Source organism: Chiloscyllium punctatum, chromosome 3 (assembly GCF_047496795.1).
Source record: "Chiloscyllium punctatum isolate Juve2018m chromosome 3, sChiPun1.3, whole genome shotgun sequence".
Taxonomy (NCBI): domain Eukaryota; kingdom Metazoa; phylum Chordata; class Chondrichthyes; order Orectolobiformes; family Hemiscylliidae; genus Chiloscyllium; species Chiloscyllium punctatum.
In genome coordinates this window covers 139,098,952-139,159,899 of record NC_092741.1, presented here as the reverse complement: position 1 = coordinate 139,159,899, position 60,948 = coordinate 139,098,952, and the positions used below count along the sequence as shown (strand labels likewise).

The window sequence follows — 60,948 nt, the reverse complement described above, 5'->3', positions numbered from 1 at the left end:
GGGGTCGGGGAGTCAAGAACTAGAGGGCATAGGTTTAGGGTGAGAGGGGAAAGATATAAAAGAGACCTAAGGGGCAACCTTTTCACGCAGAGGGTGGTACATGTATGGAATGAGCTGCCAGAGGAAGTGGTGGAGGCTGGTACAATTGCAACATTTAAGAGGCATTTGGATGGGTATATGAATAGGAAGGGTTTGGAGGGATGTGGGCTGGGTGCTGGCAGGTGGGACTAGATTGGGTTGCGATATCTGGTCGGCATGGACGGGGTTGGACCGAAGGGTCTGTTTCCGTGCTGTACATCCCTATGACTCTATAAGTGGTGTTTCTAGGAAATGTTCTGTATCTTTTGTGAACACACACACACACAAAGTAACCGTTTGTTTCTCTGCTGTTTCCCTGATCTCCACTATAAAGGCTCCCAACCGCACCTGGCATGCGTCCACGTCTATCCTTTTGTATCCCGTTACATGCCCAGCAGAAAGCTTTTACTGTCTACCTTTACGTTCCTCGTTAGATTTTCTTTTGCTGCGACCCCGGGGAAAAAAAAACTGAACGAACACAATGACCCTGAGCTGGTTGCTGGGGTGTTTGTTTACAGTTGAAAAGCAGCAATCCCCATTTCTGGAAAGCAGTAGTTGAAGAGCCCGCGAAAAGGGGATGGTTTTCGTTTCCTTGCGATTTGCCGATCGGCTTCGCTTTCAGTTTCCCGATGCGGTGTTTTGTTTACCGAGGGCTGCGTTTCGCTTCTGCAGAGGCAGCGGTTTCGGTCCGAGGAAGTGCCCTCTAAAACAAAAGGGGGAGGAGTGGACTCGGGCGGTGCCATGAATGTTCGCTGCAGCTTTCAGATGGCTCAGGCACTGGGCTCGGCGCTCTACAGGGAATGGGCCGAGAGGCTCTTTGCGATCGAGTGCTGCAACAACTCGGAGCCGCTTTACTTCGCCCTGAGCCCGTCCCCGGAGGGGCCCTGGGACGAGAGCTCCCGCCTGCACCAGGTGCTCAGCCGCGGCGAGAGCTACTCGGTCTGCGTCGCCTCCGAGAACAGGATTGAAGGCGCCGAGTCCTATGCCCGGCTGCGGGCTGAGCTCAGCGGGCTACCCCCGCGGTGCCGCGTTATGGAGCTGATGGCGTTCTCCCCCGGCAAACCGGGATCCCTGATCAAGGGATTCCTGGTGCAGGACGATCGCCATCACGAGGGCACGGAGCGTGTCCTGCAGCATCTGGTCCGTGAGAGCGGGCAGACCACTCTGTGCAGCTACACCAGGGATGGTGCTGGCAGAATCTGGCAGAGACTCCGGCTCCTCACTGATGGGCAGGACAGGGAGATCTCCAGGAACTGTCTCTCTCTGGCCGCAAGACCAGAGCTCCATCCCTCGGTGTTGAACATCAAAAACTCAGTTATATTCTTCCAGTACGAAGATGCTTACTGCGTTTTGAAAGAGGTAAGCCGAATCTCATCCCCCGTCCCCACGGCCCCCCCATGATTCTTTAAGGGAGCTGTATTTAATAAGATACATTGGAGAACACTAAGACGCCACTTGTACATTGGTTACATGAGAAACACATAAATTAGGACCAGTGTAGGCCATTCAGCTCATTAACTCAATTGATAATATATTTTTTCTCTTCCTGCCAAAGTGAACAACTTCAAATTTTCCCATCTGATGCTCCATTTGCCAGAATTTGCCCACTCACTGAACCTATCTATCAGTCTGCATCTTTGTTATGTCAGCTTCACAATGTCCTTTCCTACCTATCTTAATGCACTTTTCAAATTTGACTACCATGCCTTAATCCCCTCATCTAAGTTATTGAAACATATTTTAAAAAGCAAAAGTGGGGACTGCAGATGTTGGAGATTAGAGTCAGGAGAGTGGTGCTGGAAAAGCACAGCAGGTCAGGCAGCATCCGAGATGCAGCAGGATCAATGTTTTGGGCAAAAGCCCTTCATCAGTAAAGGGTAATGAACGGCTTTTGCCCTGATGAAGGAATTTGCCCAAAACGTCAATTCTCCTGCTCTTTGGATGCTGCCTGACCTGCTGTGCTTTTCCAGTATCATACCCACGACATTTTTAAAGACCTAGCACAGACCCTTATGAGACCTCACTTGTCATATCTGGCCAATCTGAAAAAGACCTACTTATGTGTAATCTGTTTTCTGTAAGCCAGGAAATCTTCTATCCATGCTAATATGTTATCTCCTACTCCACAAGCTCCTGCTTTGTTCAGTAGTTCTTTCATGTAGAGCCTTGTCAAAAGCCTTGTGATAATCCAAGGCTCCTCCTTATCCATATTTCATTTACTTCTTCAAACAATTCCAATAAACTGATGAAACATGATTTTCCTTTCACAAAACAACACCTTGAGTTTTTCCAAGTGTCCAGTTAGATATTTGGAATCGGATGTGCTATGACACACCTCTGCAACAGGTGGGACTTTGCATCAGGTCTTCAGGACCAGAGATAGGAACACTACCACTGTGCTACAAGACCTACTCAAGTACCCAGTTATAACCTCCTCAATGATTGATTCTAACACTTTCCTATGAGAGAATTCAAGGTCACTCGCCTATAGATTTTTATTTTGCTAGCTACCTCCCTTCTTGAATAGAGGTTTTATGTTTGCTACTTTCCTTTAAGGCTCCAGGATGAAGTCTCGGCATGCAGGGATTAATTAATTCCATTATTTTCTAAATTGTAAGCTGCCAGAGGAAGTGGTGGAGGCTGGTACAATTGCAACATTTAAGAGGCATTTGGATGGGTATATGAATAGGAAGGGTTTGGAGGGATATGGGCCGGGTGCTGGCAGGTGGGACTAGATTGGGTTGGGATATCTGGTCGGCATGGACAAGTTGGACCGAAGGGTCTGTTTCCATGCTGTATATCTCTATGACTCTATGACTCTAATTAAGCCAGGCAACAGTGTCAAATCCCAAACTTATGTCTCTGACTCATTTCATGCAGAGTGATTCTACTCTGCATCCATTGCCTCATTCAGCCAATGTGCAACATGCTGTCCCTACAAGTGGACACTGGAACGTGTCACTAATTTTACCAGCACTGGTGGAACAAACCAGAACAAACTGGTGGGCCCACTGGCCAAAGAAGGGCTGCAGTTTCATTGAGACTGACAAATGACAGCTGCTAAGGCTGCAAGGAGAGGGAGAGAGAACCTTTGCTTTGTGCCTTAGTGAAGGACACCTGGGGAATTTATAATGGGAATCCTCCAGTGATGGTGACATTGAAGTATTTGGGTGCCCACTCACTGCCCATTGATGAGTCCCTCCTTGGCCCATGAGTTCTATATTCTAGGGCGGCTTTCCGGACACAGCTCACAATCTTCCCTGGAAGCGGGAAGTGGGTGTTTGTGGGATGAAGTGGGAAATGGGAGAATTGGTGGTGATGTTGACTTGGCACATTCTGCTGCTAACTGCTTGGTAAAATTGTCACTAAAAGACCAATTAATTGACTGCCCATCTGCAGTAAACAAGCAACCACACTGCTTTCATTCACACCACACTGGGAGGCTTGGAATATGCTCACAGATGTGGACTACATTCAGCAACCCAATGCATTAAAAAAAACAAGAAAATTATTTGCTTAAGTAACATCCAAATTTTTAAAATTTTCATTTACTGCAAAAATCTTTCCCTGTACGTGCGTGAGAAAAAAAGAACAATAAAATTATTAAAGCAACTAAAGCCATAAAATAAATACACAAAACACATAAAATGATAAAAGCTCAAAGACGATAAAACTGCTAAATGCCATGCAAAGGCAAATCCCCATCAGCTTTTAATTCACTCTGCCCATTACTTGATCCTAAGCTTTCTCATTGTCTCAGAAACAAACATACATACACACAAGGACTCTCGCATTCACCCAGATATAGACCCACAAGTACAGCAAAGGGCAAATCAATAGAGAGTCAGACATGCATGGACAAAGACAAACATGCCCATGCCCACAGTCAGACATGCATTTGTGCACAGACAGAGACAATGCCAGAAATGTGACAGAAAGTATGTGCTGATCACCAAGCCCCAAGACTCATCAGTCTCACCCGGAGCATAATACTTGGGACTCAATGATAAAAATAGCTTTTTTTTTGTTATATAACTGTTAACAAAGATAACTGGAACATCACCAGGTTTCTTTAACAAACTCAAAATAATTCATTTATTATGAACAAAAATGAATCTTAAAGTAAACAGCAGCTACTCATTAACGTCTAAGCTATGAACCATAATTAAAATTATATCCCATTTAATCCCACATACAAACACACATGTGAACAAGTCTTTGCAGATATGAAGACAAAAAGAGAAATAAACCACTGTCATGGTCAAACATTTGTAATCAAAAGATAACTTAATTATCTTAATAGGTCCATGAATGTGCTGTTGACAATACTGAATTGCTGTAGCTGTAGATTGATGACACAGTTGAAGTATTAAATTGGAGAAAGGCCAATTTTTATGGTATTACGCAAGAACTTTCAAAAGATGATTGGGGACAGATGTTCGCAGGTAAAGGGACGGCTGGAAAATGGGAAGCCTTCAGAAATGAGATAACGAGAGTCCAGAGACAGTATATTCCTGTTAGGGTGAAAGGCTGGTAGGTATAGGGAATGCTGGATGACTAAAGAAATTGAGCGTTTGGTTAAGAAAAAGAAGGAAGCATATGTCAGGTATGGACAGGATAGATCAAGTGAATCCTTAGAAGATATAAATGCAGTAGGACTATACTTAAGAGGGAAGTCAGGAGGGCAAAAAGGGGACATGAGATAGCTTTGGCAAATAGAATTAAGGAGATTCCAAAGGGTTTTTACAAATAGAGTAAGGACAAAAGGGTAACTAGGGAGAGAATGGGCCCTCTCAAAGATCAGCAAGGCGGCCTTTGTGTGGAGCCGCAGGAGATGGGGGAGATACTAAATGAGTATTTTGCATCAGTACTTACTGTGGAAAAGCACATGGAAGATATGGAATGTAGGGAAATAGATGGTGATATCTTGAAAAATGTCCAGATTACAGAGGACAAAGTGCTGGATGTCTTCAAATGCATAAAAGTGGATAAATCCCCAGGACCTGATCAGATGTACCTAGAACTCTGTGGGAAGCTAGGGGAGTGATTGCTGGGCCTTTTACTGAGATATTTGTATCATCGATAGTCACAAGTGAGGAGGCGGAAGACTGGAGGTTGGCTAACGTGGTGCCACTGTTTAAGAAAGGTGGTAAGGACAAACCAGGAACCTGTAGACCAGTGAGCCTGTCGTCGGTGGTGGGCAAGTTGTTAGAGGGAATCCTGAGGGACAGGATGTACATGTATTTGGAAAGGCAAGGACTGATTAGGGATAGTCATCATGGCTTTGTGCTTGGGAAATCATGTCTCACAAACGTGATTGAGTTTTTTGAAGAAGTAACAAAGAGGATTGATGAGGTAGATGTTATCTATTTGGACATCAGTAACGTGTTCGACATGGTTCCCAATGGGAGACTGGTTAGCAAGGTTAGATCTCATGGAATACAGGCAGAACTAGCCATTTAGATACAGAACTGGCTCAAAGGTAGAAGACAGAAGGCGGTGGTGGAGGGTTATTTTTCAGACTGGAGGCCTGTGACCAGTGGAATGCCACAAGGATCGGTGCTGGGTCCACTACTTTTCATCATTTATATAAACGATTTGGATGTGAGCATAAGTGGTATAGTTAGTAAGTTTGCACATGACACCAAAATTGAAGGTGTAGTAGTCAGCGAAGAAGGTTACCTCCGATTAGAATGGGATCTTGATCAGATGGGCCAATGGGCTGAGGAGTGGCAGGTGGAGTTTAATTTAGGTAAATGTGAGGTGCTGCATTTTGGGAAAGCAAATCTTAGCAGGACTTAATGGTAAGCTCCTAGGGAGTGTTGCTAACAAAGAGACTTTGGAGTACAGGTCTATAGCTCCTTGAAAGTGGAATCTCATGTAGATAGGATAGTGAAGAAGGTGTTTGGTATTCTTTCCTTTATTGATGAGAGTACTGAGTACAGGAGTTGGGAGGTCATGTTGTGGCTGTACAGAACATTGGGTAGGCCACTGTGGGAATATTGTGTGCAATTCTTGTCTCCTTCCTATTGGAAAGATGTTGTGAAACTTGAAAGGGTTCAGAAAAGATTTACAAGGATGTTGCCAGGGTTGGAGGCTTTGAGCTATGGGGAGAGGCTGAACAGGCTAGGGCTATTTTCCTTGGAGTGTCAGAGGCTGAGGTTTATAGAGGTTTATAAAATCATGAGGGGCATGGATGGGATAAATACACAAAGTCTTTTCCCTGGGGTGGGGGAGTCAAGAACTAGAGGGCATAAGTTTAGGGTGAGAGGGGAAAGATATAAAAGAGACCTAAGGGGCAACCTTTTCACACAGAGGGTGGTACGGGTATGGAATGAGCTGCCAGTAGAAGTGGTGGGGGCTGGTACAGTTGCAACATTTAAAAGGGACTTGGCTGAGTATATGAATAGGAAGGGTTTGGAGGGATATGGGCCAGGTGCTGATAGGTGGGACTAGCTTGGTTGGGATATCTGGTTGGCATGGTGAAGTTGGACCAAAAGGTCTGTTTCAGTGCTGTACATCTCTATGACTCTAATTGTAAGAAATTACATTCTTTGAATTGAGAAAATGACAAAATAAACCCCTCTCTTCCAGTTCGCTCACATTGTCCATATACATAACTATATAGCAAGATGCCTCCACCCTGCGACAGATAAAATACCATTTCTAAATGTGTTTCATTTCAATGAAAACAAGTATGTAAAATGATACTTTTAAAAAATTGTTTACATTCATTCACTCATTTCACTCAATTGAGACAATTTCTTTTCATCCATTTAATCTCCAAACTATTCCATATCATTTTACTCTTGATAGTGCATCAGCAGTGACTTTATCTTTACCAGCAAAATTAACAATCTTTATGTTATAAGTTAAATCATTTTACTTGTTCTTCTCAGGTATTGCTATATTTCAATACATCATCCAATACATGATATAATTAGGTTCGGTTTGAAGCTGGTTTATCATCTTTGGAAAGTAGCTGGAGAATTTTTTAGAGCTAAATGGTGTGATTCACCATTGATATAACTCATTTGTTGTAACAAGAACTGATTGCTTCTCATCTCTTGATAGTGATACTACTTGTCATTAGCCCTTCAATATAAACCATAGTAAGGAACAAAACTCTGCCAAATCTGTCAATACAAACTTCTAACAATGAAATTGAAAATGAATTTATGTTCGTCACTGCATTTACTTTTCTATAATCTCTATAGAATCTAATTGACTCATTGCGTTTAGATACCAATACCACTTAAAAACTCCCAATGCTTAGACTAGGTTAAATCAAGTCACCTTTCAATATATTGATAAATCTCTGTTTTCACCAGGGTCTGTTTCTCCAGACTTAAGTGATATTGTTGTCAAAGGTGTGGCTAAAAGTACCCACCTGGATCCCCACTCTGCCTTTCTTTTTGTGAGTTATGTGGGAAATTCCTTGTTCCTGGCCTACTTGGGCCTTCACCCTCGGTTTTTTGTCCAATACATAGAGTCATAGAGATTACAGCATGGAAACAGACCCTTCGGTCCAACCCGTCCATGCCGACCAGATATCCCAACCCAATCTAGTCCCACCTGCCAGTGCCCAGCCCATATCCCTCCAAACCCTTCCTATTCATATGCCCATCCAAATGCCTCTTAAATGTTGCAATTGTACCAGCCTCCACGACATCGTCTGGCAGCTCATTCCATACACCCTTGATTAGATTAGATTAGATTATTACAGTGGGGAAACAGGCCCTTCGGCCCAACAAGTCCACACCGCCCCGCCGAAGCGCAACCCACCCATACCACTACATTTACTCCTTACCTAACACTACGGGCAATTTTAGCATGGCCAATTTACCTGGCCTGCACATTTTTGGACTGTGGGAGGAAACCGGAGCACCCGGAGGAAACCCACGCAGACACGGGGAGAACATGCAAACTCCACACAGTCAGTCGCCTGAGGCGGGAATTGAACCCGGGTCTCTGGCGCTGTGAGGCAGCAGTGCTAACCACTGTGCCACCATGCCACCCTCTGCGTGAAAAAGTTGCCCCTTATGTCTCTTTTATATCTTTCCCCCTCACCCTAAACCTATGCCCTCTAGTTCTTGACTCCCCAAGCCAAGGGAAAAGACTTTGTCTATTTATCCTATCCATGCCCCTCATAATTTTATAAACCTCTATAAGGTCACCCCTCAGCCTCCGATGCTCCAGGGAAAACAGCCCCAGCCTGTTCAGCCTCTCCCTGTAGCTCAGATTCTCCAACCCTGGCAACATCCTTGTAAATCTTTTCTGAACCCTTTCAAGTTTCACAACATCTTTCCAATAGGAAGGAGACCAGAATTGGACAGAATATTCCAACAGTGGCCTAACCAATGTCCGCAACATGACCTCCCAACTCCTGTACTCAATACTCTGACCAATAAAGGAAAGAATACCAAACGCCTTCTTCACTATCCTATCTAACTGCGACTCCACTTTCAAGGAGCTATGAACCTGAACTCCGTGGTCTCTTTGTTCAGCAGGGCCCTCAGCCAAGTCCAACCTATTTCTGCCTCAATTCTACCCTCAACCATTCCCCTTCCATTAGATTTTATCAGAAAGTTATGACTAAATTCATGAGAGATTTTAATCTACATATTGATCAAAAAAAGTCAAATGGACAAAGGTAGCCTCGATGAGGAGTTCATGGAATGTTTCCATCATATTTAGTTTTTGAGTACAACATCTTCTAGAGATAACCTGGCAGCAAGCTGGACTGCACCTGGCATTGTGCAATGAAATAGGATTAATTAATTAAAGGTAAAGGTGCTCCTATGTAGCAGCAATCATGAAATGTTTGAATTTTACATTCATTTTGGGGGAGAGAGGAGTGGGTCCGAGACTATATTTTTAAAAAAATTAAATAGGGCAGTTATTAAGACATGGAAACAGCTGGCTAAAGTGAATTGGCAAACTAGGCCGAAGGATATTTTAATAGAGATGCAGTGCAAGACACTTAAAGAAATATTTCAGAATATACAGAATTGTTACATTTCAAAGAGTAAGAAAAATTCAGAGGGACACACCCACCAACCATAGTTAACTAGAAATATTAAAAACAGTATTAAACTTAAAAAGAAATGCATATCATTTTCCAAAGACTAGTGGCAGGTAAGATTGGACAGAATATAACAAACAAGAAAGCATAACAAAAAAATTAATAAGGAGGGAAAAATTAAGGTATGAAAAAGCTAGACAGAAATATAAATTCAGATAGGAACAGAACATTAGGAATTTTTATAAATATTTTAAAAAGAAAAGACCATGGAAAATTAGTAATGTAAAATAAGGAATGGAAGATCTGTGAACAAATATTTTGCATCAGTCTTTAATATAGACCATACCATCAATATCCCAGAAACACTCAGGAAAACACAGTCACCAGAGTCCTGAAGGAAGGTCACTGGACTCGAAACCTTAACTCCAGAATTACTGCCAGACTTGCTGAGATACTTCAGCATCTGAAGTTCTTTTTATCACAATCACCATAGAATTTCTACTGAGTAAATTGTTGGAGCTATGAGCTGAAAAGTGCCTGGGTCCCGGATGCTAACTTGATGCTCACAGCATCCCTCCCTTGCCATGCTGTGCAATGCCTTTTCTTGTCTTTGGTTTTAGTACTTTGAATCGTCAGCAGCACCTTAAAGATTTACAGTACTTTTCTCTTGCCTTGGAGTTTAGTGCAGACAAAAAGCCAGTCAGCAGTCATCAGTTAAAGAGATGGACATGATACTGAATGGTGCAATCCTACTGCAATCTCACATCTGCTCCAGGTGCCTGCTGCACATGTGGCAGGTACAGTGAATGAGCTTTGACCAAGTGGCCATGTTTCAAAGACTAAGGGAACGCAGTCAAGTCTGGGGAAGCATTTTTCAGCCAGAGGGTCCCGGTACAGTAAGTCAAGGGCAGCCTCCAGTATCAATCTATGGGTATGGTCAGATGGCTTGTTGGCTAGCAATACCTCTGCAGTTTGGGGAGTGTCACACAGTTAGCTTTCTGAGCCCTGTGTCATGCAGTAGGATTTACTGTGGACTCCACCAACAAAAGATAATGGGCTCCTTTAAAGGGTTCGGTAAAAGCATAATTTTTTTAATGATTGATTAATGCGTCTTTTTATGCTAAACATTATATTGAAAAAGATAATGGAGGTTAGGCATTAGCATTCAGATACCAAAAGTTGAGAAAAATAACAATGATTTATAGACTATTTAAAACTCATCTTAAGTTGAATGTTTTGTTTGCGTTTTCATTCACCAAAGTGTGTTGAAACAATTCCTAAAGCCAAGGAAATTCTGCAGTTAGCGGATCAATATGACAGGACTCCTCGAAAGGGCCTACATCCAGTAATTGTGATAGAAGGACTCGATGCAACAGGTAAGAAACATCAAGATTTTTATATTCTACTCAACTGGAATACTGGAATACTACATATTTATTTTTATTGTGATATATGCTGTGGATTCAGTTTGTTAGTTAGTATTGTCTTAAAATCCCTAAAACTATTAGATTACCTACAGTGTGGAAACTGGCCCTTCGGCCCAACACCTCCATACCGACCATCCGAAGAGTAACCCACCCAGACCCCTTTCCCTCTGAATAATGCGCCTAACACTATGGGGCAATTTACCATGGCTAATTCACCTGACCTGCACGTCTTTGGACTGTGGGAGAAAACCAGAGCATCCGGAGGAAACCCACGCAGACACGGGGAGAATGTGCAAACTCCACACAGACAGTCACCCAAGGCACCCAATGGGAAGACCAGGCAGTCAACCATTTAAGGAGCTACTTCCATTAATGTAGTGTAACTAAACCTTCTGAAATTTAAGTCTTAAATCTCATCAGACCGATATTGACTATCCTAGCAGTGTTGTGGAGTGACTAAATCAATAAAATAGATTTAAATAATTTCCTTAAGAATAACAAATTAGTAAATTAAGTCATCATGCTTTTTAAAAATTTAACCTATTTTCAAGTCAACCTGTTCAGAGATGTTATTACACACTACTGGAGCAGGTGGGAATTGAACCCAGGGTTTGCCCAGTCCAGGGGTAGGGACAAGAGAACCCTTATCATGTTTTTTGTTTAGTTTAGATCATTAATACATTGTAGATGAAATGTTATTCATTTCAGATCACTGAGATCATTCAGTTCCTCATAATATACAGGTGAGGGCAGAAAAAGTTTCTAGTCTGTTCTTCAAAATATACTGAATTTTCTTAGGGAACCTCACTCAAGAGTCACTTTTATATTTAATTTCGAATCAATCTGTTCTGAGATATTATTGCATATTTCTGGAGCAGGTGGGACTTGAACCCAGGCCTCCTTGCCCTGAGGTAGAGGGCATCACAAGTGAATGTCATTCACTCCTCACCCACTACCTTTACGGGCTTTTGTGGCATAGTGAGAACAGCCCTACTGCTGGGCCACTAAGTCTGAATTCAAATCTCACTTTCTCCAGACATGTGTTGTAGCATCTCTGTAACAGGGTGATAAGAAAATATGCCCTTTCTGGGATTAGGAGATAGAGAGGACCCAGGCTGACCTGTTTTCTTTCTGGAGCCACTTGTGACAGCTATCATATACAACTATAACATCACATTGACAATCTGACTTGGGGCCTCTGACCTATACATTGTAGTTAACTAGAAAACATTTAATCATTAGATTAAGAGCAAGTAGAATGTTCAATAGAATATTTCCTTTTCTTATTGTTGTGAAACTTTAGTTACCAAATATCCTGTACACTTTACATGAACAATAAGCAATGAAAAGGATCTGTTAGATAATGCATTACGGCATAACCTTTAGCGCTTTGTATTTATCTATAGGTAAAAGTACATTGACTGAAGCTTTAAGAGACTCCCTCCAAGCAACGCTTCTAAAATCCCCACCAGACTGCATTAGCCACTTGAGAAAAACATTTGATGCAAAGCCACCTCTTATACGACGGGCTTTTTATGCATTGGGCAATTACATTACTGGCTCCATCATAGCAAGAGAATCTGAAAAGTCTCCGGTAATTGTGGATCGGTAGGTATAGCCTTTAGAAGTACTTGGTTAGCAGCCATTGGTGAATAGCATTCACAGCTTCTTCACTTGGTCTGTTGTTATATAATTTTCTTTGGTAGACCAAAATGGTCAGTGGCATGTAACTTTCTTTTATGACATGGATGCCCAACTGGTATGCAACTTTCAGTTGTGTCCAGTGAAAAACTAACACTGTCTAATAATATTTTTGTTAGATTAGATTAGATTAGATTACTTTACAGTGTGGAAACAAGCCCTTCGGCCCAACAAGTCCACACCGACCCACCGAAGTGCAATCCACCCTGACCTATTCCCCTACATTTACCCCTTCACCTAACACTACGGGCAATTTAGCCTGGCCAATTCACCTGACCTGCACATTTTTGGATTGTGGGAGGAAACCGGAGCACCCGGAGGAAACCCACGCAGACACGGGGAGAATGTGCAAACTCCACACAGAGAGTCGCCTGAGGCAGGAGTTGAACCTGGGTCTCTGACACTGTGAGGCAGCAGTGCTAACCACTGTGCCACCATGCCGCTTTTTCCAATTAAAAACTAATGTATGTACAATTTTCAATATTAAATTCCTTGAGTTCTGAAGCACAATTGACTGACAGTATTTTTACAGCTGTAGTAAGTAGTAAGGCAGTTTATAATGAATTCCCTTTTCCAACGTTAGTGCAGTTACGCAAATGCTGCAACTTTAAGAAATCAATGAGGATGATAAATTACTCTAAACTGGAACCAAGGGATTTTACTTAAAATTCACAAACCTAAAGCTGCTTTCATATTGAAAAACAAACCTTGAGGCAGCACCTAATTGCACAATTTCCCACATTTAGTTCTGGATAGTGCAGCCCCTCTTCATATTGACCAACTGCACTTGGGCTCACCATTCCGTTTTTGCTAACTAGCCCTGGCATTTTAGCTGATGCATCAATTAAGGTAACAAAAATCCTAATGTTGTGTCACAGAAGAGAACAGCCACTCAAACACCTCATTCTGTTAGAACATCACTGCAATATTACTGCAATCAAGAAATGTGCTTGCTTCAGCAAGCTTCGATGAAGTAGTTGCTTGGTGATACAGAATTTGAGCACTGCTGAAAAAGAAACATGTTTCTGTTGTTGCTACTCTTCACCTTGCTCTATCAGGGCAGGCACAAGAATGTATTTTCACAGGAAGCCAGAATTTATATTGCATGAGTTTATTTGGTAAAGCAACTCTGATTGGATGAAGCATTGCCACGAAGAATGCAACTATCATTCCACCATGCTTTTGTTTAATTACAAAAAAAGAGCAATTCTCGAGCAATTCAAAGAACATTTCCTTATGAGTACTGATCTCTATATACCAATGTGTGTAGCTTTTGCTAAGTGTGAGCTGTATTGCAAACCTGACTGATAATCATAAATTAATTATAAACGTAATGTTTGATGCATTTTGTGTTGGTTGTTTAGTTCTGTCCAACCAAGGAACCACTTCTAATTTTAGATACTGTGTTCTGAGTTTTGTAAGTCCAGGCTGATTGAATTCAGTCAGTAGTCTGCCTATTGGGAAGAATTGAAGGACATGTTGTTTACAATGATTTGCCATTCCTTGGGACATGCAGCCTATGTAGCTGACATTGCACAAACACCAAAATTCACATCGTACTTTACTCTTCTGTGTGGTAGGCAGGACATTTGTTTGGCTTGATGGTAAGTTCTTGTTAGTGGAAAATATAATTTCAGTTGTTACTGCCCAGCAGCAGTGTGAAATGGCTAGCTTCACCTGCTGCTTACATTATTGAGACACCTTTTACCTTTTCAGGGTAACTTGAGTTTCAAAAATTAATGCCTTCGAACTAATTGTGAGTGAGCACAATACACAGTAAGCGATGATCTGATTGGGGATCCATTATCACATGGAATAGCTTGGCTGAACATTATTTTGGCATCAAGCTTGCGCAGTGTGCAAATGACTTTGCTCCATTTACAAAAGATTTCCAATAGAGCCAATATTATACTGTGTGGAACTGTATAAAACCCATCTATCTGAAAAGATATTCTGCCTACCAAAGAAATAAGCCAGAGTTTCCCAAAGTGGGGAACCCCAGGTTAAACTGCACGCTTGGAGTCATGAGCACTGAGGTAGAAATGCCTATTTCCCCCTCCTTCCCTTTCATATGACTTCTTCTGCTCCCTCTCACTACTCTGAGGGATTGTGACAATTTTCAAGCCTTGAAATAGGGTTACAGTGGGAAACGTTTGGAATACGGACGTGAAAGCTCCCATGACACTATTTCATAGGAAAACTGATAAATGATCTCTCTGGAGCGTTTAAGGACACACACAGGGAATACTTTGATTAAAAGTAAGACAGGACACAATTGCGAAGTACTTTGTATGAGTCTTCACAATAGAGGATGAAAATAAAAGGAGATATGAGGAAAAGTATAAATAAATCACTAATAAGCTGAGAAAATCACTGTATTAATATATAAAACATGATCATGGAGGAACCAATAAGATGAAAGACAGACACATCTCAAGGCTTTTATAACTTCCATTACAGGATATTAAGAATGAATGAGGAAATTGAAAGATCTCTAATTGTGATCTTCCAGAACACTCATTCCAGAATTTGGCCCTCGCCTTGGAAAATTGCCAATATTTCTCAATAATGTAGGAACGTAAGAAGATAAATGGTTGGCTTGTTTTTTATTAAGAAATCTTTAAAATACCAAGGGATTATGACAGCATAGTTGGAGACAAACTGTGTCTATTGGCATAAGAATCTTGAATCAGAAAATACAAATTGAAGGTGATTTAAGGCAAAAGAGTCAAATGCAACATGAGGAATGTTTTATGCAGCAAGTTGTGTTGATCTGCATTGCACTGCATGAAAGGGTGGTGGGAGTAGATTCAATCATTGCTTTCTGAAGGGAGTTAGCTCAAGTACTCAAAAGTTAAGAAAAATTGCAAGGTTACGGCAGAAAGTGAGGGAAGAGTGATTACCTACTTCATTTGCAGCAAGTTAGCATGGACTTGGTGGGCCCAATGCCCTCATTCTCTGTTGTAACTGTTTTATTCCGTTAATCTAACATCTGTTGTGGGGAAGTTTCAGAAGTGTATTTTAAGGAGGACCGAATGACAGATAAACATGAACTGATCAGAGGAAGTCAGTATGAATGATCAGTCATCTCAAATGATTCTAATGGAAGTTTCTGATGTAAGTAACTTGGAGGTGAAGTGAGTGTTTGTGGATGTTACTGATGTGTGTTTTGAAGATCTGGATCGGGGGGGGCGGGGGGGGGGGTGTGTGTGTGGTGTCTCTTGGTTCCGCGATTGGTCAATAAATACACCTGCAAACGACTCTTTGTCAATCACATGAGCAATCATTTATTTTTTGATACGGTTGGGTTGGTAGACTCTGATCAGCCCAGAAGTATGAGTACTCCTAGACCACCAAAAGAATCCGACGACTTGCAGAGTTTGCTTAGGGTTTATATACACCGTTCATAGTCAGACATGGAGCATGATCGCATAGTAACAATCAATCAAATTGCACGAGGCCCTCGTGCATTTTTGCCTTAGCCTACCATGATTTCTTGTAAACAAATTGTATTTGTCCTGCCAAGTGGTTAGGGTTAAGCCGTTACTTCTGCAATTAATCGGATCTACATCAGTCTGTGGTTTCTTATTTCTGTATGGTTCAGTGCAGTTTAACAATGCAGAAGCCATTTTGTACAGCTTCTTCAGCCATTTGTCCTACCTCCCAGATGCCCACATTCTCACTTTTAGAAAAAAAATCAATATGGTTCCACTTAAGAGGTTTAACAAAATTGCAAGTTAGTGGGATTGGAAACAACCTGTTGACCTATGTAAATGAATTGATTAATAGGTAGGAGATTGAAAATAAAATAGTGGGTACACAGACTCAAACTAGCAGACTGTGACTAATGGTTCCACAAGGGGATTGTGCTCACACATCTTGCTTATCTCTGTAATTATAAGTGACCCTTAAATTAAAGAATCCTTCTTCGGTTCCCTGCCCAATATTGGATCCAACTCACAGCATCATAGACTCAACTTTAGTTTGCTCAATGAGGTAGGTCCTGAATCTATCCCCAACCAAATTGAGAACCAAACATGTGCTGTTGGCACGGAATCAGCCAAGCAGCCAACTGAGCTACCCAGACTCCACAGAATCTATATTACTGTGGAAACCTACGTTCTTTGTGTGTACATGGGCAGCAGTTATTCCCTTTACTGACTAACCTCGAGAAAGACAACAAGGAAGCTGTACCTAAACTTAGTGTAAAGTAGGCCTTTTAGAATTTTGATTTGAGAAACAAGACTGGTTTTGGTATGTTTAGACATTTGTAAACTATTGTTTTGTTTCCATGAGGTATCACAGCCTAATTCACTGTTTATACATTCTGTATGTCTTCATAAGGTTTTGAGTACATTTTGTTATATTCTAGATTCTGGCATAGCACTGCAGCCTATGCTATTGCAACAGAAGTCAGTGGAAAACTAGAGAACCTACCACCACATCATCATGAATTATACCAGTGGCCCCAGGATCTAATTCGACCGGATTTGGTGCTGTTACTCACAGTTGATGCAGAGGAGAGAGTCCGTCGTCTAGAACAAAGAGGAGAGATGAGAACAAGGGAAGAAATCGAGCTGGAAGCAAACAGTATATTTCGACAAAAGTAAGATAGTTTTCACTTGAAAATAAGGAATAAGGAGGCAGGGAAGCATCTTCCAACTTATTTTCTTGAAAGCTAAGTGCTTCATCTGGCTGTTCACATCCCTCCCTAAAACCCATCACTTTTCCCCCTAAGAAACGTAATTGCTCTTTGGGTTTTAATTCATCAGTGATCAACAAGAAGTTCCAGTATTTCATGATTTGTGTTTTTGTTTTTGAACACTTTCATATTTTCTTGTCCAGAAGTTTGCATCTTCTGCTTCTCTGACTCTCTCCCTGCCCCAGTTCCTTTAGTTCCTGTTTATCTTCCAGTTTTGTACAGTGTTAGGATATTGTTAAGTTAAATAATTGTTGTAATAATTATAACATTTTAGAGATTAGATATACTGACAAATATTTTGACAGATATTTTTGTCTAAATTGACAGCACTTATTCCATTTATTGACTAACCTCAATGAAGTCAACCAAAAAGCTGGATATTAATTTAGTATAAAGAAAGCCTTTTAGAATAATGATCAGAGAAAGGAGATCCATTTTGGTGTGCTTGCTTCCTCATTGAAATGTTTCTACAATTGGGAGTGCTGTGTAGACAAGTAACTCAGCATGGGAAAACCTGAAACGATGGATTGGTGCTGGACCCTCAACTCCAACAATAGCAGCTGGATATCAGTGGGAAACTGTATCTATTCTATTGGACAAAATGAAAAACTGGATTTCAGGCATCTGTGAGCAGTGCCATAGGAGATTGTATATACAAAGGAACAGTTCACACTGAAAACTATGGACTAGCTAATCATAAAATTATACAGCAAAGAAGGAAGCAGTTCATTGCGTCTATGCCAAATAATTTTGTTTCTAATGCCTTTCGGCAAGTGCACTCTGCATATATGGTCTGCGCTAAACCCAGGAAGACTTATATATGTAATGGTAAGTTCCTGGGGATCGTTGCTGGCTAAAGACACCTTGGAGTGCAGGTTCATAGTTCCTTGAGAGTGGGGTCTCAGGTAGATAGGATAGTGAAGAAGCTTTGGTATGTTTTCCTTTATTGGCCAGAGCATTGAGTATTGGAGTTGGGAGGTTATGTTGTGGCTGTACAGGACATTGGTTAGGCCATTTTTGGAATGTAGTGTGTAATTTTGGTGTCCCTCCTACAGGAAGGATGGTGTGAAACTTGAAAGAGTTGAGAAAAGATTTACAAGGATGTTGCCAGGGTTGGAGGGTTTGATCTATCGGGAGAGGCTGAACAGACTGGGGCTGTTTTCCCTGGAGCATTGGAGGCTGAGGGGTGACCTTACAGAGGTTTTTAAAACCATGAGGTGCATGAATGGGGTAAATAAACAAAGTCTTTTCCCCTGGGTTGGAGGAGTCCAGAATTAGAGGGCATAGGTTTAGGGTGAGAGTGGAAAAATTTAAAAGGGACCTAAGGGAGAATATTTTCATGTAAAGGATGGTACATATATGGAACTGAGCTGCCAGAGGAAGTGGTGGAGGCTGGTACAATTACAGCATTTAAAAAGCATCTGGATGGGTAAATGAATAGGAGGGGTTTAGAGGGATATGAGCCAAAGGGGCAAGATTAATTTAGTTGGGGTATCTAGTTGGCATGGACGAGTTGGACTAAAAGGTCTGTTTCCATGCTGTACATCTCTATGACTCTCTGATCCTCAGAGCCCCAACAATCTTTATTGAGACTCAGTAGGTGTCACATGCTGTAGTCACTTAGATACTAACTCCAAGTACGGAAGAAGAAACAAAGGCTAGCACTTCTGGTTACTTACTTGTCACAGAAATGTAGCTCTTGAAACAAACTGTGTGGCTTATACCAAGAACCTTTTTTACCACATTTATAATCTCTTGCACAATAGGGTGGAAGCAACTTACAGAAGAATGGAGAATCCAGCGTGTGTTGTGGTCGATGCCAGTGCTTCGAAGGAAGTAGTCTTCAAGAATACTCTTCATGTAATTAAGAGACATTGTGGCATTGAACAAACTTGACTTCATACATTGGTGAAATCCAACTGCTGAAATACATTAAAGAAATCAATCCTTTATTTAATGCGCACTGCAACATGGCACCAACCTCTCGTGAAACTATATTGCTCATACGATGCCTTTTTATTTGCATATGTAGTTGAGACATGTGCTCTTTTCACTCTAATGAAGTAATAAGCAAAGAATGTTATGTTCAGCTGATATGATTCATAACATTGAACGGTGTATTTTTAGAATGCTAAAAAATGATATGCAGGGCCCTAATACCTATTTCCTTTGCACCCTGACACAATTGTAGATTCCCAGCACTGGAGACCCTAGGGTCATTTTCAACTTCTTCCCCGTGTGCTAATCTATTTGTTCCTGTTTTACAACAGCTAGTGCTCTGTCCTACTAAGTTACTGCCCAGACAGTAACATTGAAAATTACATCTTGACACTTTCCAATCAAAAGAATGAAAGTGACAGGATTTTTCTAATCATTTATCTGAACAGCCACACAGCACAATCAGCAACATATTTCACTCCAATCAGTGGAGAAAAAAGTGGATGTTGCTGAGCATCCAGATTGATTGGGTAATTATTGTGGAGCTGATGAAGGTAGCTATTAGGTTTATGCTGTCTTTGCACTGGCCTGATTGGTCTGTTTCTGTGCTGTCTGAATCTGTAACTCTATAACTTTGGTTGGCCAGTGCAAAGACAGCTGTTGTAAAACAGGAATGAATAGATTAGTAATAGAAGGGCCAAGCGCAAGCAGGTGGGACTAGTTCAGTTTGAGGTCATGGTCAGCTTGCGCTTGGCCCTTCTCCCTCCAAACATTTCTGTTTCATGTATTTAGCTAAATGTCTTTCAAATGTTGTAACTGTTCACCACTTCCTCTCGTAGTTCATTCCACACCTGAACAATTCCCTGTGTAAAACAAAATTGCCCCCATGTCTTTTTTAAAGCCTTCTCTTCTCATCCTTAAAAATATGATACTTTGAGTTTGATTTTGCACAGAAATCCACAAACTGCAGTTTAAATATTACTCCAAGGCAAACATGCTTTTAGATAAGGCAATATTTGATTTACCTTTGCCTTACCTCTCTGAGGACATTAGAAGAGACCAGGGCTTAAATTTGCAGGAGGGATGACTACATGCTGCTTGGAGGAAGTGAGGACTGCAGATGCTGGAGATCAGAGTCAAAGACTGTGGTGCTGTAAAAGCACAGCTGGTCAGGCAGCATCCGAGGAGCAGGAGAATTGACGTTTCGAGCATACGTTCTTCATCAGCCACCCCCTCATTCCTGATGAAGGGCTTATGCCCAAAATGTCGGTTCTTCTGCTCCTCGGGTGCTGCCTGACCGGCTGTGCTTTTCCAGTGCCACACTCTTCGACTCTGTATATTGCTTGTCCAACCCCAGAAGGAAAATTCAGTGCTGCATCGTGTGATGTGGAACACAGCTGTCCTAAAATTATAATTCACTGTGGTCAGTCGGAAGCAGGCGAGAGACAGGCAAACAGTGCCTCATCTCACTGGTGTTATTTCTAGGTTGGGGAAAAGAACAATGGATATTGATTTAAGGTCATTCCAACCTTTTCAGGCACAACAGAGATTGGGGACTTTGGGAGGGGAATCGTGGATGAGTCTTTGAAGGCACGACTGGTGGGAATCGAGGAGAGGAAATAACTTGTGTGGGCGATACACACAGAGCACACCATCCTCCCTCCAAAAGTGCACACTGCCTTCTTGCCTATTCAACAGAGTCTTTCTGAAAAAGATGGCCATCTCATTCTCATCTGCCTGCCCATGCCAACCATTTTATGCTGTGGTGCCAACATTGGACTGGGGTGGACAAAGTCAAAATTCACATGACACCGGATTATAGACCAACAGGTTTATTTGAAACCACAAGCTTTCAAAGCCTCACTCCTTCTTCAGGTAGCTAGTGAGAGAGGATGCATTGGAGACAGAACTTATAAGTAAAAGATCAAAGGGTCACACAACTGCTGCAAATATATTGAGCAAACCTGGATTACTGTTAATTCTTTAATCAGTTAGAATGGAGGTGCAGGTTTCGATTCATTGATATGTAAATCCTAGAATTTCTTGAAAATCACTGCCCCGAGATAATTTAAGGTTTTATCAAGATAAAAGAGGTGACATTACAGGTCAGCCAATGTATTTTAGGTGTGAGGTCTTGTTTAGAGTCTGTCAGTCTCTTACCCTGGAGTCAGACTGGTTTTAGTACCGAAGCTCTGTTCAATTATAACAAGAATTCTTTATCCCAAGTGTTCAATATAGAGTGTACTCAAGGCTGAGGTAGATAGATTTTGCACTGTAATGGAAACAAGACATTGGGAATTTCGTGAGAAAATAGCATTGAGGTCAAAGTTCAGCAGAAATCCTCTTGAATAGTGGATAACACTCAGGAGGTAGTGTCTCCTATTTCTTACTTTCTCATTTTCTTTATGGGGAGGTGATTAAGTTGAAGCAATGTCAACAACTCTAATTATCACCATACTCAATCTCTTCATCGATTAGTCATTTTTAAAATGGAGGCAGCATATGCTTAATTGGGAGGTCTGCCACTCTCTAACTCTGACTGAGAGGGATACAGATAAGTGATTTATTTCCATAGAGTCCACTTCTGCATCTGTGAGCTGTCTTGTTTATGGCACCCCACCTACAATTCCATTTCACTTGCTGTGCATTTTGCGCAGCTCTCCACAAGGAGTGGGTGAAAAAGCAGAGTGAAGGTGAAGCATTTGTTAAATGGATGTATTACATTCAGTGAGGATGACAATGAGGTACATGCATCACACTACATAAGGAATGAGATGCCTGACGCTGGTGTCTGGGAGAATGAGGAGGTGTTGAATCATGCAGAAAACTAAGGCTGGATGCTTCCTCAAGTTAAGTGAGTGTGAAGATTTGTGTGATGGAGAACACTTTGCAAATTAAACCAAAAGGAAGGAAAGCTTAGAGAATACGATCTATGTGAATCAACAAGTGTACCATTTTTTTCTCAACCTACTTAAGCCATTAGACTGCTTTCTACATTGCATCTATGACATGGACACAATGCTGTTTTATTGCTCACCTTCCTTAGCTTTCTCCAACTATACTATCTTAGTGAGAACGGCAGATTTCTTCTTCCATTGTTGGAGAAAATTAAGTCCTCTTGCTCTGGACTGCACCTTGCTGTAATTCCAGCATAGCATGATTAAATCAGGATCCTGAACACGTCCAATTTCCATTGTGGTACTGCCCCTTTAAATACAGTTTGGCTGATTTCATGCAGGAAAACAGCACACTCACTCCACGGTTTGGAGGTGCAAAACTTAGAAATCAAAATTAACTCATGCAGTGAGGCAGCTGATTTCCTTTGGCAACCTTTTGCGTTTTAGGACTGTGACTAAGGCGAGAGAATGTTGAGTCAGGGGAAAAGTAATAGGTATTTCACATAACTAAGTGCAAACCAGAAAACAGAGAGCAGTGGTTAAAGGTAGTCACTCAGATAAATGGTAAGCAGATGTTTCACAAGGATTGTCTAGGTCCAATCTTATCCATCTTTAGAAAACCAACTTGGACTGAGAAGAACAATGTCACAATTTATGGGTATCACCAAATTGTGAGATATAGGCCATGCAGCTGAGAGCTGCTACAAAATTTAAGATTGTGTAAGTAATCTTGGATTTTGGAATTTTAAGTTAAATATTTGTTTTGCTTGATTTCGGTCATTTAAAAGTTTTTTTAATGAACATATGCATTCTGCTTAGCTAACAAAACAAAAAATAATTTTGTGCTGCCATACTACCATAGTAATGAATATGGAACACCAACAAACTAGAATTATATGTAGCAACCTGATCAACAACGGTCAATTGTTTCGAAAAAGGACCTTAATTATGCTGTAATTGAAGGATCTGCAATTAGTAATCAGTAGCCAATAAAGGCTGCCTTTATAAAATTAATTTCTACTGATTACATTTCTTTTTTTTATCAAATTGTAAAAACAGACTGTAGGAAAGCCCTAGGCAGAACACATCCAGTGTGTCGTCAACCGCGTTACCCTGGAGACTCAAACAGTAGGGCTACTCATGAATAAAGGGTTGTTCATGTTTCAGATAAAGTGAACATTCTAAAACACTCCATTGTATTCAAGTAAAAAAACAATGTATGCACATGGTCACATACAATCTAATTGAAGATGACCACGTTATGAACAAAATAGATTTCAATACCAACTTGTAACTAAGAAGATATAAAATGAGGGCCTCAAGTGTCCAATTTTTGGGTTCTCTAGGTACACTATGGCCATCGGATTGGAGACGGCCTCACAGGGATTCAAAATGATCAAAATGAGGATAATTTCCGGGGGCAGTTAGCAGGGATATCTGCTAATATGAAAACTGGAGGTGTTTTTACTGTACGAGAAGGGTAGTAGGGATATTCCGGGTAACTACAGACCAATGAGCCTGACGTCAGTGGTGGGGAAGTTGCTGGAGAGGGTACTGAGGGATAGGATCTATTTATATTTTGGAAAGAATGAGCTTATCAGTGATCGGCAACATGGTTTTGTGTGGGGGAGATTGTGCCTTATCACCTTAATAGAGTTCTTCGAGGAAGTGATCAAGTTGATAGATGAAGGAAGGGCTGTTGATGTCATATACATGGACTTTAGTAAGGCGTTTGATAAGGTTTCCGATGGTAGACTAATGGAGAAAGTGAAGTCACATGGTGTGCAGGGTGTTCTAGCCAGGTGGATAAAGAACTGGTTGAGCAACAGGAGACAGAGAGTAGTAATTGAAGGGAGTTTCTCGAAATGGAGAAAGGTGACCAGTGGTGTTCCACAGGGGTCAATGTTGGGGCCACTGTTGTTTGTAATATACATAAATGATCTGGAAGACGGCACTGTTGGTATGATCAGCAAGTTTGCAAATGACATGAAGATTGGTGGAGTAGCAGAAAGCATAAGGGACTGTCAGAGAATACAGGAGGATATAGATAGACTGGAGAGTTGGGTGGAAAAGTGGCAGATGGATTTCAATCCAGACAAATGTGAGGTGATGCATTTAGGTAAGACTAATTCTAGAACGAATTATACAATGAATGGAAGAGCCTTGGGAAAAGTTGATGGGCAGAGAGATCTGGGAGTGCAGGTCCATTGTACTCTGAAGGTTGCTGCACAGGTGGATAGAGTGGTCAAGAAGGCATATAGTATGCTTGCCTTCATTGGATGGAGTATTGAGTATAAGAGCTGGGAAGACATGTTAAAATTGTATAAGACGTTGGTTCGGCCGGATTTGGAATACTGTGTACAGTTCTGGTCGCCACATTACCAAAAGGATGTGGAAGCTTTAGAGAGGGTGCAGAGAAGGTTTACGAGCTTATTGCCTGGTATGGAAGGTGCTAGCTATGAAGAGGGGTTGAGTAGGTTAGGTTTATTTTCATTAGAAAAAAGGAGATTGAGGGGGGACCTGATTGAAGTTTACAAAATCATGAAGGGTATAGACAGGGTGGATAGAGACAAGCTTTTTTTCCCAGGGTGAAGGATTCAATAACGAGAGGTCATGCTTTTATGGTGAAAGGTGGAAAGTTTAAAGAGGATACACGCGGCAAGTACTTCACACAGAGGGTGCTGGGCATTTGGAACACGTTACCAGCAGAGGTGGTAGACGCAGGCACGGTAGTTTCGTTTAAGATGCATCTGGATAGATCCATGAGTGGATGGGGAGCAAAGGGATACAAATGCTTAGGGATTGGGCGACAGGTTTAGACAGTAGATTTGGATCGGCTCAGGCTTGGATGCCGAAGGGCCTGTTCCTGGGCTGTACATTTTCTTTGTTCTTTGTTGTTTGTTTTGTCCAGGAAAAGATTTCCCGCCTGTGAGCTAGGTTTTAGGATATTCAATTTGAAGTCTACCTTGCTTTCCTGATAAGTTTAATGTTTGTGTTTTTTTGTTGGTTGCTAAAATAGTCTTTAGTTATTTGACAAGTGCATTGTTTGGCTTGATTATGGACAATAAAGTTTGATGCTGTTCATTGATTCAGTGTTCAGTTTTTCCTGACAGTACGCTTCTGTTCAATTTGTGAAGTATCTAAATTAAAGGGCTGAATTTTTTCAAAAATCATCAAAGTATCAATTTCATGGATTTCTGGAGGGTTTCTTTCCATGAACTCTAATGAGTTATCTCATGCAGTTCTGCACCGTTCACCTCATTACATATGCACCATATCTCTAAGGCACAGCTTTTGTGCTTTCTTGCATTCATCAACAACTGAAATACTGCCAGGTCCTTGCAGGTTCTTTGCCACTGGCACTATATTTAAAGCTCAGTTGTCGCCAGGTCAAAAGCCAAGAATAATCCTTCACAGTACATAGAGTGGGAAAGATCCAAACGTGGTCCCTTGGTAAGACCAATAAATAGAATATCACATTTGTAAACATATTGCCACTTTAACTTATCACCTGGTCTGATCAACTGCTCAATATCCTCACTGCTGTTCTCGCCAACTCTTCAGTGTCTATCACATCCCCTCAATGCCTGTTACAATTGTAGCATGCAAGGATTATGTGGCACATTTGGTTTGGACTGTGCTGTGAGTCCCTGCCAAATTATTCTAAACATTGGAACTTCATCATCAGGAAACCTATCATCTACTCCACACTGGCATTGACTGAAACATGGGCTGCATTGTATCTATACTGTGCCTCATTTGGGGGTTGCGTAATGAAATCATCAATCATGGTCGCAGAGGGTAGCCCCTGTCTTCCAACAACCATCCTTTGTAAGACATCTGTCCATCGGTCACACCATTGATACATTTTTGGGAGACCCCACACAGGTCCTGAGAAGTAGCCAGTCATGTAAAAACAATTAAATGTGACACCTTGATGGCTTCTGGGATAGGTTCAGGTTGCAGATCCTACTTCAGCAGATGACCCAGTTCTGTAACTGTGTCCTCGTTCAGTGGCAACACCACACTTTGCTCATTTGGAGGAAATGATAAAATAACCTGGGGTTAATACATTCTGGGTCTCCTTTACCTCTTCTGATTGTTGAGAAGATCCTCTGCTGTGACCTTTTTATGTAGAGGCTGTTTAGCAACTGCTGGCAGTCGTGGCTGGCCCTGGACATTACGGCCAGTTGTCCACATTGTTGCTGGAAGAGATTAATTTGAGACTTTGAATTAGCCAAGCTAGATCAAATTGTACTTGTCTAAATAATTTAAGCAACTTTTCAAAACTCATAAGGTTTGCAAACTTGCAAATTATAGTGTAAAAGTTAAATTAATGTAGAGAAATGAGAAGTGGTGATTTTTGCCCAAAAAGACTCAGAGAGTACTTACACCTGAAGAGATAACAACTGAGGAGAGGTTGAAGAACAAAGGATCCACAATTTATCATTCATAAATCATTAAAAATAGAAAAAGTTAATAAGTTTGGCACCAAGACTCACAGGAGGGTGACAAAAGGAGAAGGAGAACAGGATCTACAGACAGAGGATGAGTTACCTGGTCATAACTGCCACTCTCTAGATTGGTGTGCACAGATGTTTGTGCCTCATCAGATCTCCACGATACCTCACAGGCAGTTGCAAGGCAATGCATTGACCAGGTGATAAAATCCCTCCTTCATCAAGGCTGAATAATGTAGAAGATTCCCAACTGATGCAACATTGCAGTGGTACTCGACATGTTGCCTGCACCAGACAGGTGGCATCCTTTAGCACACCCCTGTAAGGGCCTTGATCTTTGAAGTGGTCTGCTACATTCTACATATTATGCAAAATAAGGCCAGGGGATGAGCAGGAGAAAGTTGGGGGTGAGCTAGTAGGCTGACAGTGATCTCAGTGAAATGACAGGTGCCTCTGTTGTGTGACAAGGTGGCCATTGTGTTTAGTCTCACAGTCAGTGTGTCTGTATGTCTTCAAGAGACATGCTCATGATGTCATCACCGTTTCATAATATGTGACCTGACGGTCTCATTCTCTATCTTACATTGGCATCACTTAGAGCATAACATTCAACTGGAGAGTATGTTCTTCAATGTTTCTGTTGTAATGTTTGTGCAACATAGTCTGTCATAATACATGATTGCTGGAGTCTTCAATAACATGCCCCAAATATTACATTGGTGAGCATGGGGTGGCAACTATGGCTATTCCCTCTTAAACAGGTGTACTGTCAGAAGGAATGGCCTCTCAGGGGAGACAGCAGCAGCAGCCAGGTCAGTGGCACCATGATTGGCATTGTTGGACAGCGGGGAGGGTTAAGTGTAGGCACGCAGTAGTGATAGGGGCCTGTTTGGTCAGGGGCACAGATGGGTGCTTTTGTGGCCTCAAGTGAGACTCCAGGATGGCGTGTTGCCTCCTTGGTGCCAGTATCTCACCAAGAGAGTGCAGGATATTCTGAAGGGGAGGATGAGAAGCCAGAGGTGGTGGTCTATTTTGAACATAAGAACTTAAGAACTAGGAGCGGGAGTAGGCTGTATGGCTCCTCAAGCCTGCTCTGCCATTCAATATGATCATGGCTGATCTTTTCATGGATTCAGATCCATTTACCTGTGCTCTCACTGTAACCCTTAATTCCTTTATTGTTCAAAAACAATCTCTTAGTTTTAAAAGCGTTTACTGAAGTAGCGTAAACTACTTCACTGGGCAGGGAATTCCATAGCTTCACAACCCTCTGGGTGAAGAAGTTCCTTCACAATTCAGTCCTAAATTTGTTCCCTCTAATCTTGAGGCCATGCCCTCTTGTCCTAATTTCACCTGCCAGAAGAAACATCCTCTCTACTTCTCTCTTATTTATTCCCTTTACAGTTTTATATATTCCTATAAGATCCCCCTCATTCTTCTGAATTCCAATGATCCCAGTCTACTCAGTCTCTCCACATAAATAAAACCCCTCAACTCCGGAATCAACCTAGTGAACCTCCTCTGCACCACCTCCAGTGCCAGAACATCCTTTCTCAAACAAGGAGACCAAATCTGCACACAGTACTCCAGGTGTGTCCTCACCAACACCCTATACAGCTGCAACATAACCTCCCTGCATTTAACTCAATCCCTAAGCAATGAAGGACAAAATTCCATTTACCTTCCTAATTATTTGCACTTGCAGACCAACCCTCTGCGATTCATGTACAAGGACACCTCGATCCTTCTGCAGTGCAGCATGCTGCAACTTTTTACCATTCAAGTAATAATTCTTTTTACTGTTACTCCTACCAAAATAGATGACTTCACATTTATTAACATTGGATTCCATCTGCCAGACCTTTGCCCACTCATTCAAAGTATCTATGTTCCTCTGTAAAGTTTCACAGTCCTCTGCACACTTTGCTCTGCCACTCATCTTAGTGTCATCTGCACCTTTGACACACGATGCGTGGTCCCCAACTCCAAGCCATCTGTATAAATTGTGAATAATTGTGGTCCCAACACTGATCCCTGAGGCACTCCACTAGTCACTGATTGCCAGCAGAATAGCACTCATTTATCCCCACTCTTTGCTTCCTGCTAGTCAACCAATCCCTTATCTAGGTAAAAACAATGACTGCAGATGCTGGAAACCAGATTTTGGATTAGTGGTGCTGGAAGAGCAGTTCAGGCAGCATCCGAGGAGCAGCAAAACCAACGTTTCGAGCAAAAGCCCTTCATCAGAAGTAAAGGCAGTGAGCCTGAAGTGTGGAGAGATAAGCTAGAGGAGGGTGGGGGTGGGGAGAAAGTAGCATAGAGGACAATAGGTGAGTGGGTGAGGGGATGAAGGTGATAGGTCAAGGAGGAGAGGGTGGAGTGGATAGGTGGAAAAGAAGATAGACAGGTAGGACAAGTCATGGGGACAGTGCTGAGCTGGAAGTTTGGAACTAGGCTGAGGTGGGGGAAGGGGAAATGAGGAAACTGTTGAAGTCCACATTGATGCCCTGGGTTTGAAGTGTTCCGAGGCGGAAGATGAGGCGTTCTTCCTCCAGGCGTCTGGTGGTGATGGAGCGGCGGTGAAGGAGCCCCAGGGCCTCCATGTCCTTGGCAGAGTGGGAGGGGGAGTTGAAATGTTGGGCCACGGGGCGGTGTGGTTGATTGGTGTGGGTGTCCCGGAGATGTTCCCAAAAGCGCTCTGCTAGGATGCTCCAGTCTCCCCAATGTAGAGAAGACCGCATCGGGAGCAACGGGTGCAATAAATGATATTAGTGGATGTGCAGGTAAAACTTTGATGGATGTGGAAGTCTCCTTTAGGGCCTTTGATAGAGGTGAGGGCGGAAGTGTGGGCACAGGTTTTGCAGTTCCTGTGGTGGCAGGGGAAGGTGCCAGGATGGGAAGGTGGGTTGGAGGGGGGCATGGACCTGACCAGGTAGTCAAGGAGAGAACGGTCTTTGCGGAAGGCGGAAAGGGGTAGGGAGGGAAATATATCCCTGGTGGTGGGATCTTTTTGGAAGTTGTGGAAATGTCGGCGGATGATTTGGTTTATGCAAAGGTTGGTAGGGTGGAAGGTGAGCACCTTGTAACGGTTGGAGGGGTGGGGTCTGAGGACGGAGGTGCAGGATGTGGATGAGATGCGTTGGAGGGCATCTTTAACTACGTGGGAAGGGAAATTGCGGTCTCTAAAGAAGGAGGCCATCTGGTGTGTTCTGTGGTGGAACTGGTCCTCTTGGGAGCAGATATGGCGGAGGCGGAGGAATTGGGAATACGGGATGGCATTTTTGCAAGAGGTAGGGTGGGAAGAGGTGTAATCCAGGTAGCTGTGGGAGTCGGTGGGTTTGTAAAAAATGTCAGTGTCAAGCCGGTCATAATTAATAGAGATGGAGAGCTCCAGGAAGGGGAGGGTCAGGATGGTCCAGGTAAATTTAAGGTCAGGGTGGAATGTGTTGGTGAAGTTGATGAATTGCTCAACCTCCATGCGGGAGCAGGAGGTGGCGCCAATGCAGTCATCAATGTAGCAGAGGAAGAGGTGGGGAGGGGTGCCGGTGTAATTATGGAAGATCAACTGTTCTACGTAGCCAACAAAGAGACAGGCATAGTTGGAGTCCATAAGTGTGCTCATGGCTACCCCTTTGGTCTGGCGGAAGTGGGAGGATTCGAAGGAGAAATTGTGAATTTTGGAAAATTACCACTTGCTATTTCTCCCGTCATCCTTTTTAATACCCTGGGATGCATTCCATCAGGGCCAGGAGACTTGTCCATTCTTAGCTCCATTAGCTTGCCCAACATTATGTCTTCCGTAATAAGGATTGTTTCTAGGTCAATAGACAACGGACAATAGACAATAGGTGCAGGAGTAGGCCATTCAGCCCTTCGAGCCTGCACCGCCATTCAATATGATCATGGCTGATCATTCCTAATCAGTATCCTCTTCCTACCTTATCTCCAAAACCCTTGATTCCACTATCTTTGAGAGCTCTCTCCAACTCTTTCTTAAATGAATCCAGAGACTGGGCCTCCACTGCCCTCTGGGGCAGAGCATTCCACGCAGCCAAGACTCTCTGAGTGAAGAAGTTTCTTCTCATCTCTGTCCTAAATGGTCTACCCCGTATTTTTAAGCTGTGTCCTCTGGTTCGGCACTCACCCATCAGCGGAAACATGATTCCTGCTGCCAGAGTGTCCAATCCTTTCATAATCTTATATGTCTCAATCAGATCCCCTCTCAGTCTTCTAAACTCAAGGGTATACAAGCCCAGTCACTTCAGTCTTTCAGTGTAAGGTAATCCCGCCATTCCAGGAATTGATCTAGTGAACCTCCGCTGCACTCCCTCAATAGCCAGAATGTCTTTCCTCAAATTTGGAGACCAGAACTGCACACAGTACTCCAGGTGTGGTCTCACCAGGGCCCTGTACAGCTGCAGAAGCACCTCTTTGCTTCTTTACTCAATCCCTCTTGTTATGAAGGCCAGCATGCTATTAGCCTTCTTCACTACCTGCTGTACCTGCATGCTTACATTCATTGACTGGTGTACAAGAACACCCAGATCTCTCTGTATTGCCCCTTTACCTAAATTGATTCCATTTAGGTAGTAATCTGCCTTCCTGTTCTTGCCACCAAAGTGGATAACCATACATTTATCCACATTAAACTGCATCTGCCATGCATCTGCCCACTCACCTAACTTGTCCAGGTCACCCTGTAATCTCTTAACATCCTCATCACATTTCACCCTGCCACCCAGCTTTGTATCATCAGCAAATTTGCTAATGTTATTGCTGATACCATCTTCTATATCATTAACATATATCAGAAAAAGCTGCGGTCCCAGCACGGATCCCTGCGGTACCCCACTGGTCACTGTCTGCCATTCCGAAATGGAGCCGTTTATCACTACTCTTTGTTTCCTATCAGCCAACCAATTTTCAATCCAATCTAGTACTTTGCCCCCAATACCATGCACCCTAATTTTACTCACTAACCTCCTGTGTGGGACTTTATCAAAAGCTTTCTGAAAGTCCAGGTATACTACATCTACTGGATCTCCCTCGTCCATCTTCAGAGTTACATCCTCAAAAAATTCAAGAAGATTAATCAAGCATGATTTCCCCTTCATATACACATGCTGACTCTGTCCTATCCTGTTACTGCTATCCAGATGTGCTGTAATTTCATCCTTTGTAATAGACTCCGCCTCTTTCCCACCACTGAGGTCAGACTAACTGGTCTATAATTTCCTGCTTTCTCTCTCCCACCTTTCTTAAAAAGTGGTATAACATTAGCCACCGTCCAATCCTCAGGAACCAACCCCGAATCTATCGAACTCTGGAAAATAGTCACCAACGCATCCACGATTTCCCGAGCCACCTCCTGCAGCACCCTGGGATGTAGACCATCAGGCCCTGGAGACTTATCAACCTTCAGACCTAACAGTCTCTCCAACACCAAATCCTGGCAAATATAAATTCCCTTAAGTAGAGGTCCTTCAGACACTGTTACCTCAGGGAGGTTGCTTGTGTCTTCCCCAGTGAACACAGATCTGAAGTACCCATTTAATTCCTCTGCCATTTCTATATTCCCCTGTTTCTGTCTTCAAGGGCCCAATTTTAGTCCTAACCATTTTTTTGCCTTGCACATACCTAAAAAAGCTTTTACTATCCTCCTTTATATTATTGGCCAGTTTACCTTCGTACCTCATTTTCCCTCTGCGTATTTCCTTCTTAGTGATCCTCTGTTGCTCTTTTAAAGCTTCCCAGTCCTCAGTTTTCCCACTTATCTTTGCTATGTTATACTTTTTCTCTTTTAACTTTATATGTTTCTTAACTTCCCTCGTCAGCCACGGCCGCCCATGCCTCCTCCTGTGATCTTTCTTCCTTTTAGGAATGAACTGATCCTGCAACTTCTGCATTATACACAGAAATATCCGCCATTGTTCCTCCACAGTCATCCCTGCTAAAGTATTGCACCATTGAACTTTGGCCAGCTCCTCCCTCATAGCTCCATAGTTCCCTTTATTCAACAGAAGTACTGTCACTTCCGACTGTACCCTCTCCCTCTCAAATTGCAGATTGAAGCTTAATGTATTATGGTCACTACTTCCCAATGGCTCCTTCACTTCGAGGTCTCTGACCAATTCTGGTTCGTTACACAATACCAGATCCAGAATTGCCTTCTCCCTGGTCGGCTCCAGCACCAGCTGCTCTCAGAATCCATCTCTGAGGTACTCCACAAAGTCTCTTTCTTGAGGTCCAATACCATCCTGATTCTCCCAGTCTACCTGCATGTTAAAATCCCCCATAACAACTGTAGTAACATTTTTGCGACAGGCCAGTTTCAGCTCCTGATTCAACTTACACCCAACATCCAGACTACTGTTTGGGTGCCTGTAGATGACTCCCAAGAGGATCTTTTTACCCTTAGAATTTCGCAGCTCTATCCACATTGACTCTACATCCCCTGACTCTAGGTCCCCCCACGCAAGGGACTGAATATCCTCCCTTACCAACAAGGCCACCCCACCCCCTCTGCCCGTCAGTCTGTCCTTACGATAGCACATGTAAGCCTTGAATATTCATTTCCCAGGCCCTGTCCACTTGAAGCCACGTCTCAGTTATCCCCACAATATCGTATCTGCCAATTTCCAAAAGAGCCTCAAGCTCATCCATCTTATGTCTAATGCTTCGTGCATTCATGTATAGTATTTTTAATTTGTTACTGCTCTCAGCCTTCCCATCAACCCCTATTTCACTTAACCTTACAAAACTCGGAAAGGGATCATGCTGTAAGGTCGACACCTTCCTCTGTCTTTTGTCAATTACTGGCGTGTTATTAGTATCTTCCACTATGAAGGCCAATATAAAATACCTGTTCAATGCATTGGCCATTTCCTCATATCCCATAGCTAAATGCCCCTTCTCAACCTCTAAAGGACCAATGTTTACTTTAGCCACTCTTTTTCATTTTATATATTTATAGAAACTCTTGCTATCTGTCTTTGTATTCTGTGATAGCTTTTTTTCTCATGTCATAGAGTCTCTTACTTTTCTTTATAGCTCTTTTTGTGGCTTTCTGTGCACCTTTAAAGTTTTCCCAATCTTCTCGTTTCATGCAGTTTTTGGCCACTTTGTATGCCTTCTCTTTCAATTTGATACCCTTCCTTATTTCCTTAGACAACCATGGATGATTACCCCTTTTACGACCTTCCTTTTCAATGGAATACACTTTTGCTGAGCACTTTGAAAAATTGCTTTGAAAGTCATCTAGTGCTCGTCAACTGTCCCACTGTACAATCTTTGTTTCCTGACTACTTTAGCCAAATCCTCCCTCATTCTATTGTAGACTCCCTTGTTCAAGCACAGGACCCTGGTATTGGATTTTATTTTCACACTCTCCATGGGTATTCTAAATTCAACCAGACTGTGATCACTCCTTCCAAGAGGATACCTAACTATGAGGCCATTAATTATTCCTGTCTCATTACACAGGACCAGATCTAGGATAGCTTGCTCCCATCGGCAGGAAGAAAGATGAGGTCTTGCAAAGAGAGTTCATGGGGTTAAGTAGGAAGCTGACAATCAGGACTGTAGACCTGTATTCTTGAGATTATGCTCTGTGCTATGTGCCAGTGAGACTAGGAATAGGAAGGTAGTACAGTTAAATGTGCAGCTAAAGAGCTGATGTAGGAGGGAGGACTTCAGGTTCGTGGATCATTGGGATATTTTCCAGGATAGGACGAACAGGTTATGCCTAAATTGGAGAGGCATCAATATGCTGGCAGGGAGATTTGCTTGTGCCATGTGGGAGGGTTTAAACTAAGGTGGCGCGGGGTGGTGGGGGAGGAGGCAGGAGCCAGAGGGCAGGAGGCAGGAGCCAGAGCAGTAGTCCAGCAAGTAAAGTGCCTGAGGAGGAGTCAGAGACAAAGGCCAGTAAAGCTGGGAGGAAAAATAGACGGGAAGAGGTTACTGAATATGACAGGACCAGCAACCCGAGGTGTGCTTGTTTTAATGTGAGGAGTGTGACAGGTAAGGCAGATAAATTTAGAGGTTGGATTAAGACAGATAATTATGGTGTTATGCTATTACAGAGACTTGGTTGAGAGAGGGACAAGACTGGCAGCTTAACATTCCAAGGTTTAAACATTTCAGGCAAGATAAAGAGTGGCCTAAAAGGGGTGGGAGAGTTGGGTAACTAATAAGGGAGAATATCACAGCTATACTAAAGGAGGATACCTTGGTGGGCTAATCCAGCAAGATCAGATGGGTAGAGCTCAGGTATAGAAACGGGCAGTCACTTTGATGGGATTGTACTCTAGACCTCCCAACAGCCAGTGGGTGACAGGGGAACAGCTATGTGACAGATTATGGAAAAAATGCAAAGAAAAAGGGCTGTTATGGTGAGTGATTTTAATTTCCCCTGTATTGATGGGGACTCCCTAAGTTGCAAGTGCTTGGTTGGGAAAGAATTTGTTAGGTGTGTCCAGGACAGTCTTTTGAAACAATATGCAAATAATCCAACAGGGGAATTCTGTAAGTTTTAAGTAACTTATAGATAAGGATAAGATCAGTTCTTTGTTGAAAGTACTAAAGTGGGCGAATGCAACAACCACAATATTAGGCAGGAACTGGGAAATGTAGATAGGGGGTGGTTGTTTGAGGGTAAATTCACATCTGGCATATGGGAATCTTTTAAAGGTCAGTTGGTTAGAAATTGGGAACAGCGTGTTCCTGTGAAAATGAAGAATAAGGATGGCCAGATTCAGGAATTTTGCATAACACAAGAAATTGAGAGCTTAATCAAAAAGAAAAAGAAGGCACATGTAAGGTTTAGGAAAAAGAAGACAGATAAAGTTCTCAAAGAGTAAAACGATAGCAGAAGAGAACTCAAACAAGGAATTATAAGGGCTAATCATGAAATGTGTTTGACAAACAGGATTAAAGAAAATATCAAGGCATTTTAAAACATACATAAGGAGTAAAAGGGTAGTGGGTGGAAGGGTAGGTCAACTCAAGGACAAAGGATGCAAGTTATGCATGGAACCGGAGGAAATGGGTGAGGTCCTGAATGAATATTTGCATTGGTGGAGAAGGGCATGGTGGATGGTGAGTCAGAGGAGGGTATGTTGATATTCCAGCATATGATAATATAAACAAGTAGGAGGCGTTCAATGTTTCAGAAAGCATAAAAGTAGACAAGATATTTTCTTTAATCCTGTTTGTCAAACACATTTCATGATTAGCCCTTATAATTCCTTGTTTGAGTTCTCTTCTGCTATCGTTTTACTCTTTGAGAACTTTATCTGTCTTCTTTTTCCTAAACCTTACATGTGCCTTCTTTTTCTTTTTGATTAAGCTCTCAATTTCTTGTGTTATGCAAAATTCCTGGGGATCTATCCCAGAATGCTGAAGGAACAGGTGAAGAAATTGCTGGAGCTTTGTATGAAATCGTTGTATCCTCTTTCGGTACAAAAGTGGTCCTAGAGGACTGGAGAATAGCCAATGTTGTCCCTTTGTTTAAGAATAGCAATGAGGATAATCCAGGAATTTACAGGCCGTTGAAACTTATGTCAGTGGTTGGGAAATTATTTGAGAAGATTCTTAGGAATAGGATTTACTGACATTTGGAAAATGAATGATTTATCAGCAATAAACAGCATGCCCTTTGTGTAGAGGAGGTCACATCTCACAAACTTGATTGAGTTTTTTTAAGGAAGTGAATAAAATGATTGATGAGGGCAGTTTGGTAGATGTTGTCCATATGGACATTAGCAAGACCTTTGACAAGATCCCTCCTGCCAGGCTGATTCAAAAGGTGAAGTCACATAAGATCCATGATGAGCTGGTAAGATGGATACAAAACTGGGTTAGTCATAGAAGACAGAGAGTAGTGGAAAAGGGGCATTTTTCTGACTGGATATCTGTGACCTGTGGTGTTAGTGCTGGCACCCCTGTTGTTTGTAATATATACAAATGATTTGGAGGAAGGATGTAGATGGCCTGATTAGTAAGCTTGCAAAAATTGGGGGATCTGCGGATCATGAGGAGGACTGCCAGAGGGTACAGTAGAATAGAGATAGGCTGGATACGTTTTGGAAGATCTAATGCAGATGGGGTGGCATGATGACTCACAGCACCCAGATCGCAGGTTCGAGTCCAGTGTCAGGTGACTGTCTGTGGCCTGTTTCCACACTGTAGGGAATCTAATCTAATACAGGGGGAAGTATACAGTAAATGGCAGAACTCTTAGTAGCATCAACATAGAGATGGATCTAGACCTATAAGTCTACAGTTCCTGAAAGTGACAACCTAAGTCGATATGGTGATCAGGAAGGCATATAGCATGCTTGCCTTCATTGGTCAGGGCATAGAGCATAAAAATTAGTGTCATATTGCAGCTGTGTTGAACTTTAGTTCAGCCATATCGATTGTCACGCGACCAGAAGATGTGGAGATTTTGAAGAGGGTACAAAAATGTTTTACCAGGATGTTGCCTGGTTTCGAGGGTTCATTAATGACATCTAAAAGGCATTTGGACAAATATATGGATAGGAGAAGTTTAGAAGGATATCCAAGTGCAGTGAAATGAGGTTAGCATGGATCGACGTTTTGGTCAGCATAGACCAATTTGGGCACAAGGGCCTGTCTCTATGCTGTAGGACTCCAATACTCTATGACTCCATGACTCGACGAGTATAAGTATGATTCCAGATCTGACAGACTAACCAGCAAAGATTGTAGAGGACGGTTAATATAATTTTCATACATCTTGGTTAGCTTGAGAACTATCTACCTTTCTCTTTATCATATGGTCAAAACATAATGAATTGAGGAGCCAAATCATTAAAAATATTCAGATATTATTTAAGCAACATCAGGAATGATAAGAGAGGAATTTATTCACCCCTCTGTCATTCATTATAAAGCCAAATTTCATGTTCGCAAATGTTTAGAGTTGATGTCTAAACCATATGCAAACTTGCTTCATCTCCACTGTTCCATTATCCTTGACCTCAGGGTAACACTTGATACGGCACCATTGTAAATGTTATATGTCCTACAGTGGGCATGCTGGCCTTTAGATGACATGTCAACTTGATTGCAGTTTATGTATGCCTACGTGAAGTCCACCACAAACTGAGTTGCGACCAAGTTTATTTCAGACATGATTTCTACAGTGAGCAGAGACAGAAGACTTTTAGACAGATAAAATCTAAAATGTTGACTGTAATGGTGCATCAAACCACTTCAATATCAAGCACGTCCTGTTCATAACTAGGAGTCATCTGATAAAATTGAAACGTGTTTTGTTCACCATTTAAATTCTTTTATAGCTCTGTAAAATAAAAAGAAAAGATGCTAGTTACGCACATACATGACTGTTGCAATCAGAGAGAATTCGATCCCACTCTATGGGTTCTGTGGAAGGCTTTAATTCTAAATTCACCATAAAGTAAGGGGACCTGATAGTTAAATCTACTCATTGTAAACTCAAATCAGGATCATTAAGTTTATTTTCTTAAGAAAAGCTCACTGTTGTTGAGCTTTCACCTTCTCAATGACTCCAACAATAATTTTTCCAAAAATGAGGAAGATTTTTGCAAATTAAATGTAGTAATATTTTAGGACAGCTTAATAAGATATCAATAATATTGCAAGCCAGCCATTACAGAGGAGAAAAAATTAAGAAAGAAGTGATCTGAAAGGAAGTCTGCAAAAAATGTCATGTGCTGTAATGGTTGCAAGTAGAAGATCGATAGTAACAGGATCTCTATTACTTTAAAATACATCAAGCATTGTACTTAAATTATTTTATAAAGGCAATAATTGCCATATCTTCCAGTACTATGACATCTGTTATGAATGTATATTTCAAAGCAACATCCAATGGATTAGATTTCTTGAAAAGCTAAATAGAAATTTTTGAATGGATTTTCTTTTGATTTCCACCAAACACTGGAAGAAGTTGTTTTTAAAATTATTCATCTATCAGAGTTATGGGGGGATGCTGGTGACCGTCTGGATAATGCACATGCTAATAATATCCAGAATAAATTACTTGAATTGTAAAAATTGCAAAGAGCCAGATATTTACTCAAAATAGACAACATTGTTCAGACTTGCTGATCAGGCAGTTTGGTGATTCTTTTGCTAGTGGAGTAATTGAGATTATATAAGGAACAATAGATAGCTAAGAGTGGTCATAAGACAGTGATCCTTCTGATAATTTTGTTGGATGAGATTATAGTTTGAAAGGGATTTTATGGTCTAGTCTGTGGAAATTTAGGAAAATTGTGTCATGTTGTGTTCCTCACACTGGTTCAGTGAAAATGATAGCCAAACTGTCCATTTGATGCAGGTTCAATCCAGACTGAATAACCAATTTTATTATTAAAAATAGAATTCTATTGGTGAATATTCAATGGTTATTCAATGGGAAAATATATATGTTGCTTCAGATAATGTCATAGAAGCTTGAAGACGATTTCTTTTTCCATTTGTTTTCCAAAGTTGCCTGTGAAATTAGTGGTTTTCTCGGCAACAGATTGGAGTTAATCACAGACATCTGGATTTATATGGAGGCTATACTAGGTAGGAATGGCAGAATTTCTTCCTTGTGAATTAGATTTTTCTTCACATCAATCTTTGCTAGTTATCATCATTACAAAGAACTGTTTTACATTCCAGATTTTATATTAGCTGCTTCTGTGGCAATTGAACCCCTATACCCAGAGCATTAGCTTGTGCTGTGGCTTACTAGTCCAGCAACATTACCACCTCACTACCATCTCTCTAACCCCGAGCCCAAAAACTTTGTCCAGCCTCATTTCTTAGTACCTGGTAGCTATTTAGCCTAACCACTGCATACTTCTAATCACATTGCAAATTAATATTGTGTTTTAAACAGGACAACACAAGCCTTTTCATAATAAATTGCATTAACCTTTGATCGTTGATGACATTTGCACCTTATTTTTCAACTAGGAGTATGAGATGAGTAAATTTCATACAAGCAAAGAATAAGATTAAGGAATAAACAAAAAATCATAAAGTGTTGAATGTATTAAAAATAAACAAAAATAAAGTAACTATGGATAACTTAATACGTAAAGCAGTGATTCCATTTCTTTGCATCCTTCAAGGCTCCCTATTTCCTCAACTTTTAATTCTGTTTCACTGTGGCTAATAGAAGCTTTGACTGTGTCTATCGCATTTCTCCCCAGAGCTCTTGGAATCATGATGAGATTTCCCTTCTTCTCACCTTCCACCTCCCCAGTCACCATGGTATCATTTATAAACACACTCCCCTGTCTTCCCTTTTCAGCTTTGAGAAAATATGTTCCTCTCTCCAATTAAACCCAATACCTTACCCCTTCCCACTGCAAGCTGAAAAAAATACAACACCCGCTGATCACTTTTTCCAGCTGTCAGAGCACCAAACACCTCTACCAGATGAAGGAATGAATTAATATTCTTCTTTGTATTTTGTGCATTATGTTCACTGCTCCCAATATGATCTTCTCTCTGTAGTGGGGAGACCAAATTCATATTGGGTGTATGCTTTTGTGGAAAATCTCTATTCTGTAAAGGTGTGATTCAGAGCTTTCATTGCCTGTTATTTCAATACACTGCTGCATTTCCTTGGCCTTCTTCAGTGTCTCAAATGAAGCTAGGACGTAAACTCAAGGAACAACACCTTCTCTTTCAGACATTGAGATCAAATTTCAAATCATAACTCAGCTTTTTTTTTGGGATGGCAGCAAGTTGTGATGATTTTATTGTCTTCTTTGACATTACCTCTGGACCCATCTTTTCTTCCTGTCACTGTCCACTTGTGCCTTGCGTCTTTAAACCTTGTTTTGTTTTATCTCACCTGCCTTCCACCCTTTCACAGGCCCTCCATTTAGTTCTTTTCTGGTATTCCCCACTTTGCTGTGTCTCTATAATTGCTCAACACTTGTTGCATCTCACACGTTTCCAGTGTGACGCGGATGTTAGCTCTGTTTCTTTTTCCAAAAGTTCTGTCTGACCATAAGATCATAAGAGGAAAGTGCAGATGTAGGCCATTTGGCCCATCATATGTGCTCTGATATTTAATAGCAGCATATCTGAATCACAGTTTATTTTCACGCCTTATTCCCATTACCCTTGATTCTCTTATTGATCAAAACTGTCAATCTCAGCCTTGAATACACTTAACAATGCAGCCTTGACAGCCCTCTACAATAAGGGATCCCCAGGCTTCCCTACCCTCCAAGAGGAGAAAGTCCTCCTCAGTTTTGTCTTAAATGAGTTTTAAATAATTGACCCTCTGCGATTACAGAGGAACTTTGTTTATCCGAACACCTTGGACGGGGATATTTTGTTCAGATAATCCAATGTTCGGATACTCGAATGCTGTATAACACAGTTAGCCAAGTATTGGGACCTTGCGATCTCGCCCAGGTAATCCGAAATTTTGATAATCAAATGCTGGATAATTGAGGTTCCTCTGTATTCCCTCTGGTGCTGACACACTGAGTATTTCCATTACATTCTGTTTTTATTTCAAATTTCTTTTATCTGCATATGTATTAGAGCATAAAAGTACCATAAAGCCATATACACTTCTTAATAAATTAGTTACAAAATAAATAATAATCCATAGAATGTTGATTAACATAATTTGCAATTATGAACTATCCATTGTTTGCATTAAATGTTTTTGAATCTTATTTTGAAAATGAACAATAATAGAAAGTAGGCAATAGAACCCAGAGGAGGGTAATGGCATAATTAAAAGTCCACAGTTGGGGATGGCACCAATTGGCAACTCAGCAGCGCCATACTCAGTGGTGGCCATTGCTGAGGCTGCAGGCTCCGGGAAGGTATGTGACCTCAAGGAGAGGAGGCGATTGGTTGAGGGAAGCTGAACGTGGGCAGGCCCCAGTGATGTGGGAGCACGGAGTTGAGAGACGCAGTGCATTAGTAGCATAATTGCTCCAAGGATGGCCTTTGCCACCAGAGAGGGCCTTCCTCATAGGCTCATGGAGCACCGATCAAGGAGGATGTCCTCAGAAGCTGTTACTTCTCATGTGGTAGCAGGCTTCTTGCCATAGGCAGTGTATAACCACTTAAGTATTGAAATGGCTCACCAAGTAACGTCCTTACACATTATCTTATAGTGGGATGTCAGGCTCCCCTTCTGAGACCTTTTTTCTTGCCTTATTGCCAGTCAAACTGCCTCCCAGCCTGGGCTTACAATGTTCAGCTCAGTCTGTGCAGTGGCTGTGAAAATCAAATACTAACCAGGTAAGTTGTGCTGGCAGTTTCACCTGAGTTTCCGTTTAGCAGTTTTTATTTTTCGATGGAAAAAGCCACTAGATTGAAATGAGTTTGGCAGTCCTGGAGTCCTGTTACAGACAAAAACATGAAAAATGCCAATTTGAACAAGTTGCTCAGTATTTGCTTTTACGTTAGCTGTTCAAGATCTTATTTCTTATAGAGAAGATGATTAGCTGCTAAAATCTTAGCAACTACTGAAGTATGCCAAGTTACCTGTTCTCACTTCTATCTCAAAGAAGCAAAGAGGAAGTTATTGAAATATGCCTGGCAAACTGATATTTTAGAAATATGCTTCAAAAATGCAAAATCAATGCAGGAATTCCTGGTCCACCTGTTATGATTGTTTTTGAGAGAATCTCTGGTAATGATTGTTCATAGAAGCTACACAGTGCAGGAAGAGCATCTCACCCAGACCCACTCCCTTATTCCTGTAACCCTCCATTTACCATAGCTAATCCACCTCTCCTACACATCCCTGCATATTACAATACAATTTAGCAAGTCCAATCTGCCTAATTTGCACATCTTTGTACTATGGGATAAAACTGGAGCACCCAAAGGAAACCCACACCAACATGGGAAGAAAATGCAAGTGCCACACAGACAGTCAGTCAAGTATGGAATTGAACTTAGGTCCCTGGTTCTGTGAGTCAGCAGTGCTCACCATTGTGCCACAGTGTCACCCTAGTTCCTGATTGTCATTTTGTGACATAGTGTTGGTATTAGTACTGGGGAATGTTTCTGGTTTTAATTCCAGATTAGATTAACTGGGCAGCACAGTGACACAGTGGTTAGCACTGCTGCCTCACAACACCAGAGACCTGGGTCCCATTCCAGCCTCAGGCAACTGTCTGTGTGGAGTTTGCACATTCTCCCTGTGTCTGTGTGGGTTTCCTCCCACAGTCCAAAAATGTGCAGGTTAGGTGAATTGGCCATGCTAAATTGCCCCTAGTGTTAAGTGAAGGGGTAAATATAGGGAATGAGTCTGGGTGGGTTGCTCTTTGGAGGGTCGGTGTAGACTTGTTGGGCAGAAGGGCCTATTTCCACACTGTAAGTAATCTAATCCAAACTGGAGCATGTGTCGATTATCAATGCTTTAGTCGAAAATTATGTAGGAACCCTGCCTATAGATAATAGGTCATCTGAAAATTTATTCCTCAGGCTTATTACTGGCCAAATGTTTGATTAAAGATTATGAAATTTGTCCGGTTGAAGCTTTTCCCATTAGCTGATCTGACAAGAGATAGAGGACGCACATTTTGTACTTTGGAAAAAAGTGTAGAGTATAAGGGTGGATGGGTGAATCAAGGATGAGGGATAAAGCGCCGAACAGTTTTTTAAATGTAAATGAGTTGAAATCTTAGAACAGGTGGGAGAATGTAATGGAAAGAAAGGAGATGAGCTTCAGAGTAAGAAAATTACTCAACTCTAGCTTTCTGCTTAAATCGCAAAAATCCAATCCAATGACCTCATGACTCAATCATCTAAGCTCATAAATACCAATAAACAAAATGGGCAACAATACACTAATGTGCTTATTACAGGTGCAAAGCACACTTTGCAGATATTATACAGCACTTGTTGAATGTGGTAGAACATTAATAAGTACAGAAACCTTTACCAGATTTGAAAACATTTAATTATTTGGTTTTGTCCAAAATGAACAGGACAACTAAACCTTTGAAACATGGGTTCAAGGCACTTGCAAAAAAGTCAATATTGCAGAATTGAGTTTTCCAAATAGGAAAAACAGTAAAGTAAACTTACCTAGTGTTGAAGATAGATGTGAAATTCAATGATTGCTGGGATATTGGCTGGTTCTTGGTGTTTGCTCCAAAATGAAAGACGTTATTAGCATTTGGATACCCAAAATTATAATTTGGAACTAAGTTACCAGAAAAATGGTAACCATGTCCTGCAAATAAGAGAAACAATTCTCAAACTATGTTCCATAAAATGTCATTGTACCAGACATTTCTTTTGTCATCACACTTTAAATATACATGACTATATTGAACTGATTAACCAGCATCTTATGATTTCAGATCAAAAAACACACCCATCTATGGTTAATGATGTTATCATTAAGGAATAACTTGCATTTTTAGAACACCTCTTGTGATCTTAGGGTGTCCTAATGACTTTTGCAGCCAATGAAACATAGTCAACTTTGTAATGAAATGCCCATCAAGACCCCACAAACCGCAATGTGGCAATGACAAGATAATTTATATTAGATGTTGCTCACCAGTTATCATTTAACTTTAATGTGTTTGATGAATCAAGAGCTCGAATTATTCCTCATGCACAATATAGAACCAATACTTCATGACGTTTGTGTTTTTGTAGACAAGTACTGGCATTGAGAAGTCGCTAAAATTGACATTGTCCTGCAACTACTAATTGCCTAGTGGAATCTACTTGTGTTTACCAGATTTTATTGGCTTTCATTCAATTAACATTTATGTTCAAATCAGCTTACAAATTTTTCATAACCTTCAAACAGAATTACTGATTGGATATAGCACAGAATGAGGCTAGTCATATTACACTGGTTCTCTGATAGATTGATTCACTGAGTTCTACTCCTGGCCTTCTCGCATAGGTCTTCATATTCTTCCTTTACAGATAATAATCAAATTCTCTCTTAAATGTCTCAGTTGAACCTGCTTCCACCATACTTTTGGACAGTGAATTTTGTGTCAACATCACAACCAGGTTCTGGAAGTTGAGAGAACTAGAGACCATATTAATGCAAATTGATTATTATTTATTAACTATTTACACTAGGTAGAGAGATATGCTAACATAGGATTTCAGTTGAAACTTTTTCCATCAAGGCCTAGCTCCATGTGATCTGATACAGCTTAATATCTCTGATTATGTAGGCCAACTAGTAACATAGTTATTAACACCTTGGGGCCACTAGCCACCACTAATCCACTCTACCCATAAACTGCTTACATCACAAATGATTTACATTTCCATCCTACACCTACTATTCTGACCCTCCAAGTCTCTTTCATGCAAGGTGAGAATCTCCAAATGCCTTCTCAGCTTGTTTTGATAAATATCTTTCATTGTTTTCACCTAGGAAGGCCAACATATTGGCAGATTGCAATGTCAGCCTCTTATAACAGCTCGTACTTGGGCTGTAATACTTAGAGTGACATGAAGGCAACATCATCAAAGACTGAACAAAAAAGGACTGATTCAAGGGACAAGTCTTCAGGCCGTGCAACATTAGAACCTCAAAATGTCCCCAAAATAAATTCTCATTCTTTTTTCTCCTTTGTTGCTAGAGAAAGTTTAAAGCACTGGCTTGAAATAATGAAGCACTTCCAGCTCCCATGTTGAACTTCACAGCTGTATTGCCCACTGCTATTGCAACAGCAACAGAGCTGCTCACATCTGCCTCAGGGATGAATCAGGGAGATGAAATGAAAAATGAAGTACATTCAGAAGATAATGTTGAAAATGTAACAATGAAACTTACCTACTGCTTCTAAAGTAAGACTGGTTCCACATTCCCTTTAGCTTGAGGCTGCTCTTCTACAACAATGATATCCTGGAAACTTCAGCAGAAAGTAGCACTTCACCAAAACAAATAATCGAGTAAATCTGAAGATTTGTGTAAACTACTTTTGGATACTTGCATCTGCATTGGCATTCATAGCAAACTCCTCAGTTCCGAGACAATCTACAGACTTGCTTCAACATTCAGAAAATTCAACAAGGTCATCAGGTATTTTTGTTATGTTGGTTATGTTAGTCCTTCCTATTACCAACATAAGAGCTATGTTGGTAATAGGAAGGACTAATTTCAGTACATCTTCAGAGACTTCTCCTGCAGCCAATGTTTTCCACTTTTGTAACTCTCTTCATTTGCAATACAGCATTTACACTTCCTTCTACTGCAGTATGTTCATTTTCTTTTGTTACGCCATTTCTAATGAATCCCTTCTGGATGTAGGTTTGCTCACTGAGCTGGAAGGTTCATTTTCAGATGTTTCACCATCATATTAGGTAACATCTTTAGTCAGGCTTCGGTTGAAGCACTGGTGGTGTAGCGCGCTTTCTATTTATGTGATGTAATTTCCTGTAGTAACATCATTTCCTATGATGATGTCATGTCCGGTTCTTTTTTTCAGGGGGTGGTAAATGGGATCCAAGTCAATGTGCTTGTTGATAGAGTTCCAGTTGGAATGTCATGCTTCTAGGAATTCTCGTGAGTGTGTCTGTTTGGCTTGTCCTAAGATAGATGTGTTGTCCCAGTCAAAATGGCATCCTTCCTTATCTGTATGTAAGGATACTAGTGAGAGTGGGTCATGTCTTTAATGGCTACAATACACTAAAACAGCAGCTAATGAAAGTCCCTATACAGACAACAAGCAAAACTAATGTCATTTACAAAATACCTTGCAAGAACTGTAACAAACACTATATTGGACCAACAGGCAGAAAACTAGCCACCAGGATATACAAACATCAACTAGCCACAAAAAGACATGACCCACCCTCACTAGTATACTTACGTATGGATGAGGAAGGACCATCACTTTGACTGGGACAACACATTCATCCTAGAACAAGCCAAACAGAGTCATGCACTAGAATTCCTAGAAGCATAGCATTCCTACTGGAACTCTATCAACAAACACATTGACTTGGATCCCATTTACCACCCCATGAGTAAAATAACAAGAAATGCCATCATCATAGGAAATGGTGTCACCACAGGAAATGACATCACCAACCCAAGGAAACCTAAACACATAAATATAAAGCGGGCTTCATCCGGAGGCTCACTGAAGATGTTACCTAGTATGGCGACAAAACGTCTGAAAATGAACCTTCCAGCTCAGCGAGCAAACCTACATCTAGAACCTCAACCTGAGCTACAAATCTTCTCAAAACTCACTAACGAATCCCTTTCAGCTGCTTGGTTGTGCTTTGTAATTCCTTACAGCTGAGATTTTAATTTTTCAATAACTTTTGGATAGTTAGACCCGTCAAAATTTGTTTAATTTTAAAATTCCTAAGTTCTATTTGATGCTCAGCTTTAAGCCATTCTGAGCTCCTTGGCTCCAGAATCCTCTGTTCCCTTCCTAAATGAAAAATTGAGTTCTTCCATGGCTTGCTGATGAGATTCAATTGCAGACTCCAGTGACATTTCCACAGATTAATAAACTCTGAATTTTCAATAACAAAAAAAGAAATTGCTGGAAAAGCTTAGCAGGTCTGGCAGCATTTGTGAAGAGAAATCAGAGTTAATGTTTCAGGTCTGGTGACCCTTCCTCAGAAGATTCCTCAGAACACCTCAAAACTTTCAGTGTTTAGTTTGCACTTGTGTCATTCTCCTTGGATATAGTTTCACCGCAGCTGATTTCTAATTTCCATTTTTGCATTGAATTTATTAATTATTTATGTTCTTTGCTCATTGTTATGACTTTATCTTTCAAAAAATGATTACTGTCAAAAAAAGAGTGGAGCTGGAAAAGCACAGTCGGTCAGGCAGCATCCAAGGTGCTGGAGGATTGATGTTTCAAGCATAAGCTCTTAATCAGGAATGAAGAGCTTATGCCCAAAATGTCGACCCTCCTGCTCCTTGGATGCTGCCTGACCAGCTGTGCTTTGCTGGCACCGCAATTTTTGACTCTGATCTCCACCATCGCTTTCTCCTATGAATGATTTCTACCAATAGAGGTGAGGTACTGCCGACATTTCTTGAAACTCTGGTGTTTAGGTACCATGGCTCTGGTTGACTTCAGATAAAACCTCACTCATGTTCATTGGTGACTTAGCTACCTTTGGTTTCTCTTCAGGTCTTTTGATATCCTCTTTACTTTGTAATTCAGCTTCTTGCTACAATTCCTCCCATCACTCTCTCTGCAGCTACTGCCACATTAGCTGTCAGGGATTGTACAAGTTGTACCTATTTATTGAACGTAGCCTGCAACATTGCAGTTCCTCTAACTTCAGTTGAATTTCCTGTAGTCTAGATAGAGCCTTTATTCCTCAGGGAATATACCTGATGACATCTTGTATACTTTACTTCCTTTTGTAACAAAGATGACGCTCTCCAAAATGCATCATAAAGTGAGCCAAACAATTTAAAGGAGTAGTGTACATTTTTTTTCATATCAAACTCTCTCATCTTAGCTCTACATAGCAACAAAACGTATCACTTTTCATTTTATGCTATTTTGCTACCACTGAGAGTCTTCATTTTCTGCAGCAATAACATAAAGCAAATATATTACTGCAAACTTTATGGATTTAATTAGTAGGCAGAGAAGTTTCATTCATCAGACAACTTTAGCCTGGTTCCTTCAATCATCCCCAATCAAGCAATGGAGTTTTTCCACGATGCACACAGGTCCTTTCAGGTAAATAGGCAATACAAAAGAGAAGAAGATCCTGTCCCGTTAAAGTCTACCTGAGGCTGCAGGTACTGACAATACGATTCAGGGCTAGTATATGGCCATGATTCAGGAAGCCATTGTGGGTTTCATGAATGAATTTAAGCCTCTGTGAGTTGTTGCAGAATTGAGCTGGTTGCAAAGAGGAAACCAAACATGTGCCAAGTGAAGTTCTTTTGGTTCTGGAATTCTCATGATTACTTTCCATACCCATTACTGAAAAGTTTAGTTTCATTAATTATAAGCTTGAGAAATGTGTGACAGGGGGACTCTTTATCACAACCTACTGAAAGTCCTTCACTGGTTAATATCCATATCGAGATTCCTACAATTTAATGCACTATAAGATTGGCTTCATGAGCGACCTTATATATGGGGCCAAAGTCATTTGTTCACCTGACAAATGCGACGCTCAACTTGGATGCCCACAGCAATCTTGCAGGACAATGGCTTTTTTGATCAGGTCACTTTTTGTTATACTTCATGAAAAACTGAAGGCACCTTTGGGCCCAAAATGTGTTCAGTCCAATTCAGAATACCCGGGACGGGCAGGGTATCACAAATGTTTCAACGATAAGTGCAGCTAGTTGTTTCAGACTGACACTCTGCAGCAACTAACCCGAGTGGCAGTCGCTATGAACAGGATGCTGCTGCTAAGCCTAGAAGATATTTTACATATCACACTAATGAGTAGATTAATTTTAGTGCTGGCGTGATGTCAGACATGTAGGCCACACATTCCAAAAACTAACAGATTATATCAAACAACGTATTCCTTCATTAGAGACAAAAAAAACTGTAGATGCTGGAATCCAAAATAGACAGACAGGAGGCTGGAAGAACACAGCAAACCAGGCAGCATCAAGAGGTGGAGATGTCAATGCTTCAGTTCTGAAGAAGGGTTATACCTGAAATGTTGAATTCTCCACTGCCTGATACTGACTGACTTATTGTGTTCTTTTAGTCTCCTGTCTGTCTACATAGCATATTCCTTCAGCTGTTTGCAACAAGCAGGGAACTCAGGGCATGGTTAGGAACAACTCAGGGCATGGTTACGAATATTGGAACATACGAATATCATAGCAATTACAGAAACATGGCTCAGGGATGGACAGGACTGGCAGCTTAGTGTTCCAAGACACAAATGCTACAGGAAGGATAGAAAGGGAGGCAAGAGAGGAGGGGGAGTGGCGTTTTTGATAAAGGGTAGCATTACAGCTGTACTGAGGGAATATATTCCCGGAAATACGTCCAGGGAAATTATTTGGGTGAAACTGTGAAATAAGAAAGGGATGATCACCTGATTGGGATTGTATTATTGACCCCCTAATAGTCAGAGGGAAATTGAGAAACAAATTTGTAAGGTGATCTCAGCTATCTGTAAGAATTATAGGGTTTCTGGTAGGGGATTTTAACTTTCCAAACATAGACTGGGACTGCATTAGTGTTCAGGGTTTAGATGGAGAGGAATTTGCTAAGTGTGTATAAGAACATCTTCTGATTCAGTATGTGGATGTACCTACTAGAGAAGGTGCAAAACTTGACCTACTCTTGGGAAATAAGGCAGGGTAGGTGACTGAGGTATCAGTGGGGGAGCACTTTGGGGCCAACGACCATAATTCTATTCGTTTTAAAATAGTGATGGAAAAGGATAGACCAGATCTAAAAGTTGAAGTTCTAAATTGGAGAAAGGCCAATTTTGACGTTATTAGGCAAGAACTTTCAAAAGCTGAGTGGGGGCAAATGCTCACAGGTGTAGGGACAACTGGAAAATGGGAAGCCTTCAGAAATGAGATAAGAGTCCTGAGAAAGTATATTCCTGTGAGGGTGAAAGGAAAGGCTGGTAGGTATAGGGAATGCTGGATGACTAAAGAAATTGACGGTTTGATTAAGAAAAAGAAGGAAGCATATGTCAGGTATAGACAGGATAGATCGAGTGAATCCTTAAAAGAGTATAAAGGAAGTCGGAGTATACTTAAGAGTGAAATCAGGAGGGCAAAAAGGGGACATGAGTTAGCTTTGGCAAATAGAATTAAAGAGAATCCAAGGGTTTTTTACGAATGCATTCAGGACAGAAGGGTTACTAGGGAGAGAACAGAGTCCCTCAAAGGTCAGCAAGGCAGCCTTTGTGTGGAGCCGCAGGAGATGGGGGAGATACTAAATGAGTATTTTAATCAGTATTTACGGTGGAAAAGAACATGGCGGCACGGTGGCACAGTGGGTGGGCGGCACGGTGGCACAGTGGTTAGCACTGCTGCCTCGCAGCGCCGGAGACCCGGGTTCAATTCCCGCCTCAGGCGACTGACTGTGTGGAGTTTGCACGTTCTCCCCGTGTCTGCGTGGGTTTCCTCCGGGTGCTCCGGTTTCCTCCCACAGTCCAAAGATGTGCAGGTCAGGTGAATTGGCCATGCTAAATTGCCCGTAGTGTTAGGTAAGGGGTAGATGTAGATGTAGATGTAGGGGTATGGGTGGGTTACGCTTCGGCGGGGCGGTGTGGACTTGTTGGGCCGAAGGGCCTGTTTCCACACTGTAAGTAATCTAATATAGAACGGAGAGAAATAGACAGTGACGTCTTGAAATCTGTCCATATAACAGAGGAGGAAGTGCTCTTGAGATGCATAAAAGTGGATAAATCCCTAGGACCTGATCAAGTGTACCCTACAACTCTGTGGGAATCCAGGGAAGTGATTGCTGGGTCTCTTACTGAGATATTTGTATCATCGATAGTTACAGGTTACAGGTGAGGTGCCAGAAGGTTGGCTAACGTTGTGCCACTTAAGAAATGTGGCAAGGACGAGCCAGGGAACTATAAAGCAGTGAGACTGATGTCGGAGGTGAGCAAGTTGTTGGAGAGAGTCCTGAGGGACAGGGTGCACATGGATTTGGAAAGGCAAGGACTAATTAGGGATAATCAACATGGCTTTGTGTGTGGGAAATCATGTCTCACAAATGTGATTGAGTTTTTTGAAGAAGTAACAAAGAAGATTGATGAGGGCAGAGCGGTAGGTGTAATCTATATGGACTTCAGTAAGGTGTTCGACAAGGTTCCCCATGGGAGATTGGTTAGCAAGGTTAGATCTCATGGAATACAGGGAAAACTAGCTATTTGGATGCAGAACTGGCTCAAAAGTAGAAGACAGAGGGTGGTGGTCGAGGGTTTTTCAGACTGGAGGCTTGTGATCAGTGGAATGCCACAAGGATTGGTGCTGGCTCCACTACTTTTCATAATTTATATAAATGATTTGGATGTGAGCATAACAGGTAATATTAGTAAGTTTGCAGATGACACCAAAATTGGAGGTGTACTGGACAGCAAAGAAGGTTACCTCAGATTACAACAGGATCTTGATCAAATGGGCCAATGGGCTGAGGAGTGGCAGGTGGAGTTTAATTTAGGTAAATTCGAGGTGCTGCATTTTGGGAAAGCTAATCTTAGCAGGACTTATACACTTAATAGTAAGGTCCCAGGAAGTGTTGCTGAACAAAGAGACCTTAGAGTGCAGGTTCATAGTTCCTTGACAGGTAGACAGGATAGTGAAGAAGGCATTTGATATGCTTTACTTTATTGGTCAGAGTATTGAGTTGGGAGGTCATGTTGTGGCGGTACAGGACATTGGTTAGACCACTGTTGGAATATTGCGTGCAATTCTGGTCTCCTTCGTATTGGGAAGATGTTGTGAAACTTGAAAGGTTTCAGAAAATATTTACAAGGATGTTGCCAGGGTTGGAGGATTTGAGCTATAGGTGAGGCTGAACAAGCTGGGGCTGTATTCCCTGTAGCATCGGAGGCTGAGATTATAGAGGTGACATTATAGAGGTTTACGAAATTAGGAGGGGCATGGATAGGATAAATAGACAAAGTTTTTTCTCTGAGGTGGGAAAGTCCACAACTAGAGGGCACAGGTTTAGGGTAAGAGGGGAAGGATATAAAAGACACCTAAAGGGCAATGTTTTCACGCATAGGGTGGTACATGTTAGGAATGAGCTACCAGAGGAAGTGGTGGAGGCTTGTACAATTGGAACATTTTAAAAGGCATTTGGGCAGGTGTTTGAATAGGAAGGGTTTGGAGGGGCATGAGCCAGGTGCTGGCAGGTGGGACTAGATTGGGTTGGGATATCTGGTCGGCTGGTGGACGGGTTGGACCGAAGGGTCTGTTTCTGTGCTGTACATCTCTTTGACTCTATGATTCTATGACTTCTCCCAACCAGCCTATTTCTACAAAGATCACAATACAATGTCCAACATTATATAAAATTCTTTTACAGGACAATGGGGAGGGAATGGCCTAATGGTATTATTTCTGGATTGCTGCTCCAGGAAATACTCTGTGAACCTGGTTCAAATCTTGCCTTAGCAGTTGGTGAAATTTTGAATTTACAGAAGTCTGGAATTAAAAGTTTAATGAAAACCATAACTCCATTGCAGATTGTGGTAAAAACCCACTTGGTTCCTTCAGGGAAGGAAAATGCTGTGCTTACCTGGTCTGGCCTACATTTGACTCGAAACCCATAGCACTGTGGCTGACTCTTAACTGCCTCTGGGCAATTAGGGATGGACAATAGGGCTGGCCTGGCCAGCACCAGCCTCATCCTATGAATGAAAAAAAAGGATGGATAATCCTGAGGGTGTGGGGAATTATGCTGACAACTAGTTGGTCTCATTTGCATATTTGCATGTACTGGAAACCATGCGAATTAATATATGGGACAATGTTCTTTGAAAGCTGAAAGAACATGTACATGCATTGTATCTGTTTCAACTCAACACTAAATGACAATTGTTTGTTGTCCATGTCTGAGTTAATCAGAGTCAACCTGCCTGGTTTAAGATTTAGTAAGGCTTGGCTGTTAACTTTAACTCATCGTTAATTAGTGCATGCTGCATGGCAACACCTCTACAATCGGAGTCTCATTTGCTTACAAGTTAGTACTCTCATGCAGTATAAATGTTGGTTTCTCCCTTAAATTGGTATTCTTGAAAATTGTCCTGGTGAGACAAGAATCTTCAATAAACTGCGTCATTTTGTTTCAATACAAATGACTAATAAAAAGCCTATAAACTTGAATATTATTTCAGTGTGTCTGTTTTTTTTTCTGATCTTGCACCAATATTAAGACTTCATAAAAAACGTTCTATTCCAAGGTACTTTCTGGAAAGCTACTTGTCACAAAATTATTAAAACAACACTGAGCATACCAGTGAAAGGATGTGATGAAGGACTCTCGTTGGTCATGGCTTTAGTGTTAATCGCGCCCCTGCATCCAAAGACAGAAGGGAAGTTGACGGAGGATGCAAACGTTTCAGGATTGATATTGTTGCTGCCTATTCTGTTCGAGCAGCCAAAGAACAGGAATGGAAGCGGTTTGCTGGAGACTGCTGTTGTCGTCATGTCTGACCTGGTTGATGAAGGGACATTGTAGTGGGTACACTTGGGTAGTGTTAAAGAACCACCTGTTGTGTAGATTGGAGATGGGCCAAAAGCATGTGGGAAAGATACGGTGGCCGAAGACAGTTGGATTCTGCAGGCTTTTTTCGCTACAGGTTCATCTGCATATAGATGGGAAAATATTTATTATTTCAGTAAATTTATCAATTAGCGAGAGACTGAAAATAATTACTTTCAGAGTCTAAGTTCATTTACAGCTTCACAAGACTTGTCAAAAATAACAAACTAGAAAAGACAGTAAGGTAATAGACTCACCAAATTTAAGGGCATTAAAATGGTCTTTGGATATACGTATGGAATAGTGTAGGTTAGATGGGCCTCAGGTTGGTTTCACAGGTCGGTGCAACAACGAGGGCCAAAGGGCCTGTACTGCGCTATAATGTTTTTTATATTTTGTAAAGGTTGAAATAGACTGTAATTGCTTCACAACATCACCCCAGTTATAGAGTTATACAGTCATACAGCAGGGAAACAGACCCTTTGGTCTGTCTAGTCTATGCCAACCATAATCCTAAACTAAACTAGTCTCAACTGCCTGCACTTGGCCCATATTCCTTCAAACATTTCTTATCTTGATGTCTTTTAAGCATTGTATCTGTATATACAATCCACCACTTCCTCTGGAAGTTCATTACACACAAGAACCACTGTCTGTTTAAAAGAACTGCCCCCATGCCTTTATTAAATCTTCTCCTTTAACCTCAAAAATATACTTTGTGGTCTTGAAATACCCCATCCAAGGGAAAAGGCACTTGCCAAATACCTTATCTATGCCCCTCATGATTTTGTAAACCTCTATAAAGTCACTCCTCAACCTCCTATGCTCAAGTGAAAAATCTCCCAGACTATTCAGCCTTTTTTATGACTTAAACACTCTATTCCTGGAAACATTGTGGTCAATCTTTTCTGAAACACCTCCAGCTTACTAATATATTTTTTATAACAGGGAGACTGGAATTGGACACAGTACTCCAGAAGAGATCTCACCAACACCCTGTACAATATGATTTTTGAGAAGATGTTTGGCTCAGGTTTGTGGATCGGTTTGTAAGTTTGCTCACTGAGCTGGTAGGTTTGTTCTCAGATGTTTTGTCACCATGTTAGGTAACATCATCAGTGAACCTCCAATGAAGCACTGATGTTCTGTCCCGCTTTCTATTTATGTGTCTTAGTCTGTTGTGGTGGGTGATATAATTTCAGGTTCTTTGTCTCAGACGTTGGTAAACGGGATCCAAATTGATGTGTTTATTGATGGAATTCTGGTTCAAATGCCAGGCCTCTAGGAATTCCTGTATGTGTCTCTGTTTAGCCCGTCCTAGGATGGAAGTGTTGTCCCAGTCATCTGTGTGTAAGGGTACTAGTGATAGCTGGTCATGTCTTTGGTGTACCATGCAAGGACTGCAACAAACACCATATTGGACAGACAGACGGGCAGGAAACTAGCCACCAGGATACATGAGCACCAACTAGCCACCAAAAGTGGCAACACGTCCATCCTGGGACAGGCTAAACAGAATTGTTAGAGGCCTGGCATTTGAACCGGGACTTCATCAATAAACACATCAATTTGGACCCCATTTACCAATCTCTGAGAAAAAGAACCAGAAATTATATCATCTACCACAACAGACCAAGACACATAAATAGAAAGTGGGACAGAACACAGTGCTTCACCGGTGGCTCACTGATAATGTTACCTAGCATGGTGACGAAACATCTGAGAACAAACCTACCAGATAAGTGAGCAAACATACAACTTGACCCTGTACAATCTCAACGTCACATTTCAACTCCTATACTCAAAGGTCTGAGCAATGAAGGCAAGCATGCAAAACTCTTTAACTAAATTTACTTCTTAACTTTCTTTCTTAACTCCTTCCTATCTAAATTTGATGCAAACTTCAAAGAATTATATACCCGAACCCCTAGGTCTGTCTGTTGGGCAACACTCCCCATGGTCACATTTAATTGTATAAGTCCTGCCCTTGTTTGTTTTACCAAAATGCAATACCTCACATTTATCCAAATTAAACTCAATATGCCACTCTTTAGTTTATTGATCAAGATTTCTTTGAAATCTTAGATAAACTTCTTCACTGTCCTGTTCACTATATTACCAGCCTTGGCATTTTCACAAACGTATGAACCATGCCTTCTATATTCTCATCTAAATCATTTGTACAAATGATAAACAAAAGTGGACTCAGCACTGATCCTTGTGGAACACTGCAGGTCACAGACCACCAGTCCAAAAAAAAACCCTCCAGTTCATTCTGATCAGACATTAACTTTCCCTTTTACTAGTTGGTATAGTTTATTTCCTTTATTTCAATTGGAGGTTTTAATTCGATTCTTAACTATTCCACATCCTTCTTTAAAAATGTTCAATTTGTTTTCTGAAGCTATTTTAGACAGAAAACAGAATCTGAGACTTAACCACTTAAGTGAATAAATGCAAGTTCTTGACAATGTCCTTCATTGAATTAAGGTCATTTGGAGCTCTGAAAATGAAACTCCAGCTCTATTTTATCTGAAATATGGACATGTGCCCTCAATCTGTTTTAATTCAACCTACAACATGTATGAAACTTTCCATTCTCATTCTTGTTATTTTTCTTCTGATAATACTGACACTGCACTACATTTTAGCACAAGTAGTCTCCAATTATTTCTCAACAGATCATTTTTCATTTATAAGGCAGGGTAGGTGGTGAGTGCCATCAGTATATTACACTTGGCAAGACACTTCAGTCAAAGGAGGGAAGGCCCAACATTTCTATGTGGATTCGGAATTAATGTAGTAGCAGAGGGAACCCATTCATCAATTTATTTGCAGCAGCACAGTGAACAAATCTGAATATAAAGGAGCATCACTGTTCCACAAGAAATCTATAACCAAAAATAATGAACTGAAACTCAGACTTAGATCTTTGCTCCCAATAGTTGGAACATTTTCCAACTCCAACCTTGGAAATTAGGATTTCCATTCTGTGGCATTGTGACGAGGATCAGGAAGCCCTGGAATAGTTACGGAGGCTGTCAGGTGTGGAAACAGTCTGTGTGGTAGGTTTGCCTTGGAGCACTGACATTATGTGGTAGTTTGTGTTAAAAAAAGAATAAAATGACAGCCCTCAAACCCTCATTCATCACATCCACACTCCCCTCACCCCTTCCATGCCAACCTCTCATGCCTCTCCACATACCTCCACAACTCTTCAAACTTTCCATGCCATTCAATGCTCCTCCAGCCACTTCCCAAGGCCAATTATAGTCCCCGTGCCAAACAAATGACAGCTCTGTTGACAGTTTCAATGAGCTTTGTAGTTAATTAATTTATACACTTTTTTTCTCATGTATATTTTCAATAAACCCCAAAGGCACCTTATCCCTAATAAAGACCACTTTGCCTTTCCAAGGGAGTCCCAGGGACACATCCACAGGGATCACTCTGCCTCTCCAAAAAGATATCCCAACTCACAAATAAACCCCCAAAATGCAGAGCTACTCTTATCAGTCCTACCAATTCTGTGCAATCGTGCATTTCAGAAACATGTAAAACCAAAATTAGACATGAACAGAGGCTGTGTTTGATTTCTATAGAAATATATGTGCATGAAACACAACCTGACTGCATTCCAGCTCATCTCCCCACTTGGAAATGCTAGGAGTCATGTTTGGGAAAGGCAAGGCATTTAATTTCTGGACTCATCCGTCATACTTGTAATGACAGAGAGAATCTCCAACCTTACAAAAATTCAGATCCTAATTCCTGAATCTCTTCTCACCATAAACCCTTGTTGCTGCTGGGTTTAAATGGATGCTTCAGCAGGAGCTGAATAGACGAATGTCACTGCTAGTAAAAATTGTCAGCAGGTCATTACTAACTGCCAATGTAGCTTTCTCCTCTTTAATTTCTCCAGTCGGTCAACTATAGCAGTTAAACAGGAATTCCTGATTGACTGTTAAATATCTCAGACAAACAACAAAACCAAATAATCATCACCATTAATAGATATCAGGCTGAACTATGAAATATAAGCTAACACACCGGGATCTTGGTCATTATCTTCCTTGTTGACATCCTGTCGTGTTGATTTTGCTGGATGTGATATAGCATGAAACAGTTTTTCATCAGGCTCAGTATTTCCAATGGACACAGATGACAATAAAGCAATTGTGTTTTTTTCAGTGGGTTGGTGAACAGTTGCACATTCTGTGCCAGTTGGAAGAAATTCCATTGTCATTCTCTCTTCAGTCGTAGTGGATGTGGTATCAGCTGAAGAATACATTTCTGGAGCAGAGCAAATTATGCCAGGCATGTGAGAAGGAGTGGGGGTAGTCAAGGATGTAGACATCTCTGTTACTCTGGTAATCGGAGGGGTTGCTACTATACTGGATTCCATCTTGGTGCTTCTTCTGTCAGCGGTCATTTCTGTAAACAAGTTGAGAATTCAGTATTCTTTTTCAGGTATGATTTTTACATAGTCAAGGCTTTCACTGCCATACCATTCTAACCATGTTCAAATTTTTAATTCCTTCTGCAAAAGTCTGACGCTCGATACAATTTGTCCAGAGCTAAGAAATGAATTTAATAATCCCATTTGGTTGAATTTCCTAAATTAATCCCTATTCATGATCCTGCCATCACTTTCTTTACTCAAATATTCCAATTCAGTGTCTCCATTCTCCTTCCCCTGCTGTCCATTCCCTTCCACAGATTTGCTCTTTCAGTCAATCTGACCTCTTAGACATAACAGAAATTTGCTTTGACAGATGCAGTTCCAGTATTCCCTGCCTCAGCAGTGATATTTTGATTTTAATGACTCCACTGACAATTGCCTTTTCAGTGATCTCTTTCAGAGAGGAGATGTGCCTTATACAGGGGAATTATTAAATTCACAAAATCAGTCTGACACTTTTGCCATGGGATCTATGAGCACTGTTCTTCTAAGTTATTGAATGTGAAACACTTTTTGGCACTGCAGAATAAATATTATGCAGTATCATTTAAATTTAGATTAGATTAGATTAGATTAGATTACTTACAGTGTGGAAACAGGCCCTTCGGCCCAACAATTCCACACCACCCCGCCGAAGTGCAACCCACCCATACCCCTACATTTACCCCTTACCTAACACTACGGGCAATTTAGCATGGCCAATTCACCTGACCTGCACATCTTTGGACTGCGGGAGGAAACCGGAGCACCCGGAGGAAACCCACGCAGACACGGGGAGAACGTGCAAACTCCACACAGTCAGTTGCCTGAGGCGGGAATTGAACCCAGGTCTCTGGCGCTGTGAGGCACATTTTGCATTGTTATGTGCAATACAATAAGGCATGACATGTTGTAGAAATCTAGAGTGAATTGTCTCCCAGAGATCAACAGAGAGGATATTACTCACAAATCTTTATAATACACACTTCCTGATCTAACATTGTATATTAAAAAGGTTTCTTCACCTATAAAGTGTACATTTTACTGCACTTACTGCTGTGAGGACATGGCCTTACAGCATGGAAGAAGTAATTAACATTAAAGATCTAGATTATGTAACCTAAAATTTAGATAAGGATCTTCAATGAATGAGGTGATCACAGCACACCTGCACTTGCCATAGTATTTAAGGTAACAGGCAAACATCCAATTCAATAATTTACAAGACTCATATCCTCACACACCTTCCATTTCTGCAAACCTTACACTTACTGCTCACAGATTTCAAATGCGTCAATGATTCAACTTAGGCTGGAAGAACAAAGCCAGCCAGGTAGCATCAGAAAGTGGACAAGTCAACTTTTTGGGCTTAACTCTTTCTCAGGACTCAGTTTTGACAGGTAGATCAGCCAAAAGCATTGCAAATCAATTATCATATCACTTTGAAGAAGGGTTACTGAATTTGAAACATTAATTCTGTTTTGTCTCCACAAACCTGCTGAATTTCACAATGGCTACTGCCAGTATGACACTCATCTTTGTTCAGGATTGGCTGTGGGTGAGTGATGGTAGGAGTCTGTACCCAGGGTGATGATATAGGGAAAGGGTGACAGAGGTTCAGGCAGCAAGAGCAGGGGTTGTCTCTCAGCAGGATCCTTCTCTCTTGAAGGGGAACCTGCTTAGGAGAAGGCAAGTGAACATATTTTGCTTTATAATGTTCCTGTGAAAGAGCTTGGGATGTTTTGTTAAACACAAGGTGATATGAAATACAAGTTGCCCATGTTGTTATTGCTACCTCCTATTTTCTATATATATTGTAAGCAGCAAAAGTCCCAGCAATCAGATTTCTTTGGTACTTCACAAGTCAGTCCTTCCCTTGCTTTGTCTGATCCAATTAACTTTCAAGTTGGCATCAGAAGTTGCCTTGGTACTCCATGACTTGCTACCTTCTTGACTCGCTGTTTGGGTGAGGTGGTATTTATATATATTACATGTTAAATTCATCAAGCTGATTAGTTCGCAATGTAAAATTAGAAAGGTGTGTAAATTGAAATATCTCCATTCAGGCTAGTATCCTGTCACCAAGTCACCCTTTATGGACACCTGCATAGTTCTTGACACTGGTTCAGCTCCCTCAGAGCCAGTCTCTGAGTGAACAGAACCTCTGACACTCCTGTTCTTACCTGTCAGCCAGGGCTCCCTGATTGGACCGGATTAACAGCCCCAATCAGGAAACTCATATTATATGAGGCACACCTGCCTCACCTCATTTCAATCACTACATAAATTAACTCTGCAATCTTGGGAGAGCTACTTGTACGTTCGGAATAGGACATTATTTGTAACGATGATTACCTTTTGACTGGTTTCCTTTACAGCTCTGCAGTATGACTCCATACTTCAGTATGTCACAGCCCCTACATCTCACTGCTGGAGCCTTGTTTGATAATAAACATGTGTCACAAATCCATATCTCTGGTGAAGTGGGAAGGATTGTCTCATCATGTTTATCAGATTCATTGGGCAGACTGGAATCAGGTGTTTTGAGGAGTTTTTCACTGAAGTGCATTTTTGAGTTAACACTCATCCAGTTTGCAACGTGCTTTTGCTTTTTGGTACTCTGGGTTCTTTGATTCACAAGGTTATTGCTGGAATTCTGGAAACTTTGCAATGACTCGGATGCTAAAAAGAGAATAAATAATGATGGGTTAAACCATCTTCCACTCAAAGCAAGAAGGTTACAGCATTTGTCAAAAATTACCCAACTCACCAACCTTGCAACCGGGGTCAATGGAACTAGCAGATTATAGTTTCAGTATATTAAAGTACCAGGAGGTGAACCTCATGAAACTGTCAAAGATGTTGAGTAACATGCGAACTTTACAAACGTTGGCATCAGTACGAATTCAAAAATTCAACAAGGCTTTTCTCAACTTTAAAATGAGGTCAGGATTTGGAAGCAAAGAAGGACTTAGCCTTAAGTTAAGCAAATGATATTTAGGGTAGGCAGGATAAATGAAGTAGGACCACATATTACAGCAGACTACAATCTGGGATCCTCAAGCCACTCACTCACTCACTCAGTCACTAAGTCACT

At 41.3% G+C, this 60,948-nt stretch overlaps 2 protein-coding genes across 2 annotated transcripts in view; one reads left to right on the top strand and one right to left on the bottom strand.

The window, feature by feature from the left end:
- The first annotated feature begins 409 nt into the window (after positions 1 to 409).
- Positions 410 to 24,856, top strand: cmpk2 (cytidine monophosphate (UMP-CMP) kinase 2, mitochondrial). The gene is made up of 5 exons (XM_072561213.1): positions 410 to 1,437; positions 10,365 to 10,479; positions 11,937 to 12,138; positions 16,604 to 16,837; positions 18,700 to 24,856. Exons 1-5 carry the CDS (start codon positions 820 to 822, stop codon positions 18,827 to 18,829), a joined length of 1,299 nt encoding a protein of 432 aa, XP_072417314.1. The 5' UTR covers positions 410 to 819; the 3' UTR covers positions 18,830 to 24,856.
- Positions 24,857 to 53,130: 28,274 nt separating this feature from the next.
- The window catches only part of LOC140454418 (uncharacterized), a 10,498-nt gene continuing 2,680 nt past the window's right edge, over positions 53,131 to 60,948 (bottom strand). The window contains exons 2-4 of the mRNA XM_072549131.1: positions 60,207 to 60,533; positions 57,461 to 57,844; positions 53,131 to 53,513 (exon numbers count right to left, since the gene is read on the bottom strand). Of these exons, the coding sequence (XP_072405232.1) occupies positions 53,131 to 53,513; positions 57,461 to 57,844; positions 60,207 to 60,533 (1,094 nt within the window). The remainder of the gene's footprint in view (positions 53,514 to 57,460; positions 57,845 to 60,206; positions 60,534 to 60,948) is intronic.

What these genes read in the sequence shown, in the direction of transcription:
- cmpk2 (XM_072561213.1), top strand. Translation starts at nt 820, where the DNA reads ATGAATGTTCGCTGCAGCTTTCAGATGGCTCAGGCACTGGGCTCGGCG. An exon ending in CTTACTGCGTTTTGAAAGAG is followed by an intron (nt 1,438 to 10,364) that starts GTAAGCCGAATC and finishes CATTCACCAAAG; the next exon opens with TGTGTTGAAACAATTCCTAA. An exon ending in AGAAGGACTCGATGCAACAG is followed by an intron (nt 10,480 to 11,936) that starts GTAAGAAACATC and finishes ATTTATCTATAG; the next exon opens with GTAAAAGTACATTGACTGAA.